Source organism: Triticum urartu, chromosome 5, assembly GCF_003073215.2.
Source record: "Triticum urartu cultivar G1812 chromosome 5, Tu2.1, whole genome shotgun sequence".
NCBI classification, from domain to species: domain Eukaryota; kingdom Viridiplantae; phylum Streptophyta; class Magnoliopsida; order Poales; family Poaceae; genus Triticum; species Triticum urartu.
Window position 1 is genome coordinate 362,894,581 of NC_053026.1, and position 72,089 is coordinate 362,966,669.

General features: G+C 46.3%; 2 protein-coding genes across 4 annotated transcripts; both read left to right on the forward strand.

Annotated features, from left to right (window-relative positions):
* The first annotated feature begins 9,184 nt into the window (after positions 1-9,184).
* LOC125556006 lies at positions 9,185-11,950 on the forward strand. The gene is made up of 2 exons (XM_048718810.1): positions 9,185-10,533; positions 11,567-11,950. The coding sequence occupies exon 1, from the start codon at positions 9,239-9,241 to the stop codon at positions 10,526-10,528; it is 1,290 nt and encodes a 429-aa protein (XP_048574767.1). The 5' UTR covers positions 9,185-9,238; the 3' UTR covers positions 10,529-10,533; positions 11,567-11,950.
* A 2,284-nt stretch (positions 11,951-14,234) lies between these two features.
* Positions 14,235-31,128, forward strand: LOC125509047. Of its 3 annotated transcripts, none has more exons than XM_048673911.1 (18): positions 14,235-14,916; positions 15,301-15,528; positions 16,044-16,234; positions 16,339-16,498; positions 17,164-17,301; positions 17,386-17,572; positions 18,288-18,433; positions 18,571-18,753; positions 19,269-19,379; positions 23,715-23,834; positions 23,922-24,066; positions 24,382-24,545; positions 25,323-25,409; positions 26,726-27,051; positions 28,460-28,541; positions 28,633-28,772; positions 29,378-29,633; positions 30,515-31,128. In XM_048673911.1, the coding sequence occupies exons 1-18, from the start codon at positions 14,626-14,628 to the stop codon at positions 30,842-30,844; spliced, it is 3,285 nt and encodes a 1,094-aa protein (XP_048529868.1). In that variant the 5' UTR covers positions 14,235-14,625; the 3' UTR covers positions 30,845-31,128. The 3 variants fall into 3 exon arrangements, with proteins under 3 accessions (XP_048529868.1, XP_048529869.1, XP_048529870.1); XM_048673912.1 differs by having other exon boundaries at positions 28,642-28,772; XM_048673913.1 differs by lacking the exon at positions 14,235-14,916 and having other exon boundaries at positions 15,407-15,545.
* Positions 31,129-72,089: the final 40,961 nt, after the last annotated feature.

The window sequence follows — 72,089 nt, forward strand, 5'->3', positions numbered from 1 at the left end:
CGGTAAAAATTCATTATATAATCTCCCGGAGGTTTTGACTCCCGTATCATGCAAAAATCTCCTGTTCTTGTTTCGAGCTATTTTCTGCCAGGGTTGTCAAAGCCAAGCATCATGTCATCTCCCTCCTCCTCCAACAATGAGGGCAACGATGCTTGGCTAATGAAGATAGAGCTGAAGAGAGAAGAACCCATGGAGATCAACAAGGATAAAGGGATCAAGAAGACCACGGAGGACCAAGTTCCGGCAACAGAAGACATCCTTCAACTTGATCACAATCTTCTTACCCCAATTGAGATCGAAGCTTTCAAGATGATTGAGTTAGCTCGTATACAAAATAAGTATCTCACACGTGAAAATATTTTGTTGAAGGAGCATATCATGGCACTCAAAGGCATTATCCGCAAGTTAGAAGACCTCCTACGCTCGATGTGCGACTATCCATCATCACCACCATCTTCTTCACCAACAAAAGAGATATAATCACTTGGGTATGGGCACTCCCCTTGGCAAATGCCAAGCTTGGGGGAGTGCCCCGATATCGTATCACCATCACTTCTATCTTTACCGTTTTCTTACTTTGATCCTTTTGGTAATATCTTGATCTAGTAGCATAAAGTTTTAGTATGATCTAGTTGTGAGTTTTGCTTTATGATCCTTCTATGTAATCGAGTCTGTGAGCTATATATAATAAAGATTAGTGTTGAGTCAAGGGCTTGATTATTTTGCCATAATCTTGAGTGAATAAAAGAAAAGAGAAAGAAATAAAAAGAAACAAAGAGATCATATGGATCTTATGGAGAGTAATGAGCTCACATAGAAAGAGTATGATGAATAAAAGTTGTTGAGAGTTGACAAACATAGTTTTGTTCATCGTTGCAATTAATAGGAAGTAATAAAGAAAGAGAGGTATTCACATATAAATACACTATCTTGGACATCTTTTATGATTGTGAGCACTCATTAAAATATGACATGCTAAAGAGTTGGCGTTGGACAAGGAAGACAACATAATGGGTTATGTTTTCTTACATCTGAGATAAATTATATTGTCATGGATCATCCAACATGATTGAGCTTGCCTTTCCCCCTCTTGCTAGCCAAATTCCTTGCACCAAGTAGAGATACTACTTGTGCTTCCAAACACCCTTAAACCAGTTTTGCCTTGAGAGTCCACCATACCTACCTATGGATTGAGTAAGATCCCTCAAGTAAGTTTTCATCGGTGCAAGCAATAAAAATTGCCCTCTAAATATGTATGACTTATTAGTGTGAGAGAAAATAAGCTTTATACGATCGTGTGATACGGAAGAAATAAAAGCGACGGACTGCATAATAAAGGTCCATATCACAAGTGGCAATATAAAGTGACGTTCTTTCGCATTAAGATTTTGTGCATACAACCATAAAAGCGCATGACAACCTCTGCTTCCCTTTGCGAAGGGGCTATCTTTTACTTTTATCTCCTACCTTACATAAGAGTCATGGTGATCCTCACCTTTCCTTTTTACATTTTATCTTTTGGCAAGCACAATATGTTGGAAAGATCCTGGTATATATGGCTAATTGGATGTGAGTTTTCATGAACTATTATTGTTGCCATTACCCTTGAGGTAAAACGTTGGGAGGCAAAACTATAAGCCCCTATCTTTCTCTGTGTCCGATTAAAACTCCATACCCATAAGTATTGCGTGAGTGTTAGCAATTGTGAAAGACTAAAATATGGTTGAGTATGTGGAATTGTTGAAAAGCTCTTATATTGACTCTTTCCTATGTTATGATAAATTGCAATTACTTCAATGACTGAGATTATAGTTTGTTAGTTTTCAATGAAGTTTATGATTCATACTTTAAATTGTGATTGAATTGTTACTCTTCCATAAGAGATCATATGACAAGAGTTATATAAGTTGATGTTCTAAGAATGATCATGATGCCCTCATGTCTGTATTTTATTTTTATCGACACCTCTATCTCTAAACATGTGGACATATTTTTCGATTTCGGCTTTCGCTTGAGGACAAGCGAGGTCTAAGCTCAGGGGAGTTGATACGTCCATTTTGCATCATGCTTTTATATCGATATGTATTGCATTATGGGCTGTTATTACACATTATGTCGCAATACTTATGCCTATTCTCTCTTATTTTACAAAGTTTACATAAAGAGGGAGAATGCCGGCAGCTGGGATTCTGGGCTGGAAAAGGAGCAAATATTAGAGACCTATTCTGCAGAGCTCCAAAAGTCCTGAAACTTCACGGTAGTCATTTTCAAAATATATAAAAAATACTGAGCGCAAGAAGTTCCAGAGGGGGCCACACCCCGGCCACGAGGGTGGGGGCGCGCCCCCTGCCCCATGGGCCCCCTGGTGGCCCTCCGATGCCCATCTTCTGCTATATGGAGTCTTTCATTGAGGAAAAAATCATAAGCAAGCTTTCGGGACGAGACTCCGCTGCCACGAGGCGGAACCTTGGCGGAACCAATCTAGGGCTCCGACGGAGCTGTTCTGCCGGGGACACTTCCCTCCGGGAGGGGGAAATCATCGCCATCATCATCACCAACGCTCCTCTCATCGGGAGGGGGCCAATCTCCATCAACATCTTCACCAGCACCATCTCCTCTCAAACCCTAGTTCATCTCTTGTTTCCAATTCTTGTCTCTAAGTATGGGATTGGTACCTGTGGGTTGCTAGTAGTGTTGGTTACTCCTTGTAGTTGATGCTAGTTGGTTTACTTGGTGGAAGATCATATGTTCAGATCCTATATGCACATTAATACCCCTATGATTATGAACATGAATATGCTTTGTGAGTGGTTACGTTTGTTCCTGAGGACATGGGAGAAGTCTTGCTATTAGTAGTCATGTGAATTTGGTATTCGTTCGATATTTTGATGAGATGTATGTTGTCTCTCCTCTAGTGGTGTTATGTGAACGTCGACTACACGACACTTAACCATTATTTGGGCCTAGAGGAAGGCATTGGGAAGTAATAAGTAGATGATGGGTTGCTAGAGTGACAGAAGCTTAAACCCTAGTTTATGCGTTGCTTCGTAAGGGGATGATTTGGATCCATATGTTTCATGCTATGGTTAGGTTTACCTTAATACTTTTGTTGTAGTTGCAGATACTTGCAATAGAGGTTAATCATAAGTGGGATGCTTGTCCAAGTAAGGACAGCACCCAAGCACCGGTCCACCCACATATCAGATTATCAAAGTACCGAACGCGAATCATATGAACATGATGAAACCTAGCTTGACGATAATTCCCATGTGTCCTCGGGAGCACTTTTCTCTATATAAGAATTTGTCCAGGCTTGTCCTTTGCTACAAAAAGGATTGGGCCACCTTGCTGCACTTTATTTACTTTTGTTACTTGTTGCTCGTTACAAATTATCTTATCACAAAACTATCTGTTACCTATAATTTCAGTGCTTGCAGAGAATACCTTGCTGAAAACCACTTATCATTTCCTTCTGCTCCTCGTTGGGTTCGACAGTCTTACTTATCGAAAAGGGCTATGATAGATCCTCTATACTTGTGGGTCATCAAGAGCCAAACGAAGACCACGCTCTTCCTCGAGAGCATTGGAAAGATCCGAAATCTCATCGGCATAGTCACGACTATGCCCCTCCATCTTGGAGATAGTATCTTCGTGAGCCTCGATCATGTCATTGGCTTCACTAAGTTATCCCAAGAGAGCAACGAAATGCTTCTTGGATTTACCCTTGAGTTTACCCATAAAAGACTCAAACTCATTTTCCTCCACACTAGATCCCTCATATTCATCAATGCAATCCGTCAAGGAAGGATTATTAATGATGGTAGTTTTGATGTTGGGGGTTACCTTGTTGGTGGCTTTAGCCATGAGGCACTTGGCGGTGATGTTCTCATTGGGTGAGTTGAAGAGAGACACTCGTGGAGTTGTTGCAATGGCAACGGAGGCTATGGCACCCGACTCACCATCTTCATCATCATCATCATCCTCATGGTACTCTTATTGAACCACGAACGCCTTGTGAGGGGTCTTCTTGGTGAAGTTGCTCTTGTTTGGAAAAGACTTGGCTTTGTCCTTTCGGATGAGCTTGCCACCATTGTCTTCCCTCTTCTCATACGGGCACTCCGCAACAAAATGGCTCACATTGCCACAATTATAGCAAGTCCTCACACGTTGCTTGCTCTTCGTGCCACTTGATTTGTTCTTGTTGAAGTTTGGCCTTGAGTTTTTCTTGCTCCAAAATTGCCTTGAAGCAAGTGCCATGTGTTCATGATAGGCATACTTTGTATCTTCGGAGTTGCTTTCCTCTTCTTCCTCTTCTTCTTCTTCTTCTTCATCTTCTTCTTCAACACAAACCTTGGCCTTCAATGCAAGGTTGGGCTTCTTTGCCCTTTGAGAGTGAAGCACCGCATTATTGGCGGTCTTGTCCAAGATGCTCATAGCCACAAACTCATCCAACACTTCACTTGAGGACAAGGTGTGGAAGTCCGGCCTTTGACGAATGACGGAGGACATAGCCTTGTGGTAAGGCATCATTGCCTTGAGGAATTTGTGCTTGATCCAATTATCGTCCGTGTCCTTGCTTCCATGATCTCAGAGTGAAACCGCGAGTTTGGTTACTCTTCGATAAAGCTCACGAGGTTCTTCATCTTCCTTCATAGCAAACTCATCGGCTTCATCTTGCACCACTTCATAGTTGGAGCGTTGAATGCTTGCGCTTCCCCGGTAGAGAGAAACAACTTGGTGCCATGCATCTTTGGCTATGGCGTAGGGCTGGAGGTGAGGAAGATCTTCGGGTGGAATTGCATCTTGGACGATGAAGAGAGCATTCTCATTGAATTGATTATCCGCGGCTTCTCTTGGAGTGAAGTTGCTTCGGTCATGTGGATAGAAACCTTCTTCAATGATTCTCCAAAGATTAGTATTCACATGATTTAAGTAACGCTTAAAGCGATAAACCCAAGAATCAAAGTCCTCATTTTTCACAATCTTAGGGGGAGGACCGACATGATTCAAATGAGTAGAGGGAATCGGTCCACCATACACAAGTGGAGGTTCCACATGGGCAAAGACGCCGGTGCCATTCTTACCACTAGACGAAGGAGCTTTTTCACTAATAGCATCCCTCTTGTCGGAGTTAACATCTGTCACCTTGTTAATGGGATCACCCACTTTCAAAGGTGCGGTGGATAGTTTAAGCCCTTCTATGAATTTATTAAACATGCTTTCTACCTCGGTCGTCATGGAAGTTTTCAATGTTTCCAAGGCCACATTGAATTCCTCACGAGAGACCGCGGTTTCCCCATCGCCCGTAGACGAGATCGGATTCACACCGGAGTGCTCCTCCACACCGTCTATGGTGTCAACCATACTCTTCAGACGGCAAAGTCCTTAGTAAAGAGACGAGGCTCTGATACCAATTGAAAGGATCGATATAGTTGACTAGAGGGGGGTGAATAGGCAACTAACAATTTTTAGCTTTTCTTTACCAAATTAAACTTTGCATCAAAGTAGGTTGTCTAGATATGCAACTAGTTGGGCAACCTATATGATGCAACAACAACAAGCACACAAGCAAGCAAGGTATATAACACAAATAAGCTTGCACAAGTAAAAGGACGAGATAACCAAGAGTGGAGCCGGTGAAGATAAGGATGTGTTACCGAAGTTCCTTCCTTTTGAGGGGAAGTACATCTCCGTTGGAGCGGTGTGGAGGCACAATGCTCCCCAAGAAGCCACTAGGGCCACCGTATTCTCCTCACGCCCTCACGCAATGCGAGATGACGTGATTCCACTGTTGGTGCCCTTAGAGGCGGCAACCAGACCTTTACAAATAAGGTTGGGGCTCTCTCCACAACTTAATTGGAGGCTCCCAACGAAACCGCGGAGCTTCACCACAATGGAATGTGGCTCCGAGGTGACCTCAACCATCTAGGATGCTCAAACACCCAAGAGTAACAAAATCCACACAAGAAAGTATGGGGGAAGCAAATATCCTTTGGTGGAAGTGTAGATCTAGGTCTCCTCCTTCAATCCCTAACAATTCAACAAGTTTGAGTGGCTAGAGAGAGAGATCAGGCAAGAGAGCTTGAGTAGCATTAATGGGGAGTGAGAGAGGTCAAAGGTAGGTGGAAGAAGCACCCTTATATAGCAACCCTAAAAATCCAACCGTTACTGCGTTTTCTGTACTACAGCAGTACAACCGCTCCTTGTCCCGGTACAACCGGGACTCACAGTTTACGTGCAGAACCCTACCAGGCTGGACAACCCGACGACCAGGCGGTAGTACCGATTTAAGAGAACAACCGGACCAACCGCCCAGCCACCGCTCAACTACCGCATAGAAACAATAGGGAGTCACCCCTGAGTGCGGTAGTCGAGCGGTACAGGACCGGTGCAACCGCTTGGCCTTGAGCGCTCGGGATGGCTAAGTCCTGAGCGGTAGAACCGCTCCGGGCATCGGTGGTACTGGTACGACCGGACCAACCGGGCCACCACCGTCTGAGTACCGCATCAAAAACAGAAGTCTGACCGGTACTTGGGCGGTACTTGGCCGGAACAACCGCCCTAGTCATTGCCGAGCATGTTGGCGGTACCACCGCCCGGAAGCAGCGGTACAACCGCTCGAACAAAACTGGTAAGCGTCAAGAACCAGCGGTACAACCGCTCGAACAAAACTGGTAAGCGTCAAGAACCAGCGGTACAACCGCGGTACAACCGCTGGGAAGCCACAGTAAGCAGTAGGATAAGAAGGGAAGAGCTCTCTCTCACAACTAAGGAAGGCATTAGAGGGGAGAGGAAAGTGTACGTGAAAAGATTTCCCCAACTCTTTCCAATGTGGATTCCCTCTTGATAGTACGGGTTCCCTACGACCAAAGAGATAAAAAGCGAAGAAAAACTCCGTCTTCGATCTTTTTCTTCCAGAGAGAATAGCTATCCAATAAAAGCCTAACCACCGAGAACCTGAAGCACTTAGCACAAGATTAGACCAACAAAGGGTTGTCATCATCACCCAAAACACAAAGTAGGGAAATGCCCTTACAAAAGTTAACAATGATAGTGCAACTTATTTGTGGCACTGCCGTTTAGGTCATATTGGTGTAAAGCGCATGAAGAAACTCTATGCTGATGGACTTTTGGAATCACTTGATACTTACGAATCATGCCTCATGGGCAAGATGACTAAGACTCTGTTCTCCGGAATAATGGAGCGAGCCACAGACTTATTGAAAATAATACATACTGATGTATGCGGTCCGATGAGTGTTGAGACTCGCGGCGGGTATCGTTATTTTCTAATATTCACAGATGATTTGAGCAGATATGTGTATATCTACTTAATGAAACATAAGTCTGAAACATTTGAAAAGTTTAAAGAATTTCAGAGTGAAGTGGAGAATCATCGTAACAAGAAAATCAAGTTTCTGTGATCTGATCGTGGAGGTGAATATTTGAGTTATGAGTTTGGACTTCATTTGAAACAATGCGGAATAGTTTCGTAACTCATGCCACCTGGAACACCATAATGTAATGGTGTGTCCGAACGTCGTAATCGTACTTTACTAGATATGGTGCGATCTATGATGTCTCTCGCTGATTTACCGCTATCTTTTTGGGGTTATGCTTGAGAGACAGTTGCATTCACATTAAATAGGGCACCATCTAAATCCGTTGAGACGACACCTTATGAACTGTGGTTTGGCAAGAAACCCAAGTTGTCGTTTCTTAAAGTTTGGGGCTGCGATGTTTATGTGAAGAAACTTCAACCTGATAAGTTCGAACCCAAATAGGAGAAATGTGTCTTCATAGGATACCCAAAGGAGACTGTTGGGTACACCTTCTATCACAGATCTGAAGGCAAGATATTCGTTGCTAAGAATGGATCCTTTCTAGAGAAGGAGTTTCTCTCGAAAGAAGTGAGTGGACGAATGTAGAACTTGATGAGGTAATTGTACCTTCTCCCGAATTGGAAAGTAGTTCATCACAGAAATCAGTTCTAGTGATCCCTACACCAATTAGTGAGGAAGCTAATGATGGTGGTCATGAAACTTCAGATCAAGTGACTACCGAACCTCGTAGGTCAACTAGAGTACGGTCCGCACCAGAGTGGTACGATAATCCTATTCTGGAGGTCATGTTACTTGACCATGATGAACCTACGAACTATGAGTAAGCGATGATGAGCCCATATTCCGCGAAATGGCTTGAGGCCATGAAATCTGAGATGGGATCCATGTATGAGAACAAAGTGTGGACTTTGGTTGACTTGCCTGATGATCGGCAAGCCATAGAGAATAAATGGATTTTCAAGAAAAAGACTTACGTTGACGGTAATGTTTCTGTTTACAAAGCTTGACTTGTTGCGAAAGGTTTTCGTCAAGTTCAAGGAGTTGACTACGATGAGACCTTCTCACCAGTAGCGATGCTTAAATCTGTCCGTATCATGTTAGCAATTGCCGCATTTTATGACTATGAAATTTGGCAAATGGATGTAAAAATTACATTTCTTAATGGATATCTTAAAGAAGAGTTGTATATGATGCAACCAGAAGGTTTTGTCGAATCTAAATGTGCTAACAAAGTGTGCAAGCTCCAGCAATCCATTTATGGACTGATGCAAGCTTCTTGGAGTTGAAATATATGCTTTGATAGTGTGACCAAAGCATATGATTTTATACATTGGAGAAGTCTGTATTTACAAGAAAGTGAGTGGGAGCTCTATATCATTTCTAATATTATATGTGGATGACATATTATCGATTGGAAATAATACAGAATTTCTAGATAGCATAAAATGATAGCTTGATGTATTTACAGACTTTTGAAATTGCATGCTACATTCCCCAACAACGGGTGCATCAACAACTGCAACAGGATGTGGTGGAGCTATGGAGGCTCAAGGACAACGGCTAGCTCGACGTGTGATGAAATATGAGTTTTTATTTGTTAAACTATATAATTTGTATTGAACTATTTGTTGAATTGTTTGATTTGTTTGATTTTTTGTGATGAACTATGTGATTAAAATAAGTTTATGTTAAATTTGTGTCCAAGCACGTCGAATAGGACCGAAATTCGGTAGTGGGCCATTTTACGTTGAAAATGGACTGTAAAGTGTGCCAATTTGCGTTGAAAGTGGAGCGAAATCGGCGCCTACGTGTGACCCGTCTTGCCAAACACTGCCCCGCGTGCTAGCTCGTCCGCCGTCCGGTCCCCTCTCCCGAAACCTCCTGCAGCTCCAGCAATGGCACGGAAGAGCGAAGGGAAGAAGACCAGAACCAAAAGAGACCCACCTTCCTCCACCACGGTTCCTCCCCTGCCGCCGGTGGAGCCACAGGCTACGGCGCCGGACGTCTCGATCGAAGTGCTCGCCGAGTTCGACATCTTCAGCATTCTCCGCCGTCTCTGCCTCGCCGACCTCCTCCGTGCCGCCCTCGCCTGCCACCGCTGGCGCCGCCTGGCCGCCAGCTGCCTCCCTCGCGCCCCTCCTCTCATCGGCCACTTCTTCCACCCAACCGAAGTCAATCCCCCGTTCCCGCTGGAGGAAACCAAGGATCCCGACACCCCCGCCGTGTTCGCTCCCCTCGACGCCTCCTCCCCGCGCCTCTCCCTCGACTTCGCTCCGGAAGCCTTCCGCTTCTACCTCTACGACTCGCACCAAGGCCTCCTGCTTTGCGAGCCGTCCGACCCCCTTCCCAAGAAGGTCATCCCCCGCTTCCTCGTCCTCGACCCGGCCACCCGCCGCCGCACGCTCCTCCCGCCCCCGCGCCGCGACACGGTGCCCGATGACCGCCGCTGGCGCAGCTCGAGGTACTACATCGGCTCCGCGCTGCTCTCCCGCGCTCACCAGAGCAAGCTCTGCTTCGAGTTTGTCTGCTTCGCCATCGACGGCGACCACCCTCGCGCCTGGGTCGCGTCCGTCGACAACGGCGACTGCAGCTGGCGCGCGCTCCCGCGGGACGAGGATGTCGTGGTCGATTTCGACCCCTGGCTGTTCGAAGGACGCTGCGTGCACGCCGCCGGGAAGATATACTGGCCCATCTGCAACTCCGAGCGCGTGCTGGTGCTGGACCCTGTCACGCTCAGGTTCTCCTACCTGCCGGCGCCGCGCGCGCTGCGAATCGACGCGCTGGCTGTGTGCAAGTACCGCGTCGGGGAGACGCCGGATGGGCGGCTTTGCTTGGTCACGGACGGCCAGCAGCAGCTGCATCTCTGGGTGCGCGGGGAGGGCATGTCGAGCGACAACGGTTGGCTTCTGGAGAGGAGGATCGTGGACTTGAGCGCGCTGTGCGACATGATTCCTGGCATGCCCAGCAACCGGATGCTCAGGACCCATTGCATCTGGCCCACCGACATGGACGCCGGTCGCACAGGGAAGGTGTTCATCAAGACCTGGGGATTTGGGCGCTACACCTACGATCTCCACACCGGCAAGATGGAGCGCCTGCCGACGAGAAGCGGCAAGGACTATGCGCACCCCGTCTTCGCCTACTCCCTGGCATGGCCGCCCACGTTCCTCGCTCCAGAGGACTGACTTCGGTAAACCCTGTCGCCATTTTTGTCCAGCGATGTTGCTCGCTCTTTTGCACACTCGGATCAGTGTTTTTGTCATGTGTTTGCTTGCAGTAGTTTGTTCCATGTGCATAATACCATGAGTAAGTCAAGTGCAGTGGCTTTGGAGGCACAAGTGTATCCATGTAAGGTTATAGGCAGTTCTTCTTGCAAGATAGGTAGGATACAGAGGAAGTAATGTTTATTTTTACATTGCATTTTGTACATTAGGTTTACATTTTAAACCGCCCTGTATCTCTGATTTCCTTGCTCGTTTTGATTCGTTATAAAATATCTTTTAGGTTACCTTTATAGTACCCAAATGCAGGCTGTTTTTATGCTGGAAGTTTTATTGAGCATGTTCCGTAGGCTTGTCGCAGGTTTAAGAACGGATCTTTTAGCTTATGTCTATGAATTATATACCTCTGAAATCATCATTAGTTTGTACCTTAATGCTTGTTTTCTCTTAGAAACTTGTCTTGTGCTACTGGGTTGGGAGCTGGTCCTTATTGTTAACATTAAGTGCATCACTTTAACTTCTGATGTCACCTTTATATTCTTTTATCTTTATAACTGGTAATGGTACAATACTGCTTGTGTATTTTCTAGTAATTGGTCATTTAGAAGATCAAAAACTATAATGGATATTGTAACATTCTTATGATTAGATATGCGCCATTCGCTATGTGATTATTGGTTAAGTACTTTGTACTCCTCTCTGTATGAAACCAATTCATAGTTTTGGTTTTGTTTAGGGACTTTTAGCCTAGAAGATAGCCCACTTATTTAGCTTTCTTTTCATACTACCATAACTGTCAAATGGTCTGAATTGGAGCAATCTTTCTGACAGCTCTTTGATAGAATTCTAAACGGTAAACAGCATAGACATGAGCCTAATGTTCTGGTTAGGAGTCAGTTTGATTTTTTTACTACTTGCTTATCTTGTATGCTGGTACAATTATATCGGCTTATTTCAGTGCAAATTTGGTAGCTGATACTTCTGTCATTTCTATGATTCAAGCCGTGTGGTGACTTGTAAAGGAACTGGCGCATCCTATTTTGAAGTCAGCTCTTGATACGCAGGTCATCACTTCCTCATTGTGTGCCATCTCTCTCGGGGAAGCTCTGATTATCTTGGCCTGTATGAGGCCATTTAAGCAATCTTTTGATGCTATGCTATCCAAGCATCATTTGGATCCGATGATATTCAGCAAGGCGTACTGTTAAATTAAATTATGCTTGTTTTGGACAATCCCTTGCTTTAGTCTATTCAGTAATATTGATTGAGTTTTGACTTTCCTATTGTTCTGTCTTGCCTTGGTAATTTGTGGGTTTGGCCATTGTGAGTTTGTGATTGTCAAATTAGTACTCGCTCTGTTCCAAATTTGAACTAAAACCACGACGAATAATTTGGAACGGAGGGAGTAGCTTTGTTTTGTGTATCTAGCGATAGTTGAACATCTTGAATTTGGATGGTAGTGCTAGTTTACACACACCTTGCTTGATTCTTTATCGCATTCAGCCATCGCTTGCAGACAATTGGGATCCACACAATGTTCAGACTGTAAACCACTTGGGTAGGAAAATAGAAAGGTAGCGCCTATACAGCGCCGGTTGCGCCAGCTGGCTCGCCCGCTTTGCCCGTTCGCTCCCTTCGCGCCTGGCGTGCTTCCCTTCGCCAGATGGTTTGTTTTTTCATTCTCTAAAAAAAAGCTACTAGTTATTTTTTTGTTTTTTTATGCAGTTGGTCCCCTATGAAAAAGCCTAGCCGGTTTTTCATAGTACTTTTAAAAACAATTGTGAGATGAAAAACGTTTACATATTTGAAAACAAAACCACGAATTAAGGAAAAAAAGGAATTTGAAAAAGTTCACAGAATTGAATAAATGTTCCCAAATTTGTGGATTTGAAAAATGTTCATAAATTTTAGAGAAGTTCGGGATTTGAATAAAAGTTCGTGAATGTTTGGTCCTGAAAAAGATCATAGTTTTGAAAAAAGTTGGAATTTTTAAAAAAGTTCATGAATTTAAATTTTAAAAAGTTCATGAGTTTTAAAAAAATCATGAATTATAATTTTCAAAAAGTTATTTGAAAAAACACAAAATTTAAAATTATTCACAAATTTGAAATTTTAAAAAGTCATGAATTTGAAAGAAGTTCATGAATTTGAAGAAAGATCATGGATTTGAAAACAACTTCATGAACTTAGAAAAATCATGAGCTCAAAAAACTTTACAGGATTAAAAAAATCATGGATCTAAAAAAAAGTTGACAAACTCGAAAAAGTTCAAGGGTTCAGAAAACGTTAACGGGATTCAAAAAATCCATGGACTCGAAAAAAATTCGCAGATTTGGAAAAAGTTCTTCAATTTTTTAAAGTTCACGGATTTGAAAAAGTTCATCAATTTTGAAAAAAGAAGTTCATGGATTTGAAAAGGTTCGTCGTTTTTTGAAAAGAAATCACGGATTTGTGAAAATTCATGGATTTTAAGAAATAGTTAAGTAAAACAATTTGCAAAAAGTAGAAAAATCACATATTTGCCAACATTGAGCAACTTGATGCGTGCACCACAAATCCGTTCCCGGTTGGACCAATAGTGGGGAATTCACTGTCTATATATAGTTTCGTACATCTCAATACGACAAAAAAGTTGGAGCGCTGCACAAAATTCGGATGCCGCCATCCACCCAACCATAGGTAAGCCTCCATGTTTTTGTTTCGAGAGCGAACCACTAATTGTTTGTGAGAGCACGCATGTTCAATCCCGAGTGAGGGCGCGACCTAGTCGATCAGGGTGGGGGCGACGAAGGTGAGCAAGCCAGGGACACGGTGAACATCTCAATACCTCACAAGAAGCCAGGAAGCTAACAACATTAAGATCAATATTATCACAAATTACCTTTCTTTGGTTCAAACCAGCAAAACTCAAGGCCATCACATCCCTCCTTGTCCCCGAACGCCGCCACTTTCTTACATGCGTGACCCTCTGTCCCCACAACGCGCCGACCACCACGGGATGTCTTTCGGACACACCCTCTTTTCCCATCGTGTGAGCCATCACTTCCAATCCCACCTGTTTGTGGCTGTTTAGAAAAGGAGGAGGCTCATGAGATGTCAAGGAGGAGCAGTTGCGGATGCAGGAACAATTCCCTGGTGTGACGGAGGTTACTATCATATGTGTGTTAGCTCAAATCTTAAATGAAGTACCATATGCACATAGCATGTGTTACGTATGACAACAACCAAACCTTGCCAGATTGCTGGCTACACCACTGAGGAGGAGGGGCAACATCTGCAGCTTAAATCCGGGCAGAAGAGAGGAGGGGGGGGGGGTGGGTGGGTTGAGGATCGAGCTTGGTAGGAGTAGGGGAAGCTGCGGCTCAGGGAAGATTCGTCGGGTGTGGGAAAAAGATTTTTTAGGTCTAACAAGCGCTCCAGACACTGACAGGTGCGGCCCAGCACGAAGATCCCAGTCCCGACGCACCAGAGCGCAGTTTTTTTTGGATCTTAGAGTTTTGGGTGTACCAGCCCTAATATTTTTTTACACCTAAAAAAGGCCCTATTTTTTTTTTTTACAGAGAAGCACCGAAATAAACAAACAGCACAGCGCGTGGAGTGTCAATCTTGTATCCTCCGAAAACAGAAAGTGGCTCCAGATCCGACAAGCCACTGCCGATAGGCCCTACAGTAGGTTCCAACTCCATTCAACCAAAGCGGCCGCACCTCCCATCGTTTCCCCCCAAATTGCCCATCGCCGCCTCATCTCCTCCAAATCTCCGCCCGCCACTCTCCCACCACCTCCCCCTGATCCCGCCTCCTCCTCCTCCCCCCCGGAGACCCCTCGCGCCGACCGGAGACCCGACCGCGGAGCAGAACGAGCCGCGCGTCGTAACATTTGGCGGGCGAACCACCGGCCTCCGCAGGCCTCCACAGGATCCCGAGCCCGAGATCCCCTCTTCCGATCCAGAACCGCCCCTCCTTCGTCCCCGTCTCCGCTCGAATCTCGCCCTCCTCCGCGGCTCCATGCCAAGCTCGTGAGCGGGACCAGCGGCCTCGGATTTGATCGATCCACGCACGGCATGGCTGGATTCGGCGCCAACTGCAGGCTGGGGGCCGTGCTCTTCTTCTCCGCCTGGATCACGCTCGCGGCCCTCAACAGGCTGGTGCGCCCGGCGCCCAACGGGTGCCAGATGACCTACATGTACCCGACCTACATCCCCATCCACGCCCCCAACAACGTCTCCTCCGACAGGTACGGCCTGTTCCTGTACCACGAGGGGTGGAAGGAGATCGACTTCGCCGAGCGCGTCCGCAAGCTCGACGGCGTGCCCGTGCTTTTCATCCCCGGCAACGGCGGGAGCTACAAGCAGGTGAAGGCCCGCTTTCACGTTTGTTTTATAATATGGCCATGTAAATCAAGCACTGCTAGTACTTGTTAGTCCAATCACTGCTACTTGTTAGTAGTCGTAAAGAGCTAAGACTAAACGTGTACTGGAATAAAAAAGCCACATATGGCACCGATAGATTGGAAATGGAATAGGATTACATATTCTTCACTGTTTTGCACCTTGCGATCATTTATTTATTCGTAGCCTACGTGGCCTGCATTTCAGTGGAGAAGAACATGGATTGGCCGCTAAAGTTCATATTCGCCCACAATGCCATTCTGGAAAGATAGTCCAATTTTGCTTATTTTGTCGTCGCTGTATTGCTGTTACTGAATTCTTTCTTTTGTTATCATGCTATACATCCAGGTTCGCTCATTTGCTGCAGAATCTTCTCGAGCATATCAAAACGGTCCACTTGAGCCCTCCTTTTATCGGGAACCATCTAGTGCATTTGAACTGGAAGATTCTTCCCTTCCATCACAATATGGCCGTATTCTGGATTGGTTTACTATTGATCTTGAAGGAGAACACTCTGCAATGGATGGTCGCATACTTGAGGAGCATACTGAATATGTTGTCTATGCCATCCATAGGGTAACCAACTCTAACTCGTAAGATATGATCTTAGGCTCTTAGCATAGAGTGCAATGGGCCCTTCAGTCATAAGTTATTCTCCCTGTGTTGCACAATGTAGTGTATTTTGATTGGTTAAGACAACTCTTTGACCAACAGTTACTCCATTTGTGTGCAATTTATATAACATAAGATCAATGTCATTTGATTTATATTTAAAAGTACTTATGAATGTGATTTTTATCACATAAACAACATTTTGTGAAAGTAATTGCTGGTCAAAACCTTGTCTTAACCAATCAAAATACACCCTGGAAAATGAAACGAGTAACTGCAAAATGTAGAACTTCTATCATCAGGAGAATTTCACTGCATTGAATTTTAGCATGTCTGATATGATTATGCTCTTGTAAACAAATCCACACAGTTTCCTATTTCCACATTTTGTTCCTGTGAAGTAGAACACACTAGTTGTTATTATTCTCTGATATGTTTCATTGAAAATGCTCATAGCATATTTGTTCTGTGCTTTGTAGATCCTTGATCAATACAAAGAATCTCATTTAGCACGATCGAAGGATGATGTTCGTTCTACTGGTAACTTGCCATCTAGTGTTATGCTAGTTGGACATTCAATGGGTGGTTTTGTGGCTCGAGCAGCTCTTGTCCACCCGGGCTTAAGGAAATCAGCTGTTGAAACTATACTGACGCTCTCCAGCCCACACCAGTACTCTCTCTCCCTCTTTGTGGAATTTTTCTGTGTCTTGTTTTGCTTCTGACTCGGTGGGCAAGTGAAGTGTTACTCATGACATAAAATGATTTCGCATCCAGGTATCCTCCTGTTGCTCTGCAGCCGTCCTTGGGTCATTTTTTCTCCCATGTCAATGAAGAATGGAGAAACGGATACAAGAAAGGAGTATCACATACAAGCAGTCCAAAACTCTCAAATGTAGTAGTTGTCTCTATATCAGGCGGCATCCATGATTATCAGGTATTATTTTTGCTGCTGGTATATTATAGTTAATCACTTAATCCTATGCACATTTGATTATGTCTATGTTATTTTCTTTGATAACAATATTTCCTTGTTTGTAAGTATCTAAGATCTATGACTGCTTATTTGCTGTATGTGATTCACTTGGATACTGCAAACTTCTCACAGTTTTAGAAGACCATTTCTATAATAGACTGGGTTGAGATTATGAAATCTGTGTTAATTTTTCCCATGATTAGTAATTTCTGTTGTATATACAGTGGCACTAAGGAACATGTGTCAGTAACTCAGTATCAGGGCATGACTCGTAAAGTTGTAATGTTTTCTTTGCTGACACTCAGTATTCTGATAATGTCAAGTCACAGATGTATAATTATCTGTTCACAAAATATAAAATAAAGTTAGTTTTTTCTTGTACTAAATCATAATTTACACATTTAAAACGTGATTTTGCTTATACTGGTAATTTCATTACATTCAATTTTAGAAGCTGCTTGTAAGACTAATCTGAAATTTCATAGAATTTCAGATAGATTATATGCTACATGTATGCATGATTAGTTTGTTATGGTGTAGCATTAATTGATCACTCTGTGACATTAATTGTGTCTTTCTAAAGTAGATACCAATCAAATGTTGAGTTCCCATTTATTTTGGTTCAGATTAGGTCAAGGTTGGCCGCATTGGATGGCATTGTACCTTCTACTCATGGGTTTATGGTAGGGAGCTCCAGTGTGAAGAATGTTTGGCTATCCATGGAACATCAATCCATCCTCTGGTGCAATCAATTAGCTGTACAGGTTGAAACCATTTACTCATCTCAAATGCATTAAGTGCTCTACAGTGAAATGTACTGTACTTATGGGGATTTTAACCTTATCCAGGTCGCGCACACTCTTCTTAGCATGATAGATCCTGTGGATCGGCAGCCATTTTTGAGTTCACAAAAAAGAGTCTTTGTGTTTGCGAAAATGCTCCAGAGTGTAGTTCCCCAGTCTTTGAGTTGGATGAATCATGTTTCAGGTTCTCAATCTTCAAATTTTCTTGCGAGTGATACCAAGGAAGCCGGTGGTACGATTTCATTCTTTTCCTTGTTGCATCCTTTTCATAATTGACTATTAATGCCTAAAAGATGTGGGATGTGTACCCTTATTTATGAGCACATAAAGCTTGGCCGGGGATCTGAAATCTAGGTCAAAAGTGACCATTCATTTCCATATGGCATCCTAATGTTTTAAAATAGCCTTTGCCATTTTCTGAATGTGAAATATTAGAGTGCATTTTGCATTTTACAAATAAAAATATTTTTTGGTGCTTGTGGAAGTTCTGAAGCGGTTTGTGGAATTAGCTCTAGTTCACCTCTTTCAAAACAACTTTGATGTATACTATTATGTGTCATGATTGTTTCTTTCATCATGTGTCCAATTCAGTACTAACACTAATCTATTTAAGATGTTGTTTAGGCTAGCTAACTTTACTGCTATAATATTACACTCACGGCAGTTCTAGTTTATGAAGTTTTATAGGGTATGGAAAATTGCTAATTTGGTATTACACGGTTGTTTTACATCACAAATAGACGTGGTTCAGTTTTTGTAGTGAGTTTGTCAGTAATAATTTCTACCTCGTTTTACTGCTTCAGTTGACATATCGTATCTATAAATACATCTCTAAACACTGTAATACAAATGTGGCATCAGCCATAAATAAAGCTTTATAAAAGAGAAGTGCTGTCAAAATCTCATGCAATTCTTGTCGTCTTTACATAACAATATATTTTCTATAGAATTGCAGCGAAATGATACACTTTTTTGCCCACCATCTGTTCTATGGACAAGTGATGGCCTTGAAAAGGACCTGCATATCCAGTCAAATTTGGTTACTGTTTTAGCGATGGATGGCAGGAGAAGATGGTTAGATATTAAAAAGCTGGTAGGTGAAATTGTCTTACTAGTGTTTGATCAGTGTAGCTTCTTCAAAGTTCTGCGTACTGTTTGGACACCATATTACAAATTTAGCAGGCGTCTAATTGAATAAACTTTGTCTGCTTAACTGTTCTCTTGTTGAAGGGTTCAAATGGAAGAGGACACTTTGTTTTTGTCACAAATCTTGCTCCATGTTCTGGAGTCAGGATTCACTTGTGGCCAGAAAAGCATCGTTCGTCCATCGAAAATGAAGTACCTGCTAGCAAAAGGATAGTTGAAGTTACCTCAAAGATGGTCCAAATCCCAGCAGGACCTGCACCAAAACAGGTAATATCTTTAACTGTTCACCTTTCATGTTCCTACATCCTGGCATTCTCCATGTTTCTGGTTCATGTATGCAGGTTTCTTGTTTGTACTGTTTACAATTACAATACAAATGGTCTCAATGACTTTTCTGTTCCCAACGTTGCTTTGTCTTTATACTATCAACTGCAGCATCTGAATCTTATTTTCTTATATTATGTTAGGCTACTACCTAACAAGCTAACCCTCACATTTTCAGTTCTATCAAGTTACTTCTATTGATTTAAGTATTTTTTTTACTGTGCTGTCTACATTGTGCAGCTCCTCCTTCCCTTTTGTTTTTTTATTATGCTTGGTGCAGTGAAAATCATTGTTTTTGAGGGTATTTTTTTTCTTTTCTTTCTGAATGTTGCTTTTGTACAGTACACATTGTACAATGGACCAATTCTATTTCTTGTGCTCATTTGCCTTTATCTATTGCAAGTAACATACCATTTGTTCCCTTATTCACGTTGTCATCATTGTTGCTTGTCGAGCAGGTAGAACCCGGGAGCCAAACTGAGCAACCGCCTCCTTCTGCCTTCCTTTTGCTGAGTCCAGAAGATATGAATGGTTACAATTTCATGACTATATCGGTGGCATCGCGGCAGGTATTCCCTTGAACCATTCCTGTTTTCATCTAGAATGCTTTTGTGCAACTAATTCCACATATGTTCTTTCTGAGTTAACTTTCTGAATATAGTGTGCTTTCAATTTCTTCCATCCTAACCTCTTCACAAGATAATTTGTTACTTGTGCTAATAAAAAAGTGTGTGGTTTAGGGTACATAAATGCAATGAATAAGCATAACTGATAACTACCATCATGTGATACTGAAAGTGTTCTATTCAAATATACAACTTCTGTAACTTGATGTAAGATGTTTTTGCAGTTTAAATTAAACTGCAAAAACGTCTTACGTTAAGTTACAGAGGGAGTACATTTGTTCTCACAAACGTGTCTTGTGAGATCAGGCTCAATCAAGTCTTACCTAACTAAATCGGTACTGGAAATAGATGCTCCTTAGAGCTCTGAGATTTTTGTCCGTCAGATTCGTCCCTCCATCTTGGCCGTTCATTTTCGTTGGTTGCTGGAGCTCTGTGGCCTTTCTTTTTACCACAGTCTTCCCTGTCTGGCTCACTCGTATGGCCGGTGTTGTATGAGTCCATCTGCAGCCAGCATTTGTCTGCCTACTGCTAGGGAGTTGGATGGATTGGAGGAGAGAACCGTGGTCTTGTGATTTGGTCATATTCTTGAAGGCATTAGTGGAGTTTCATGTATCTACTCTTGGTTCCTGGTGTGACTGTACTGCCCTAGCATCCGTGACTCGCCGCCTGCATGACGCTAGAGCTCTTCTTGCAGTGGAGGGCAAGGCGAACCTGCCTTTCACCTCTGCTCTCCTTTGTCACAGCCTCTTCCCTGTCCCTTGGTTATTGGCAGCTTAGCGTGGCGGTGAAAACCCTTGACATAACTCCAGGTGAATAAGATCGCTTGCCTGACTTAACTTTCTGGCCCACTTGTCTGCTTGCTTTGTGTTCTCATTGCACCCTCTCCCACTGTATCATCCCCCTTCCCTGTGCTTCTCTTGTCCCACTTGCTTTGGCCGCCCAGAGCAGAGGAAAAGGACATGCATGCGGTGGCTGTACGTGGCCTAGATGGGTCGGCGATGCTAGTTTAGATAGAAGTCTTTGTAAAAATAATGTTTTCACAAACAATACATCAAGGTTTTTGAGTCGCCTAGCCAAGTCGAGTCGCCTAGCCAAGTCGAGTCGCCATGCCTCCGAGTAGTGGCTCGCTGCGATTAGTCTGCGACTCGTCGTGATTAATCGCCCCAAGTCGCCCCAGGTGTTAAGAGGAGGAGGAGGAGGGGGAAGAGGAGGAGGAGGAGGGGAAGAGGTGCTGTTGCAGGCGGAGGAGGGGGAAGGCAGCTGCTTGGAGGATACTTCAGCTCGGAGAAGGCAGCAGCAGCTCGTAGGAGCGATGGAGGCGGCGATTCTGATGTGGGATGGGAGCACGCGTCTTGCTCCTCCTCTGTTTTGTGCTAGAGAGCTGGCCCAATAGGCCCATTATGTACACCTAGCTTCTAAATAAAATCCAAACCGTCCATATGCTCTAATCTGGACCGTGCATCTGCTCTCCCATGTGCCTTTCTCTTTCGCCTCTTCCGTGCTTCTCCTCGTACAGGCGGCGCACTCTCCAGCTTCGCCTCCTCCTCCCCCGCCTTGGACTCAGGCCTCCTCACCTTCCCAGTCTTCCCTCCCAGTAGCGGAGCTACATCAAAATGACTGGGCGGGCCAGCTTGAAGAAAGCCCAACGTTTTTTACCTGCATGGCCCATTTCTGCCTAAAGGCCCATTGGTTTGCAGCAAAACTGGGCGGGCCACAGCCCAGTTTTGCTTGCACTAAGCTCCGCCAGTGTTCCCTCCCTTGGCCTTGCTGAAGCAAGCCGCCTTGCTTTGAGGTCCTAGTCGCCCGACTAGTCGTCGACTAATCGTCGACTAGCCTTCCAGCCGTGCGACTCACTCCAACGACTTGGCGATTAGTCGGCGACTCAAAAACCTTGCAATACATGGGGATGCTGCTGCATTAACAATGAACAACTCATAGGCAAGCCCTATTGGTATTTTTTTGTCATAAACAGATAAGCTTGCAACTTTAATTTGAATGTTGGATATTTTCAACCCAGCCAAAGAGAAGAGAGAAGTGGATATTACACCCCTCAAGTTGAATAAAATTCAACATGCAGTTTCGATTTTTTACCAGGTGAATAGTAAATTCAAAAAAATACTATTTTTTTTCAAAAAAAATCCGAATGATTTTTGCATGGACAATTTTTCAGCGCGTGATGTCCATGCCAATTTTCAGCTTGTTTGGACATTTCAGTGGTTTCTCAACAAAAAAAAACTGCCCGAACAGTACACGAACTGTTAACTATTTCATAGATGTCACATTTGTCTTTTTTGCTGAGAGCCACTCAGATGTCCGAACAAGCTGAGAATTGGAACGGACATCACGCAATCAAACATCGTCCATGCAAAAAAAATCAGAATTTTTTCTTAAGAATTTACTGTTCACCTGGGAAAAAATCAAAATAAGAAAACATTTTTTTTGAATTTTTTATTTAGAATTTTCTTGAATTTACTGTTCACCCGGTGAAAAAACGGAATTATTTTTTCAATTTATATTTCTTTCGAATTTACTGTTCACCCAGTCAACAGGTCAAAACCGGTCAACGGGGAGGGGAGGGTTGAATTCGGCCTGGTTGTGAGAGTTGGGGGATGTAAACTAGACGGTATTGGAGTTGGGGGTTGCATATTAGACTACGGCTAGAGTTGAGGGGTGTAATATGCACTTCTCTCAAGAGAAAACCCAACCGGTTAGTCGGGTTCTTTTAATATAATATCTTACACTAACTTTTGTACAGCACACATGCGAGTAGAGAGGCGATTACTGTGTTTCCAAATTCATGTTGAATAAGGAAAAAATGTAAAAAAAAATTCTTCCAAGTTAACCAGAGAACCACAAACAACCTGAGCTTCAGTTATAATTAACAAAACAATCTGAGCTCAGTTGTCTACTGCACGTGAAAATAATGAGACCCATCTCTAGTTTATTATTTATGACCTGGAAGTCTAGAAAGAGTAAGGCACGTTGAATCCACCAGAAAGTATGTTTTGTAAAAATAAAATCATTGCCATGGTTTTGGTCCCTCTACTTTCCATGTGCCAGAGCCATGAGTTGGTTGCGAGACCTTATGGGTTTCACCTCTAGCCTACCCCAACTTGTTTGGGACTAAAGGCTTTGTTGTTGTGTCTACTTTCGATACCTAAGGCAACCAAATATTGTTTGTTTTCATGGAGATGAAACGTAAATGACACTTTGTGTGGCTGAATTTATTATGAATTTGGTACAGTTGGCTTCAATATAAATATGCAGTTTGATGCATTAATTAGTAATAAATATGGAGTTGTAGAATGCCTATTGCCTATTATGGACAATTCCTCCTAAGTAGGCAATATGTAGGTAGGTCAAGTCTTTTTTGTCCATCCTGTATAACAGAACCATCAACCTGATGTTCTTATGGATTGAAAATTAGAGGGTGTTATGGACTTGGTCGGGGCAATGTGTCCGGCTGGCACCCACAAGGCTAGCAATGTGAGGGATTAGACTTGGTCCATTAAATAACGATTAAAGATTATCTTGACTTGGTCCATTAAATAACGATTAAAGATTATCTTGTTACAAAGAGACTAGATCAGTTGGCCTGAGTAGTGATAATGCAGGGGTTGCTCAAAGTCAAAATTGGGTGGCAACAGGCATGGACAGTGGTGAAGCGAAGTAGCGGCAGGTGCTAAACACAGGTCTGGGGATGCTACTGCCTGGATTCAGAGCACCTTGACATAATTAGCGAGCTTGACGTACCTCACGAACACCGGCAAGTCTGGCACCTTGACATAATTAGCGAGCTTGATGTACCTCGTGAACACCGGCAAGTCTGGGAATTCTAGCTCATATAAATATGGTAAAATGTGTCAATAAAAACTAAGGGGCTGTTTGGTTTGTGAATAACTTTGCCAAAGGTTGCCACACCTAAGGTTAGGCAAGTTTGACTAACTTAGGTGAGTGTTTGGTTCAAGCCACACCTTAGGCAAGCCACAGTTGAGCCCCGCATGGCATACACACAAAAAGTGTGGCAAGATTCCCTTAGGCTTGCCAACTTGTGGCTCTCATTTTGATGAATTAAGCTTAGGCAAGGTTGGCAAAAATGTATGGCAAAGTGTGGCAATGTTTGAACTGGCCCTAAATCCATCAGTTTAGTTTGAACTGCCATCTCATACGCCTTTGGTACATTTTGTGGTTATAAAATATCAATAGATGCACATAATGAGCCTTTTATTTGCGCATTGAATTGATACACTGGTTGTTCTAATATATTTTGGTATCCAGACGATTTCAGGCAGACCTCCGCCAGCGGCTTCGATGGCAGTGGGGCAGTTCTTTAATCCAGTGGAAGGAACAAGTGCACTTTCTGTTGGCAGGATTGTCCACTCTAGCTATTCACCTGAAGTTAGTAATTAGTACTTAGCATAATATATATGATGTTGTCTAATTTATGATACAAAATGGGCTGAAACCTAGATGTCTTGATGCCAGGAAATATTTTTGAAGGAGGATCACCCAATGGCTTTAACCTTGTCGTTTTCGGTCAGCCTTGGTCTTCTACCAGTTTTGTTTTCACTGAAAACTACTGGATGTGGAATAAAAAATATTGGTGACCAAATTGAAGCTGATAAAAACAGTAAGCAACTGCATCTGTTTGACTTTCTCCTCCTAGTCTTTACATGTAAATGGGTGATAGTAATAACAACTAACAACAGCCATTATGCATTTTATTCCGATCATTATTATGATTTATACAAGACTTAAGAACTAATGATTGCCCGTGTGCTTTCTGTTCTGGCCATTATAATCTATGCAAGACATAACCTCTACACCTATCTGTAGATGATCAACTTACTGGCTGTTGCACCAGATTAAGTAATACTTATCTGATTGAGGAACTTTGGTTAAGCATTGTTACTACCTTGTAACTTCTCATATGTATGCATTGCAGACCTTTGTAAATTACGGTGCTTCCCACCTGTTGCACTGGCTTGGGATTCTGTATCAGGCATACACATTATTCCGAATATCTATTCTGAAACTGTAGTGGTTGATTCGTCACCTGCTACTTGGGATTCACACCAAGGGGCAGAGAAAACTACTGTGCTAGTCCTGGTAAGGTTACTTATCTACTATTTTTTTCGTCTGGAAGTAACCTCAGTAATGACACTGGAAAGTTACATGTTATGGAAATTGACACTCCAATATTTTTAGGTTTTGTAATGCACTAAACCCTTTTTACACTTGCTTATATATTTTATTGTATCTTCTAAAATATCATTGTACAAATCACTTAATACCTGTGTTATATCTTTCTTGTAGCCGCCGTGCACGGCCAGCAATCACCATCTTTCATAGGTTCTACGACCCTAGATTGACTGACCAGTCCTAATGATTCTGCATCAGTCTTAGAATTTTGATCCTCGATTGTACATTGATCCCACAATTTGTGATCCTACCATAGAGCCTCTGATTTGATTCAGGCTCACAGTTCTGACGAACTTGATGTGCACCCATAGCACCTTAGTGTTGTCGCCAACTGACTGCCATCTTTAGTCCCCATGCAGCCATTCTCTATTCTTGTGATGCTGCTCACCACACCCAGGGAGTTTTGCCAGTTACCAAGCCTGTATGTTGACGATGCTGCTAGCCCTAGTTCCTTCCCACTAGCCATGTACCACCTTTGACACATAATGAAGTCTCTCCAAAATTCAAGGTTTTATAATTTTTATTACCGTGATGTTCATTTCTAACATGAAAACGTTGGGGTGTCCATGCAGCCCTAAGTTGTCACTGAGCTATTTTAGTTGTTCTTATCCAATGTTAGACATAAACTGAATATGTTATATCTCAACTTTGAACTCATTATTTAGGTGGCTCCAAATTTTGTAGGCTGACCCGCATTGCTCATACAAAGTCAGTCTTCGCGCTTCGCTTGGTGCTGCAACTAGCAGATTCTTTTTGTTGTACTCATCCGAGGTAATCTTCATTTGCAGGACAACTTTTATGCATGATTGCAGCATAGTCCTTATTTCTGAGCTCGAGTCATGTTTTGAGGGTGGCATCATAATGTCTCTCTTCGCTAAACCGCATTGATTGTTAGAAGTTTAGGTTTAGTAACACACAAGACATGGTGCTGTGGAGTCTATAATCTGTTCACACCCCTTTTCTTAAGCACTCTTATCATGGTTAGCGGCCATCACCCTGGCATCTATGCGCACTGGGGACTACATGATGGCTGATTGAGGGAGGTAGGTAGTGGGGCTAACCTTAGCCCCCCTTGTTGCCGTTATTGTGTTGCCATCTCATGGCTGATTGAGGTAGGTTGACAGTGGGACTAACCTTAGCCCCACTTGTCGCTGTTATTGTGTCACCACTCACCATTGCTAGGCCTGCTGCTGGGCTGTTGATCGTTAGGGCTAGTGGGAGTTTGAGGCAGCACTGCCAGCACGAAGTAACATTGTGGAGAGACCACTGGTGGGCAGCTGGGTTCAGATGAATTGAGAGTCTTTTTTCCTGGTGTGCTATCCTCGCCTCACCTGGGTTCCTTCATAACTGTGACCCTCATCATGCTTGAGTCTTTGAACACACTGCAAATAACTGTCTATTACTTGTAATCTTCTTGAAGTAAAGACCTTCTGGTACTTTTCTTACTAAGGACATTAATCCTGACTGTTTTCTGAAGGTCAAGGAACCACATAATTATTCTACTGGCTAGATACTGTATGTTAAATTGTTAATGCAGGACACAACAGTGATGTATTTGTAATCAACACCACAAAGTAGCTGTTTGAACCACTTAAATCTATAGGCCTTGCTCAACCTTTTCCATGCATCCATTTGTACAAAATATCTCATGATACCATAACATTTAAAACAAACAAGCTAATCTTAATGGCTAATGGGTCACAATTTCGCCAACCTGTAGAAAGGGGATGCTTTAGCTTTACATACTTTAATGGTACAGAATAGGGAATGTATAATACTTATTAATAGGCCATTTGTATATGTATTTATCTTTGTGCGGCGAGGGCATGCATATTACACAAGGATTTTTAGAGGAGAACTTCGGGTTTTGTGTTTTTCTTGCTATACGATCATCCGATTCTTTTCACTGGTTTGCCTATGATGTGTTTCTCGTGGTACAACATTGATGATTATGTAGTCATTAGTCATCAAATTTACACCATTGATGGATTGCAGCATATTTGCATAGAACTGCTAGTTACTGTAGCCAAATAGCTACATAAGACTGTCCATGGTTACCTGTTAAACTATTATTATGTCTTTTGCAGATTCTTGGTTTCATGATTGCCATAATACTGTTTGGCCTGATGCGACAATCGTCAGCATGGGAACGTGACTCTTCTGTGCCATCTATTTTGTCAGCTATTGAGACTAATCTGAAGCCAAAGCCGTTGATGTTCCTTTGCTTCACGCCAATACTTCTTTTCCTTGCCTTCTTATTTTTCACTACACAGCAAAACCCTCGATTTGGAACCTTCTTGTTTGTTACTGTGGTCTGCTACATAGTTGCTAATGGTTTCACCATTTTGGTAACACTAAGTTCGAAATTGATTCTGTATGTGGCTGCCATTCTACATGTCTTCGCCAAAAGACGGTTAGTACATGCTAAATACATCTAAAGTTTTTTTTTCTGTTCTTGTCATGATGCAGGGAATGTTCAGGAGCTAGTAGGCTAAATCTTACTGTTAAGTTATTATTTGTATTTGAAAAACGTCCACTTTACTCTACTGCAGTATCATGATTGTTCAATTAACAGCCTGAACTTCAAATTGTCTAATTTAACCCCCTAATATTTAACATCAGATCATTTTACTCCCTGAGGACAGTTTTGCCACGTAGATCTGTACTTCGTCCTTTCTCTCTCCCTGACTTGTCTCCCTCCCGTCGTTCTTTATTCTTTCCCCACTTTCTCCGAGGTATCTTCTCCCTTGTCCGATCGAGTTGGACCTGAGTTCTAATCTCCCCCATAACAACCAAATGATCCGGGGCTGGGTCGTCGCTGCCACGTGGAGCCCACAACCGCCATACGTGAGATTGGACTCGGCTTTCGTTGTTGTAGCACGTATCAAGCTCGCTCTCAGGTTTACATGCCACCACCACATGGGTGCGCATCGTTGAAGATATCTGTCGTGTTGTGTAGATAGGGCAGTGAGAGAGGAGATAGAGATGCATGTACTTTTCCTTGTCCCTCTACAGACTGACATTGTTCTGCTCCATGTCGTTGGAAAAGAATCGCTCATCTTAGCATTTCGTCCAGCATGTTGGGAGTGAAGCAGTTTTATCATTTGCATGTGCGTGGAGCTGATCGTGTTTGGGCAGTGAGTTGACAAAGCTAGGGGATCCCCGTCAGAGAGCTAGGCTGATCAGGGGTTCTCCATGGTAGTAAAATTGTTTAATTGTATGAGGGGATTGTAAGTTTAGGGGGCTCAGTAAGCCAATCTAAAGTTCAGGGGCTTAATGTACAAACATTATACTCTACGGAATAAACTTGACTTTTTTACTTATGTTTGGAGGATAATTGTTGCATAATGAGATAATAGAACCGACATTTGATACTCTTATTGTATGATGCAGTGGACTCCTGAATTAGTATATTACTTATGATATTGGTTTACTACCCCATGTAAGTATCAGTACTTGTGCTAAGAAAGTGAGATTTGATTTCAGAAATGAGAACTAGTGCACAGCAGTATCTAGAGTTTGTCAGAGCTGTGGTGTTGAATTGGGTGAGGGACTTCGGAGTAGCTGGACATTCTTTCTTTATGGTTATTACCTATATATTGTTTGTTTATTAGGAATAAACAATTAGCTTCTGTGATGCGATCGGTATATGCACTTCATATTCTGCATGCTGCGAAATTGGTCTCCACAAAGGAAAATCTGATTGTAAAATTAGTGAGCCTTGCAGTGTACTATTATGGAGTTTCTGAAACAAGTATGTGTGCAACAAACATTACAACATTTTTTGATTACTTATCTTGTAATAAAATAATGATCTACAGCTGGCAATCTTGGGAGGACGGTACTCATTCTCCATTTGTTCGCCAGTTCCTCGCTTTCTCGTTCTCATTTCAATCTCTCAAGGTAAGTGCCTCCTGGAAGTATGAGAGTATACGCAGATATGCATGTTTTGCTGATTTTTCTTGTTGACACTAACTGATGTACTTTGAAAAAGATTGTGCAGATGATCAAGAACAATACAAATATAGCTGTAGCATTCGCTACAATTACTCTTGTCTGCTTCGTTCATCCAGCAATTGGTCTTGGTCTGTTACTTCTTTCACATTCCTTCCATGCCCATTCAGCCCTCTGCAGGTACGTTTTAACTTGATATACACTAAGTTCTAGCTATAAGATTTTCCATAAGGGCCTGTTTGGAATGGAAGAGTTAGGCAGGAGTTTATTTCCTATAGGAACGGGAAAAACTTTTGCATTCCAAACAAGGCTTTGCTTTTACTTATGCCTGTCAACAAAGTGTTCAGTGGCTTGTTTATTCCTACTAGCTCCATGCCTCTGTATTGCTACCAAAATAACAAAGGTACATCCAATCAGGCACCGCATCGATCTCCACACGACATCTAATGGTCACGAAAATTGAGTTAGACTTGTAAAATAAAGTCAATTTACATCGGATATACCATGAAAGTATCATATGTTATTATTCTGAAAACCACAAAATAAGATGGTGGAGATCGTGGACAGATGGCCCACTAGTTAGTGAGTGAGTTACTTTCGGTGGACATGAAGTGGCAGGTGGAGCAAATTTCTTGCCTCCAGTTCAGTATGCATGGATTAGAATCATAAAACGCACTTAAAATTTATTTTGAATGCAGTGATATAGGGCCATATATATATATATACATTTTATATGTAATCCCAGTTGTTCAACTACTGAAGTGGATGCTTTGGTACTGTAACAGTTTCTTAGGAGCTTCGTTTCGTAACATTGCTCAGAAAAAGGACCTGTATAAATCCAAGATGGATAATAATCCTATTCTACAATCCAAAAGTAAACCAGATGGGCTCGAGCAACTTCTGCCAATGGATGACAGCCCAACATCTGCTAAAAGCTTTACTGACAGCCAGCTAGAAGTGTTTGACTGTCGGCATGGGATTATGATCCTGCATCTTCTAGCTACACTCATGTTTGTGCCTTCACTTATTGCTTGGATACAGGTTTGTTGTTCTTACTTATCTGAATGATTTTGGACAAACTCCTCAATGACAGTAATTGCCTCATCAGTGATGACATATAGCATGAAAATATTCTTCCCTGTACTGATTTTGCAAGCAGCACCAGTGACTAGTCAACAGCCATCTCAATAGACCAAAACTCCTCTAGCCAGTGCCTCAACTGAATTATTATATTCATATCGTTCTAATTGTGAAGGGGAGCCTTGGCGCAGCGGCAAAGCTGTAGCCTTGTGACCATGAGGTCACGGGTTCGAGTCCTGTAAACAGCCTCTTGCAGAAATGTAGGGAAAGGCTGCGTACTATAGAGTTTAGGGTTTAGGGTTTACCGCTGGAATGATCATCTTATTGTGCACTTAATATTTAGGCAACATATGCTAGACAGGCTATTGCTTTTATTGTATTGTCTAGCATACCTTCATATAATTGATCACTGTTGCGAAGAAACTGCAGCTCAGCCTGGCACCTCAGTTTTGGACTTGCATTGCTATGTCACACTAGACTCATGCCATCCATGGAAAGGCCTGAACATTCAATGATGTAATGTGTATCTTGAAAATATAATGTTACTGTCAGCATACAGGTTAGTGTATATGGTTGAAAATCACGCTACCATTCACGGTATAGATTTTTTGCTAAGATATGGTTGACTCCAGTGGGTCATTCCCAGTGAACCTGATTCATGTTCCTACCGTCACTGTACCTTGCCAACTTTGATTCTGGAACACTATTATTTTGTGTTCTATAACTTGGGCACTTTGCGGACATCCCATAGAAACATTTATAGGATGTTACTTCAGCGAGCAACTTATGTTACGCTGCTTAATCAGTAATGATTTAAATCGGTTCCTGTTGTTTCTGTGCAGAGAATTGGAGTGGGTCAGAGATTTCCGTGGTTTGTTGATTCTGCCCTTTGTGTTGGTGTTATTCTGCATGGACTTTTGGGATCACAGCCAACTGCCAGCTTTATATCTTTTAAGTTACCCGGAAGGAGAGGGCGCGAAGTTGGAATGAGCTTTCTCTACCTCATAGGTGGCTTTTATTCCTTTATTAGCTCCATGGCATTGGCACCTTACAGAGCGCTGTATGCGATGGCCATCATTGGTTTCATCTGTTTTGCTTCCAGAATTCTTGAGACTAGAGGCAAGGTGAGAGGTGATATTAGCTCTAGAAAAAGGCACTGGCATAGACATTGACACTAGCTTGGAAAGGATTAATTTTGCGAGAACGGGCGACACAGTAGTGTAGGATACCAGCTCTTAGTCTTTGTGGATGATGACTGCAAACTGCAAAGAACTTCGCTTTGCTTATAATTGCAAACTGCAAAGTGTTACCGAATTTTGGTGTAGCCAGATCTTGATGGTCGACCCATAGGTGAGGTATATGAATGTGAAATGACTGGATGGATCAGTAACTGTACAATCTGGAATTCAAGCATGGTGTACTGATTTGGTGATAGAAGTGAACAAATGTGATCTTATTAGGCCCTGTTTAGTATTGCAGTAGCCTTTTCTTAGTATACCAGCTTGTTTTGTTTAAATAATCTTGTATCTGGGTGCAACAGAAAAGTCTTGCTGAAATTAGTAGATATTCAGTTAACACACTGGATTTTGCAGTCAATAGCAACGTCCCCAACCAAACTGGCTCTTGGCAAGAATGGAGGCAGATTAGTCCTGTTTTTTTTCGAAAAGATGCTTTCCGTAGTTTGGATTGTTTTCATTCTCCCCGGTGTTCTAGACTTTTTGAGTAAAATGTTGCCATTTCAATTTCTTCATGGCGATTCTTATTAGATGCTTTACCCCTGGTTCCACAATTGTCAAGCTTTGCTTGCAAATTTTGTGCTTTGCGCATTTAAATCTGCAGGAGGTTTTGTGCTGAAAAATTGCTTATTTTCTGCAGCTACAGGTCAGGGTTTCACCTTGATAAAAATGCAATGAAAACCCTGCCATTAAGCAAATAGCTCCACTTAATTGATTGCAAATCTACTATTCCTGTATCCCTATAGAAACATGCGGGGCAGATCCAAATCTCTACTTTCTACTATTATTAAAGGGGAGTCCGTACTTCGTCTTTCGGTTATCTTGGTTCCACCCCTCGAGAGATTCCCAATTCCACCGAGTTTTTTTTTGCGTCGCCTCTGCTTTGTACGTGCTCCCCTCCATGCTAAGAAAAACCAGCGTCCTCCCCTCCATGCTAAGAAAAACCAGCGTCCTCCCCTCCAGCCTAAAGGAAACCATTGGCAAAAGACCTGAAAGAAAAACATAAGGTATGTCTGCCCCGACATCTCATGTGACCCAAGCACAGCTTACCCATGCAACCTCTTGCTCCTCATGTTTCCACCTCGCTTCCCGCTCCTCATGCAGACAAGGACGACGAGGATCCGCCAAAGAGAATTGTGAACATGAGGATGAGAGCGGGCCGTTCCAAGTAGCCCATGAGAGCGGGCTGTTCCAAGTAGCCCCTCGCTGCCGCATAACCTCGTGTCCCGCTCGACGAAGACGATGAGAGGGGCGACCAAGAGCACTACGAAGAGGAAGAGAGCGGGGACAAGTGGTAAGAGGATGCCACCACGAAGTATCCAAGAAGAGAGAGCCGGAGATGCTTGCAAAGGCGGCGGAGATCGGGTACAAGATGCTAAGCCCGCTCTATGTACCGTCGTCTAGGTAGCCAGGCAACTCCTCCATGCCAGCGTCTCCATCATCATCACTCTCTTCACTGGAAGATAACGACTCCCAGACACGCATGACCGAGCCAATCGTCCCCCGCCACTCTCCACAACGGTGCCACTCATCCAGCCACCAGGGGCTTCCTTCGGCCGGCCACCTCGACGATCAACGCGACCTGTTCTTCAACTACATCAACCGTCCCATTTTCACAACGCGACCTGTTCCTAGAGATACTCCCTCCGTTCGGAATTACTTGTCTCAGATATGGATGTATCTAGAACTAAAATACATCTAGATACATCCATTTCCGCGACAAGTAATTCCGAACGGAGGGAGTAGCAGGCAACATGAATGTTTCTTCCTCCTTTTCACCACGCGCCACTTCATATTCACGCCAAATTCTTGATAAGCTGCATGTTAGTATGTTACACATATAGATAATGCAACTCTATCTTACTAAGATGTTCTATATCTTATAAGACATCATAAGTGCAAAAAGGAGTTGAAGAAAACCATGTAAAGAGCTAGCCAACACAGAATCTCAAGATCTTGATGATAAGGTTAACAAAATTTGGTTATTTTCAGGACATGCGGCGGCGTACATCAGCACAGAATTAACATGAAACTGTCAGGCTTATACGGTATGGTTTTTGAAGTCACCACAGTCCTACTTGTTCTAATTCAAATTATGGAATTGTGTTCTATATACATTTATACATACATGGTGTAAGTACAGAACAGTTTCAAGTACGGTTAAGTTGTAATCTGTTGCAATATAACAGAGAATTTATGTAGTAGGATGCATATTACGACTTACATTTCACCCTATTAGTGAGCTTAGAATTGTTAACATAAAAATTATTTACATGCCAGACATCGTCTTGGTGATGAATTGTCAATACATGCTCTGACCAGGATGAAATGCCAAACTGTTGTGGTTCTCTATATCTTAGCCACAATATTTTACTGTCACATGCTAGATTTCTCAAATTTGTATGAATTCCTATGCTCAAAGTCTCTGTTTCACAGAAAAATACCATTAGCTAACATGCATCTTTTTCTATGTATAGGAATGATGATTTATTCATAATTAAAGAGAAGGAAACAAAAAAGGGCAAACAAATCCCATCATACAATATTCGCTTTGATTCACACTCATATAATGTGCTATTGTTGCCCCCTCAGATCTAGAAATGAAAAAGTTATGTTGCAGCTTAAAGTAAGTGGTTCTTTACCCTAGCATCATGATAACTAGTTTATGTTTGTTCAGGGTAATGACTACCTAGATCTAAATTAACTATTCATTCAAAAAAAATATATTTTGCATATATCGGTCTTTCTCATGAAATCTTGTACATCGAACAGTTTTACAAGAAAAAGTCAGTGGCATTAAAATGCTGAAGCTCCTTAGTCAGGTTAGTTCAGGTGAGTGCCTTACTTGATACAGGAATTAGCACTGAGAGTTATGTATAAGAAGTTATTGTTGAATCTATATTCCAATAAATCATCTAGGTGCTTGTTCATGGTGCTTTGATTTCTATTAAGCTTCATGCACTGGCCAACGCAACCAAAAGTCTGAACTAATGAAAAGGGCTAGGCAATCCACATATAAACTTTCACACCCCCTCTCACATGTGACAGAGGAAGTCAACACGTGGATAGACTTAGAGGTATGGACCAAGAGGCCTATACGTGGATACAAAGGGGGGCAACATCAATTTTTAGATAAATCGCGAAAGTCAGGACTTGAACTCAAGACCTTGGCTCTGATACCATGTTAAGCTTTATGCACTAGCCAACACAACCAAAAGTCTAAACTAATGAAAAGGACTAGACCGTCCACATATACACTTCAACAATTTCAAATTATTTTATGTGACCATTATGTTGAATAAAGGACGAGAAAGCTAACTTGGTCAACCTTGGTCTCAAGCTCAGAGCAATGTCCCTTTTTAGGAGTGTTATTCTTTTTTGACTTTGAACATCTTCAAGGTGCTATTTCTTGTGGGGTAGGGGGGTCTTCATGCTTTAGATCAGGTTATTTTGGCTCATGATAACAGTTAGATTGTAGCATGGTTTCATGTGTGAGCGGTTAAGAGTTGAGAGTAATGCCTACATAACGCAACTTTTTTGTGCAACTATTATACTTATAGATCACTACCCAGGGAGCCTCATGTTTCTTAATAAGATTATTGTTATATAAAAGGTCTGTTGTTATATAAAAGGTCTAATAAATTTAGAGATTGCATATCCAATGGTCATTAGCTACAAACATGATCATCCAAATAATACTTAAGTGATATATGGCCTGATTCATTTTTCAAGGCTAACTTTGACCATATATTAGAGCAAAAATATATGACATGCATGTTACACAAGCATATCGTCAAATTCGTACGTGAAAGAAGCTTTCAATGATATATTTTTCACATTATACATCTCATATGCTATTACTTTTATCAATAGTCAAAGGCAGTCTCGCAAAGCACACTAGGCCCTATATATGGATGGAGGGAGTATATCTTATTATTATTATTATTTCGCATGCAATCAGGGAGAGTCAAATATCTTCATGTTCTTCTTGATGAAATATAAGGGGAAACGACGAGTGGAATAAGGAGCTTGGCCTGATTTCTCCCATTCCGTTCGGCATCGATTGTGGCACCAACAAGGATCCAAGGGCTTTTTGCATCACATATCTGGGTGACCGGAGTCTATGGTGCTGGATCTTAGTGTCAGTAACAACCATAGATTGAATCCATAGTTCAATGCGGCTCAACACAACAACTACAAACTGAACCCAAATGTTGTCTTATCTTGACAAATACCTTGGAGGCGCCTATGTAGAGTCACTTGTAGAAAATTTGTTGAGGTAGCTAGCTGGAAATCAGGAGTTTGATGGTTAATGTTTATGATATCACAAACCATTCAAATCCTCTTGTCCCCCTGATCCCCTTGGGTTTCCCATAACTCTCACACACCTGCATGCTAGATTTTGGTGATTCATTCACAAAGCATGCGAGTATATGTGGATTGGTCATTGATTTTGTCATAATGTTTTTTGCACCCTTTATCCCCCATCTGTTATTGTGTGTAGCTACAAAAGCAAGTCTCATGTTCCATGGTCTGGTATCAGTACTCCATCTAGTGTCTTCCTTATGTGTATGCTTATTTAGTGCCGGACTTAGGCCATGGCAAAAGGTGCGGTGGCCTAGGACCCATCTCAAATAAGGGCCCAATGCACCTACATACCTAAATAAACTACAAAACATGTTTTACATAACATAACATCAACAAGTGTGTAGGGGGCCCTTGCCCCCCACCCCGCGCACTTCATCGTGTTGTATTTACTCAATAGTTGTTTATGGTTGCATACATATATCTTGCAATCATCATTTGTATCATATAATCACATATAAATAGGGAAACCAAGTCACTTAAGAAGTCGTCGCAAAATTTGTGGAGCTATTTCAGGGCCAGCTTCCCCTACCATTATCGCATGCTCCACGGCCCTGGTGACGATCGTTGAAGAGGCGCCGATCGATCACGGTGGTGCAGATGGCTTGGTGAAGGAAATATGCCCTAGAGGCAATAATAAAGTTGTTATTTATATTTCCTTATATCATGATAAATATTTATTATTCATGCTAGAATTGTATTAACTGGAAACTTAGTACATGTGTGAATACATAAAACAAATAGAGTGTCACTAGTATGCCTCTACTTGAATAGCTCGTTAATCAAAGATGGTTAAGTTTCCTAGCCATGGACAAAGAGTTGTCATTTGATAAGCGGGATCACATCATTAGAGAATGATGTGATTGACTTGACCCATCCGTTAGCTTAGCACGATGATCATTACAGTTTCATTGCTACTGCTTTCTTCATGACTTGTACATGTTCCTCAGACTATGAGATTATGCAACTCCCGAATACCGGAGGAACACCTTGTGTGCTATCAAACGTCACAACGTAACTGGGTGATTATAAATATGCTCTACATGTGTCTCTGATGGTGTTTGTTGAGTTGGCATAGATCAAGATTAGGATTTGTCACTCCGAGTATCGGAGAGGTATCTCTGGGCCCTCTTGGTAATGCACATCACTATAAGCCTTGCAAGCAATGTGACTAATGAGTTAGTTACGGGATGATGCATTACGGAACGAGTAAAGAGACTTGCCAGTAACGAGGTTGAACTAGGTATTGATATACCGACGATCGAATCTCGGGCAAGTAACATACCGATGACAAAGGGAACAACGTATATCGTTATGCGGTTTGACCGATAAAGATCTTCGTAGAATATGTAGGAACCAATATGAGCATCCATGTTCTGCTATTGGTTATTGACTGGAGACATGTCTCGGTCATGTCTACATAGTTCTCGAACCCATAGGGTCCGCACGCTTAACGTTCGGTGACGATCGATATTATGAGTTTATGTGTTTTGATGTACCGAAGGTAGTTCGGAGTCCCAAATTTGATCACGGACATGACGAGGAGTCTCGAAATGGTCGAGACATAAAGATTGATATATTGGACGACTATGTTTGGACATCGGAAGGGTTCCGAGTGAAGTTCGGGCATATACCGGAGTACCGGGGGGTTACCGGAACCCCCCGGGGAGTTTAATGGGCCTTATGGGCCTTAGTGGAAAGAGAGGAGGGGCTTCCAGGGCAGGCCGCGCCCCTCCCCCTCTGGTCCGAATTGGACTAGGAAGGGGGGGGGCGCCCCCCTTTCCTTCTCCCTCTTTCCTCCTTCCTTCTCCTACTCCTACTACATGGAAAGGGGGGAATCCTACTCCCGGTGGGAGTAGGACTCCCCATGGGGCGCGCCATAGGAGGGCCGGCCCTCCCCCTCCTCCACTCCTTTATATACGGGGGAGGGGGCACCCCATAGACACACAAAGTTGATCATTGATCTTTAGCCGTGTGCGGTGCCCCCCTCCATCACAATCCACCTCGGCAATATTGTAGCGGTGCTTAGGCGAAGCCCTGTTCCGGTAGCAACATCATCACCATCATCACGCCGTCGTGCTGACGAAGCTCTCCCTCGAAGCTCTACTGGATCGTGAGTTCGCGGGACGTCACCGAGCCGAACGTGTGCAGATCGCGGAGGTGCCGTATCTTCGGTACTAGATCGGTCGATTGTGAAGACGCACGACTACATCAACTGCGTTGTCATAACACTTCCGCTTATGGTCTACGAGGGTACGTAGATGATACTCTCCCCTCTCGTTGCTATTCATCACCATGATCTTGCGTGTGCGTAGGATTTTTTTGAAATTACCGCGTTCCCAACACTTGGACCATGAGGTGTCCGAGTAGGTGGACTTCACGACCGCGGTCTGAAGCATCAAATTGCTGCGTGATTTTTGAGCTCGTTTAGCTTGCTATGTTAGTCCAGATTTTTTGTTTGCCAGTGTGTGCCGGTGCTCCATGTTGGATGCCCATGTCTAGCTGTGTCTGTGTGTGGGTGGGTGTTGGTTCCCCTCTATCCACCATCATGTATTGCACCCTGATGATCTACTATTGCTATGATATGTGTCTGTTTCCTTTGCTACCCTTGCGTTTGTTCTACATGCTATCCACGACGTCCCACCGCTTTCCCAGGATCAACTGCTATGAGGTTAGGCTGCAACATATGGGCGACTGCTTCTTGATGACAACAGTTAGTTGATGATGGATCGCAGCCTGAACATTATTAGTTGGAATGTAAGAGGGTTGAACTGCCACAAATCGTAGAGCAATAGTGCACGAGGCCATCGTCGCCTCCCCTTGTAACCTCATGTGCATCCAAGAATCCAAGATGGGTGTGCTTGACGCTGCCTCTGTAGCCTACCTTGGGGTTTTAGGTTGCTGAAGATTTTTTCCACTCTACCTGCTGTGGGAACTAGGGATGGCATCATCCTGCTCTGGAAGGGTGACAATGTCGACGTCTCAGATATCACCTTGGGATAGTTCCACCTCTCGGCCCGATCAGGCTCTTAGATTTCGAGGTCGCTTTGTAGCTTACCATTGTATAGGGGCTAACAAATAGCAACCGTAAGGACAATTTCTTCACAAAATTAGTGGGCAGAAGCCGGCGGCAGGGCACTAATGGATGGTGAATGGTTGATACATCTCCGTCATATCTATAATTTTGATTGTTTCATGCCAGTATTCTACAACTTTCATATAATTTTGGCAACTTTTTATATTATTTTTGGGACTAACATATTGATCTAGTGCCTAGTGACAGTTCCCGTTTGTTGCATGTTTTCTGTTTCGTAGAATAACCATATCAAACAAAGTCCAAATGCGATAAAATTTTACGAAGAATTATTTTGGAATATATGTGATTTTTGAGAATTGGAATCAATGCGAAACGATGCCCGAAGGGCCCACAAGCTCGGGGGGCGCGGCCCTACCTTGGGCGCGACCAGGAGGCTTGTGGGGACCCTGTAAGGCGGTTGGTGCCCTTCTTTTGCCGCAAGAAAGATAATATCCGGATAAAAAATGTGTTAAAATTTCAGTCCAATCGGAGTTACAGATCTTCAAGAATTTAAGAAACGGTGAAAGGCCAGAAAACAGAGCGCATAAACAGAAGGAAACAGAGAGAGAGAGAGAGAGAGAGAGAGAGAGAGAGATCCAATCTCGAAGGGGCTCTCGCCCCCTCTGCCGCCATGGAGGCCAAGGACCAGAGGGGAAACCCTCCTCCCATCTAGGGGGAGGCCAAGGAAGAAGAAGGAGGAGGGGGCTCTCTCCCCTCTCTCCCGGTGGCGCCGGAACACCGCCGGGGCCATCATCGTGACGACGATCTACACCAACAACTTCGCCGCCGTCATCACCAACTCTATCCCCCTCTATGAAGCGGTGTAACACCTGTTCTACCCGCTATAATCTCTACTTAAACATGGTTCTTGATGTCTACTACGCAACTTTATTCTTGTAGACACGTGTTGGGCCTCCAAGCGCAGAGTTTTGTAGGACAGTAGCAATTTTCCCTCAAGTGGATGACCCTGAAACTAAATACAAGAAATCTCTTGTGTCCCCAACACACCCAATACAATGGCAAATTGTATAGGTGCACTAGTTCGGCGAAGAGATGGTGATAAAAGTGTAATATGGATGGTAGGAATATATTTTTATAATCTGAATAAATAAAAACAGCAAGGAAGCAAATAGTAAACGGGCACAAAAACGGTATTGCAATGCTTAAAAACAAGGCCTAGGGTCCGTACTATCACTATAGTGCAATCTCTCAACAGTGCTAATATAATTGGATCATATAACCGTCCCTCAGCGTGCAACAAAGAATCACTCCAAAGTTCCTATCTAGCGGAGAACATAAGACAGAATTGTTTGTAGGGTATGAAACCACCTCAAAGCTATTCTTTCCGATCAATCTATCCTAGAGTTCGTACTAAAATAACACGAGCTATTCTTTCCGATCAATCTAACCAAGAGTTCATACTAAAATAACACCAAAGAAATTCAGATTGATAATATTCAATCCAACACAAATAACTTCAAAGAGTGCCCCAAGATTTCTACCGGAGAAACAAAGACAAGAACGTCCATCAACCCCTATGCATAGATTACCCCAATGTCACCTCGGGAATCCGTGAGTTGAGTGCCAAAACATATATCAAGTGAATCAATACGATACCCCATTGTCACCACGAGTATTCAATTGCAAGACATATATCAAGTGTTCTCAAATCCATAAAAGTATTCAATCCGATAACAATGAAATCTCAAACGGAAAAACTCAATTTATCACAACAAGATAGAGAGGGGAAAACACCATATGATCCGACTATATTAACAAAGCCCACGATACATCAAGATCATGACATCTCAAGAACACGAGAGAGAGAGAGAGAGATTAAACACATAGCTACTGGTACAAACCCTCAGCCCCGAGTGTGAACTACTCCCTCCTCATCGTGGTGGCCGCTGGGATGATGAAGATGGCCACCGGTGATGATTTCCCCCGCCGGCAGGGTGCCGAAACGGGGTCTAGATTGGTTTTCGGTGGCTACAGAGGCCTGCGGTGGCGGAACTTCTGATCCAGGTTAACCCCGAGGGTTTCTGGAATTTTTGGGAATTTATAGGGTAAAGAGGGGATGCGGGAGGCCACCGAGGTGGGCACAACCCACCTGGGCGCGCTTGGCCCCCCAGGCACGCCCTGGTGGGTTGTGCCCCCCTCGGGGCACCCCTAGGTGCGTCTCTGGCCCATCCTGGGTGTTCTGGTCCATAAAAAAATCTTAAAAAAGTTTCGCGGTGTTTGGACTCCATTTGATATTGATTTCCTACGATGTAAAAAACAAGCAAAAAACAGCAACTGGCACTGGGCACTGGGTCAATAGGTTAGTCCCAAAAAATGATATAAAGTTGCTATAAAATGATTGTAAAACATCCAAGAATGATAATATAATGGCATGAATACTTCATAAATTATAGATACGCTGGAGACGTATCAGTGCTCAACGCTATATATTATTATCCAATGATATGTGGCTATCCTATGATGTTTGAGTAGATTTGTTTTTTTCCTATGGGTTGATTGATGATCGTGATTGGTTTGAGTTGTATGTTTTATTATTGGTGCTGTCCTATGGTGCTCTCTGTGTCACGCAAGCGTGAGGGATCCCCACTATAGGGTGTTGCAATATGTTCATGATTCCCTTGTGGTGGGTTGCGTGAGTGACTGAAACACAAACCCGAGTAAGTGGGTTGTTGCGTATGGGAGTAAAGAGGACTTGATACTTTAATGCCATGGTTGGGTTTTACCTTAATGATCTTTAGTAGTTGTGGATGCTTGCTAGAGTTCCAATCATAAGTGCATATGATCTAAGTAGATAAAGTATGTTAGCTTATACCTCTCCCTCATATAAAATTGCAATAATGATTACCGGTCTAGTTATCGATTGCCTAGGGACAAATAACTTTCTCGTGCGACAAAAAGCTCTCTACTGAAACTAACTTAATTTTTTCTTTATCTAAATAGCCCCTAGCTTTTATTTACGTGTTCTTTATTATCTTGCAAACCTATCCTATCACACCTACAAAGTACTTCTAGTTTCATACTTGTTCTAGATAAGGCGAATGTTAAGCGTGCACAGAGTTGTATCGGTGGTTGATAGAACTTGAAGGGAATATAAATTCTACCTTTAGCTCCTCATTGGGTTCAACACTCTTACTTATCGAGAAAGGCTACAATTTATCCCCTATACTTGTGGGTTATCAAGACCTTTTTCTGGCGCCGTTGCCGGGGAGCAATGGCATAAGGTGAATATTCTCGTGTGTGCTTGTTTGCTTTATCACTAAGTAGTTTTTATTTTCTATTCTAAGTTGTTCTCTATCTTTAGTTATGGATATGGAACATGAAATATGTACAGTCCTATAGACCGACACTGTGCCTATGTATAAAGGTGAGATGGACCGATTCGGAGGTTATGCTGCCACCCATGTTGGGTAAAAACCTCCGTAGCCACCTACTCCAACCGCGTACACACCGCCTTGAACATCGGTTGGACCTGCGCTCGTTGTAGCATAGACCACGTACGAAGCAAGTGCGTACAATGGAAAATAGCCCGCAAAGGAGAAGCATTTTTGTCATTAAAAAGTCATTTGTACATAGCCAAAGCGACCATAGTAAGACATACACTCCCACCCTCAATAGCATTTTGAACCTATTTGAAATACTGTCCAACCAATGACCAAAAATATTGGCAACACTTGTGGACGGACATAAACTTGATGCTATTTGGATGACTGACCACGTAGAACGTGCAAAGTTGCATTGGAAAAAGAGGTGTCCGATTGTCTCATCATGAGTACAAAAACATCACTTCTTACTCCCTTGCCAATTGTGCCTGCGAGGTTGTCTTTAGTTAGCACAACTCCCCTACGAAGATACCACATGAAGACTTTAACTTTTAGTGGTATCTTCGACCTCCAATTTTTTATTATTATTACTCACCAGTACCTCAGAATGCGTGAGCGCAAAATACATAGAGTCTACGGTGAAAGACCCTGATGTAGTAAGGTTTCAGCAAAACACATCCCGACCTTCTATAAGGTAATCGCATCTAGACGGGACAAAACATTATGCCATGACATAGGTCGGGGGCTAGTCAAATCCCGCTTAAACGAAATATTCGGGAGGGGGGATGAACTTAGTACCGGCGTAATAGTATTATTCTTATCGCGAGCAATGTTGTACAAGGCCGTATATTGTTCTCAGAGACTGGCACCGCCTAGCCAGATGTCTTCCCAAAAATGAATCTCCGACCCGTCCTTTATCGCGAAAGACCCAAAGCGAAAGAGATGTTTCTTTGCCGCCATTAGGCCAGCCCAAAAATGCGAGTCGCCAGGTTTCCAATATGCCCGAGACACCGTCTTGTGGCCTAGATACTTGTTGCATAGTATGGTTTGCCAAACACCATCCTCAGTAAGAAGTTTGAATAACCATTTACTAAGGAGAGCCTCATTCTTAACCTGCAGGTCATGAATTCCAAGGCCACCATGGTCTTTCGGCCTACAAACCACACTCCACTTGGCTAGCCTGTATTTTTTATTTTCCCCATCTCCTTGCCAACAGAATCTGGATCTGAAATAGTCCAATCTTTGCAGGACCCCTTTTGGGAGTTGGAAGAAAGAAAGTATATAGAGAATCATATTTGTGAGGAGAGAGTTAATCAAAACCAGCCGTCCTCCAACAGAGAGCAGTTTGCCTTTCCAGCTAGTCAATCATTTCTCTAACCGCTCCTCTACATGCTTCCACTCTGCAATGGTGAGACGTCGATAATGAATCGGTATTCCCAGATATTTAATCGAGAAATGGCCATGTGCGCAACCAAACATGCCAGTGTCGGAGTAAACGACCACGTGATCCTCATCTGCTCCCCATGGCGATTCAAGACATCGGGGCTGGCTGCGCCCCTCAAACCCCAAGGACCGCCTTCTCTGGACCGACTGGTAGAGTCGGCCGGCCGCCAGAGGGCGGCGCTCTTCAGAAGAAGGCCATGAGATGGGCCGACTCCTGGCAGGCGGCCTCCAGAAAGGCCGGCTCCTAGCAGGCGGCCCCTCATGCCGTCGAAGTTTGCACCGCATTAAGGTGACGAGACGGGTGTGGCTACATTACCGTCTGCCACCCCCGAATCCAGGGCGGAGCGTGGCCATAGTGTCGCGTATCGGATGGACATCCCCGTCCGGCGCGGCACTGTTGCCACGCGGCCCATGACATCACCCATAGCAGAGAGGGCCATGCCCCCACTACGGGCTGTCGGTACAGCGCGCTGGCGGCGGCCCCTACCCGACCATACGAAACCGGAAGGCGTTCAGCTTTGACCAGCCGGTGCAAGGGGAGGCCGACTCCCAGCAGGCGGCCCTCCCCTTCCTCAGAATCTGTGTGTCATTAACCATTAGAGATGGGGAATGGCTATAGTGAATGCCCGCCAGGTGGCGACACTGTAGCCACGCCTTCCCCGACAAAGCACACATCATTAGTGGCATCGCCACAGTGTTAAGCTGTCGGCAGGACCCGCAAGCGGCGGGCGCGGCCTATCGGCGAAGTACAAGACAGCCGACGGGATCCACCAGGCGGCGGGCCCAAGCGGCTGGCGGAGAAGCCGGCGACCATAGACACTGACAGCCGGGTCCTACATCCAGCCATATTACCGTTGTACCCCTAGGGGGTAGGCCTATATAAACGCCCCAGGGCACCCATGCAAAGGGTTCAGACTTTAGTCATCACACACACACACCCATAGAGAGAGGAAGCTAGGGCTAGCCTTGTTCCTTTCCCCCCTCTAGAGAAACAGCTCAAGGAGCAAGCTTGTAGCCACCATTGTTGCTTGAGTGATCATGCGAGACCCCGCAGAGCGGGACTAGGGGTGTTATCTCCTAGGAGAGCCCCGAACCTGGGTAAAGTTCGCCGACGTACGTGTCTACGCCTCACCCGTTTCCTGGCACTGACGACGTTTTACTATCCCCCACCATGATAAGACATCCTTTGGCATATGTCGCATGACACCCCCGACATTTGGCACCCACCGTGGGGCCTGGTGCACCGTCGTCCGTAGATCTGTTCTAGACGGGAACCTTGTTCCTCCCTAGCGAGGGCAGCCAGCCTGGCACACCCGATGGTGCTTGCGCCGACTCGCTGCATGGCGCGAAAGTCGCCTGCGCGACAACCTGCCTCGCCGATCTTGTTGGCGAGATCTGCCTCTCCGACGAGCCCGTGCCCGTCGTGGGCGCACTCAGCTCCGAGAGCTGCTTCGTCGACCTCCTTGACAAATTCCACATCGCCAACGAGCCCGCTACTAACCTGGAGTCGGTTGGCTCTACCGACCCAATGCTTGTCGACACTGATACGACCTCCTTCGACTCCTTCCCTGCCAACGTGGTGGTCATCGATGACCCGCTCCCTCGCGCGGAGCGCGGCAGCAGCACCATCACAGAGGTGCTTGTCATCAGCCACGATGGGGCCTCTTGAGGAGCTGGCCAGGACCCATTGTAGGCGGCAATGCGGGACCTGTCCACGCCCATTGCGGCAGACGCTGATGCCGAGACGCTGGAAGCCTGCCATGTCTCGCTCGTTGAAAACTCCAAGAAGCTGGCTACCATGAGACGCCTCTCCGAGGCCTTCCAGCGCGAGGTTGACTGCGCCATTGGCGGCACGCCAACTTCTGGTGGGCCCAGCCACGTGGGCACGATCTGACAGTGAGGCGGCGCCGTCGCCAGCATGTTTGGAGTAGACCGCCCTGTCTAGCCATGTCCATGGAGAACATACGCGCTGCCCTGGCGGCAGCAGACGAGCTGGACCACCTGAAGGGCGACGAGCGTCGCTACATGACAGAGCGTGTTCAGCAGCTTATCGACGCGGCGGCCGCCCTGCAAGAAGCCGGCTGTCGTGCGGAAGAGCCCGGTCAACAGGGTGGAGAACCCACCCCTTCGCCAAGAGCATGGCGCAACTTCCCGGACGCCGACAGGTGGCGTCCACGACAGACGAGACAAGGAGTCGGCTGCCAGCCGCAGCCGAACTCGCATCACCATCGAGCGTGACCAAGACGGCCACCCACGAGCAGTAGAACAACGGGGCGACTATCCACCACCTCCGCCTCCTCGAAGGGAGAGGCACGTTTCCTCGCTACCTGTTGACCACCCAACACTCGGTGACCGGCTAGGCCACCGAGAGGGAGTCGGAGAGAACGACGCCCACCACCAGATTGACCGCCTGGCACGGTCCTTGGCGCTGGAAGAAGAAGATGCGATGGTCCCGCCTTGCTTCGGCCCCCGCATTCACGACAAGCCCTTCCCCAAAGGGTTCTCGCTTCCAAGAGACACGCCCAAGTACAACGGCTCCATGAAGCCGGAGGATTGGCCGGCGGACAACTCCATAGCTGTAAGCATAGGAAACGGCAACAAGCGCGTTGCTGTGAAATACGTCCCGCTCATGCTCCAGGGCAAGGCCCGGACATGGCTTAACAGGCTCAAGACCTACCACGTCAACAGCTGGGTGGATTTCACCGAAGTATTCATCCGCAACTACACCAGCACCTACAAACGGCCGCCCAAGCCCCGCCAGCTCTCGCTATGCGTTCAGGGCCCGGATTAGTCCACTTGCGACTAACTGACGCGGTTGGCTGAACTGCACAACTCTTGCGAAGGGGTGCACGAGGTCCAGGCGGTCGAATACTTCACCGCTGGATGCCGAGAGGGCACCCTGCTCAAGCACCGACTCCTCTACGACGAGCCTGCTACACTCGACGAATTGCTGATCATAGCAGACAAGTACGCTACTACCGACTCTTCCATGAAGTCGGAGCTCCGAGTGGACACTTCCGGAAAGGTGCTCCCTCCACCCCCCAAAACCCCGGCTGCCGAAAACAGTCGGCGGCAGCAGCCGAACGACAACAAGCGCAAGGCCCCATTGCTGGCTCCCACTAGCCGACAGGTGGCGACAATCGAAGATCAGCAGCCTGAGAGACAACCCGGCCCCAAGCGCCAGAAGGGCGGCAAGCCTGCTTGGCTGCCCGCCTTCTCCTACGAGCAGACCCTTGATGCTCCCTGCAAATTCCACAGCGGCGCGAAGCCGTCCAATCACACCACCCGGAAGTGCCACTGGCTTACCCAAATCTCCAAGGGCGAAGGACTATTGCCCCCTTTGCTTGCCGGCCCGCCGCCGCCTCCTCCCCAGCAGCCGGTGGCCCGACCAGCAGTCGGCGCCATTCAAGATGATTACCCCGAAGAACATCGAGCCTATGTCGTCTTCATCAGTGTGGCTGACGATCGGCGTACTCAGCGTCGGCAGCACCGAGAGGTGAACGCCGTTGTTTCATGTGCTCCAGAATTCATGCATTGGTCTGAGAAGCCCATCAGTTGGAGCCGTCTGACCACCCGGAGGTGATGCCCTCTCCGGGTTCTTATGCTCTGGTGCTGGATGCCACCCTTGCAACGGAGAGGCAAGCTACTCGTTTATCCCGAATTCTGATAGATGGAGGCAGCAACATCAACATCCTATACCGCGATAGCATGGTAAAGTTATGCATTAAAGAGAGGTAGCTCCAGCCCAGCCGAACTGTTTTCCATGGTATTGTGCCCGGCCTGTCCTGCTCACCAATAGGCAAGGTCAAGATAGATGTCATTTTTGGAGAAAAATATCACTTCCGCCGCGAGGCGATTTGGTTTGAGGTGGTGGACCTCGAGAGCCCTTATCATGTACTCCTAGGCCGGCCAGCTCTAGCCAAGTTCATGGCGGTGCCACACTATGCCTACCTCAAGATGAAGATGCCGGGGACCAAGGGCATTATCACGATATCCGAAGATTATGAGAAGTCGGCCGATTGTGCCGCGGCTAGCAGCCGGCTGGCCGAGTCCCTTGTGATTGCTGCTGAAAATAATCTCTTAGACCGGGTGGTGGCCATGACCAGCAAGTAGTCGGACATGTCACCAGATCCCAAAGAGTTAGAGACCCAGGGCTCCTTCTAGCCGACCAAAGAGACGAAGAAGATTCCCTTGGACCCAGAGCACCCGGAAAGGCACGCTATCATCGGGGCCAACCTTGACAGCAAATAGGAAAGCGAGCTCGTCGATTTTCTCCGTGAGAATCGGGACATCTTCGCATGGTCTCCCAAGGACATGCCGGGTGTTCCGACGGATTTCGCCAAGCACAAGCTAGAAGCTACATGTCAGATTAGATGCCAAGCCGGTCAAACAACCCCTCCGCCGACTGTCGGAGGAGAAAAGAAGAATTGTTGGTGTAGAGATAGCCCGGCTTCTGGTAGCCGACTTCATCATGAAAGTGTTTTTTTTCCAGAGTGGCTCGCCAACCCAGTCCTTGTACTGAAGAAGAACAACAATTGGTGCATGCGCATTGATTACACCAGCCTCAATAAAGCTTGTCCCAAGGATCCGTTTGCTTTGCCTTGGATTGACCAAGTGATAGACTCCATAGCCGAATGCGAGCTGTTGAGTTTTTTGGATGCTTATTCAGGATACCACCAGATCAAGTTGAACCCGGCAGACCGCCTGAAGACCGCTTTCATCACACCATTCGGAGCCTTCTGCTACCCGACCATGACATTTGGCTTGAGAAATGCCGGTGCCACCTTTCAGCATTGCATGCAGAAGTGCCTCCTCAAGCAACTCGGCAGAAATGCCCACGTCTATGTAAATGATATTGTGGTGAAGACGGAGAAGCGCAGCACCTTCTTGGAAGATCTCAAGGAAATTTTTGAAAATCTGCGCCGGTTTCAGATCAAGCTCAACCCGGAGAAATGCGTCTTTGGGGTACCGGCCGACCAACTCCTTGGCTTCCTGGTCTCAGAACGCGGCATTGAGTGCAACCCTGTGAAGATCAAAGCCATTGAGAGGATGGAGAAGCCCACCCGATTGTGAGACGTCCAGAAGTTCACCGGCTGCCTGGCATCTATCAGCCGCTTCATCAGTCGGCTAGGTGAGAAGGCTCTTCCCCTGTATCAGCTCATGAAGAAAACCACTCACTTCGAGTAGAACGATAAGGCAGACGAGGCCTTTCTCCAGTTGAAGAAGATGCTAACTACCCCGCCTATCCCGTCGGCCCCGTCTGCCAAAGAGCCCATGTACCTCTACATCGCCGCCACCAACCGAGTGGTCAGCACTGTCATAGTAGTGGAGCACCCAGAGGCCGGCAGGGCATAGCCGGTCCAGAGGCCTGTGTATTACTTGAGTGAGGTGCTGTCCACCTTAAAGCAGAACTACCCCCACTACTAGAAGATGTGCTACGGTGTGCACTTTGCCGCCGGGAAGCTGAAGCCTTATTTTCAAGAGCACCCCATCACGGTTGTCTGCACTGCTCCACTTGCCGAGATCATAGGCAACAGAGATGCGTCTAGCTGAGTGGCCAAATGGGCCATCAAGTTGGCCCCCTACATCATCTTCTACCAGCCGTGCACCGCCATCAAGTCCCAAGCACTGGCCGACTTCCTCGTCGACTGGGCCGAGACCCAATACCTGCCGCCTGCTCCGGACTCCACCCATTGGCGGATGCACTTTGATGGCTCGAAAATGTGCACCGGCTTGGGAGTCGGCATTGTCCTCACCTCTCCCAAAGGCGATAAGCTCAGATACACATTGCAAATTCACTTTGCCGCTTCCAACAACGTGGCCGAGTATGAGGTGCTAGTACACGGCCTCCGGCTGGCCAAAGAGATCGGCATCCACCGGATCCTGTGCTACGATGACTCCGACCTGGTGGTGTAACAGTCGTTTGGGGACTGGGACGCCAAGGATGCAAATATGGCAAGTTACCGTTTCCTCGTTCAGCAGCTCAGTGGATATTTTGAGGGGTACAAGTTCCTTCACGTGCCACGGAACGAAAACGAGCCAGCTGATACCCTGGCACGGATCGGCTCCACCCATCAAGCAATACCAGGCAGCGTCTCCCTTCAGTGCCTCCGCTAGCCGTCGATCAAGCCTTCTCCAGAATCCGAGTCTATCTTCGTACCGGCTGTTCCCGAAGCAGTCGGATCTGACTCAAGAGCTTCAGCAGCTGGCCCGGGGACTTCAGCAGGCGGCGCGAGGATTATGGCAGTCGCACCCGGCCCGGGCACTTCACAGCCTAGCCTGGGGGCTGCCGCAATTGGCTCGGGGACTTCACAAACAGCTCAAAAAACATAGCAGCCGCACCCGGCCCGAGGACTTCACAGCTCGGCCCGGGGGCTGCGACAGTCGGCCCAGAGACTTCATCAACACTGCAAGCGGTGGCCGGCCCCAACCCGCCACCTCCCAACCCAACCACCCCAGTACAAGTGACCGTAGTGGCAGTAGAAGAAATTCAAGCACCATCATGAGCACAACCCACCCTCAAGTTCCTGGTAATTAGAGAACTGCCGGCTGATGAGATCTCGGCCCGGCAAGTGCAGCGCCGAGCAGGAGCCTACACAATAGTCAACCGAGAGCTCGTCAGGCGCAGTGTGACCGGAGTCTTCCAACACTGTGTAGAAGCAGAGAAGGGTCAAGCAATCCTGAAAGACATCCATCAAGGCGAGTGCGGTCATCACACGGCCTCTAGATCCCTTGTCGCCAAAGCTTTCCGCCATGGTTTCTTCTGGCCGACTGCTATGGAAGACGCCAAGGAGTTAGTCAAGTATTGCAAAGGGTGCCAAAAATTCAGCTCCAAGCAACATCTACCGGTTTCTGCACTCAAGACCACCCCCTTACCTGGCCTTTCGCCATGTGGGGGCTGGACATGGTGGGACCATTCAAGACAGCATGCGGCGGCATGACCCACCTACTTGTCACCGTGGACAAATTCACCAAGTGGATGGAAGCAAAACCAATCAAGAAACTGAATGGTCCGACTGCTGTGACCTTCATTGCCGACATCACCGTACAGTACGGCGTACCGCACAACATCATCACCGACAATGGCACAAACTTTGCCAAGGGAGCCATGGTCCATTTTTGCGCGATGCAGGGCATCCGACTGGACTTAGCGTCCGTTTCCCACCCACAGTCAAACGGCCAAGTCGAGCAAGCAAATGTCCTCATCCTCTCCGGCATCAAGCCCCGACTGGTCGAGCCTCTGGAGCGATCGGCCGGCTGCTGGATCGATGAGCTGTGGGCCGTCCTCTGGAGCCTCCGCACCACTCCGAACAAATCAACCGGCTTCAATCCATTTTCCTTGTTTACGGGGCCGAGGTCGTCATCCCAACCGACATCGAGTTCGACTCACCTTGCGTCACCATGTACACGGAGGCGGAGGCGAAAGAAGCAAGAGAAGATGGCGTTGATCTGCTGGAAGAGGGCCGACTGTTAGCACTCAGCCGGCCCTCCATCTACCAGCACAGTCTGCGCCGCTACCACAGTCGAAAGGTCAAGCCAAGATCGTTCCAAGAAGGATACCTTGTGCTCTAGCTGATCCAACGAACAGCTGGCCAGCACAAGCTCTCGGCCCCTTGGGAAGGCCCGTTCATCATCAGCAAAGCTTTGGGCAACGACTCCTACTACCTCATCGATGCACAGAAGCCCAGAGCACGCAAGAGAGACGACTCCGGCAACGAATCGGAGCGCCCGTGGAATGCAATCTCCTCCGAAGATTTTACAGTTGAAAGCAATATGTACCACGCCATCTTTTGTATTAAACGATAAGACACCAGGACCCTCGAGGAGCACTCGGGGGCTATCCTCTTTATCTATATGACAAGTTCTATGTCTATAAATGTGTTATTTGTTATTTTGCCTGGCACCGGGTTCGACCAGTCGGCCCGAGGGCTTGCCGCCTTGTGTTATGCCCATGCTACCTGTAGTCGGACAAGTAATGTGCCGACACCTAAGCCCTCTCTTGCCATCAGCCGCAGCTCGCAGAGCGACTGTCCGGCTGGCAAGAGTTAAAGGCATGAATGGGTGCCCACATGAAAAATGGCTAAGGTCCAAAGCATTCGCATAGGCCAAGCCGGATCCCCGCCTTGCCGACCGACTGTTGAGCAGCCGGCCGGCCGGTTTCTACAACTTAACTTGCTACGCTCTACAAAGGCTAAGTACTTGCCTTCCCAAAAAAACGGCCAAGTACTTGGCCCAACCGCAGAGCGGCTGGCCGGTTGGCAAGACGGCAGTTAAGGGAAGGCGGCAAAGGAAAAAGTCAAAAAGAGCAGAAGAGCAAGGCAAATTGGAAATTGGCAAAGATAATTTGCATAAGAAAAGGCCCTTGGCCAACATTCAACAGAGTTTGAATACACCCCCAGCGGGTGGAACTGCGCAAATCTAACAAGTCTGTTCCAAAGAAATTAAAAAACAGGAAGAAAAAAGATAACTTGGCCGCCTAGGCCAGAGGAGCAGAAGCCGGATCGGAGGGGTCGGCGGAGGTCGAGGCTTCGGGCGGTGGAGCGGCCGCCTGGTCGATCTTGTTGGAAATATGCCCTAGAGGCAATAATAAAAGCATTATTATTATATTTCCTTGTTCATGATAATTGTCTTTACTCATGCTATAATTGTGTTATCCGGAAATCGTAATACATGTGTGAATAATAGACACCAACATGTCCCTAGTAAGCCTCTAGTTGACTAGCTCGTTGATCAACAGATAGTCATGGTTTCCTGACTATGGACATTGGATGTCATTGATAACGAGATCACATCATTAGGAGAATGATGTGATGGACAAGACCCAATCCTAAACATAGCACAAGATCGTATAGTTCGTTTGCTAGAGTTTTCCAATGTCAAGTATCTTTTCCTTAGACCATGAGATCATGTAACTCCCGGATACCGTAGGAGTGCTTTGGGTGTACAAAACGTCACAACATAACTGGGTGACTATGAAGGTATGCTACGGGTATCTCCGAAAGTGTCTGTTGGGTTGACATTGATCAAGACTGGGATTTGTCACTCCGTATGACGGAGAGGTATCACTGGGCCCACTCGGTAATGCATCATCATAATGAGCTCAAAGTGACCAAGTGTCTGGTCACGGGATCATGCATTACGGTACGAGTAAAGTGACTTGCCGGTAATGAGATTGAACGAGGTATTGGGATACCAACGATCGAATCTCGGGCAAGTAACATACCGATTGACAAAGGGAATTGTATACAGAGTTGCTTGAATCCTTGACATCGTGGTTCATCTGATGAGATCATCGAGGAGCATGTGGGAGCCAACATGGGTATCCAGATAAGCAGGACTGCAAGGGAGTTGCCGCGCCCGGTAAGCAAGCTGCCGGGAAGAAGCCAAAGAATGGACCCAAGCCCGAGACTGAGTGCTTTTGTTGCAAGGGAAGTGGTCACTGGAAGCGGAACTGCCCCAAGTACTTAGCGGACAAGAAGGCCGGCAAAACGAAAGGTATATGTGATATACATGTAGTTGATGTGTACCTTACTAGTATTCGTAGTAGCTCCTGGGTATTTGATACCGGTGCGGTTGCTCACATTTGTAACTCAAAACAGGAGCTGCGGAATAAGCGGAGACTGGCGAAGGACGAGGTGACGATGCGAGTCGGGAATGGTTCCAAGGTCAGTGTGATCGCCGTCAGCACGCTACCTCTACATTTACCTTCGGGATTACTTTTAAACCTTAATAATTGTTATTTAGTGCCAGCTTTGAGCATGAACATTGTATCAGGATCTCGTTTAATTCGAGATGGCTACTCATTTAAATCCGAGAATAATGGTTGTTCTATTTATATGAGAGATATGTTTTATGGTCATGCTCCGATGGTGAATGGTTTATTCTTAATGAATCTCGAGCGTAATACTACACATGTTCATAGTGTGAGTACCAAAAGATGTAAGATTGATAATGATAGTCCCACATACTTGTGGCACTGCCGCCTTGGTCACATAGGTGTCAAACGCATGAAGAAGCTCCATGCTGATGGACTTTTAGAGTCTCTTGATTACGAATCATTTGACACGTGCGAACCATGCCTCATGGGTAAAATGACCAAGACTCCGTTCTCAGGAACAATGGAGCGAGCAACCAACTTATTGGAAATCATACATACTGATGTGTGCGGTCCAATGACTGTTGAGGCTCGCGGTGGCTATCGTTATGTTCTCACCCTCACTGATGACTTGAGTAGATATGGGTATGTCTACTTAATGAAACACAAGTCTGAAACCTTTGAAAAGTTCAAGGAATTTCAGAGTGAGGTTGAGAATCAACGTGACAGGAAAATCAAGTTCCTGCGATCAGATCGCGGAGGAGAATACTTGAGTCATGAGTTTGGCACGCACTTAAGAAAATGTGGAATAGTTTCACAACTCACGCCGCTTGGAACACCTCAGCGTAATGGTGTGTCCGAACGTCGTAATCGCACTCTATTAGATATGGTGCGATCTATGATGTCTCTTGCCGATTTACCGCTTTCTTTTTGGGGCTATGCTTTAGAGACTGCCGCATTCACTTTAAATAGGGCTCCGTCGAAATCCGTTGAGACGACACCGTATGAATTATGGTTTGGGAAGAAACCTAAGCTGTCGTTTCTAAAAGTTTGGGGATGCGATGCTTATGTCAAGAAACTTCAACCTGAAAAGCTCGAACCCAAGTCGGAAAAATGCGTCTTCATAGGATACCCTAAAGAAACTATTGGGTATACCTTCTACCTCAGATCCGAAGGCAAGATCTTTGTTGCCAAGAATGGATCCTTTCTAGAGAAGGAGTTTCTCTCGAAAGAAGTAAGTGGGAGGAAAGTAGACCTTGATGAAGTATTACCTCTTGAACCGGAAAATGGCGCAACTCAAGAAAATGTTCCTGAGGTGCCTGCACCGACTAGAGAGGAAGTTAATGATAATGATCAAGATACTTCTGATCAAGCTCCTACTGAAATTCAAAAGTCCACAAGGACACGTTCCGCACCAGAGTGGTATGGCAACCCTGTCTTGGAAATCATGTTGTTGGACAACAGTGAACCTTCGAACTATGAAGAAGCGATGGCGGGCCCGGATTCCGACAAATGGCTGGAAGCCATGAAATCCGAGATAGGATCCATGTATGAAAACGAAGTATGGACTTTGACTGACTTGCCTGTTGAGCGGCGAGCCATAGAAAATAAATGGATCTTTAAGAAGAAGACAGACGCGGATGGTAATGTGACCATCTATAAAGCTCGGCTTGTCGCTAAGGGTTATCGACAAGTTCAAGGTGTTGCCTACGATGAGACTTTCTCACCGGTAGCGAAGCTAAAGTCCGTCCGAATCATGTTAGCTATTGCCGCATTCTACGATTATGAGATATGGCAAATGGACGTCAAAACAGCATTCCTTGATGGTTTCCTTAAGGAAGAATTGTATATGATGCAGCCGGAAGGTTTTGTCGATCCTAAGAATGCTGACAAGGTGTGCAAGCTCCAACGCTCGATTTATGGGCTGGTGCAAGCATCTCGGAGTTGGAACATTCACTTTGATGAGATGATCAAAGCGTTTGGGTTTACACAGACTTATGGAGTAGCCTGTGTTTACAAGAAAGTGAGTGGGAGCTTTGTAGCATTTCTCATATTATATGTAGATGACATACTTTTGATGGGAAATGATATAGATCTCTTGGACAGCATTAAGGCCTACTTGAATAAGAGTTTTTCAATGAAGGACCTTGGAGAAGCTGCATATATATTAGGCATCAAGATCTATAGAGATAGATCAAGACGCCTCATAGGTCTTTCACAAAGCACCTACCTTGATAAGATATTGAAGAAGTTCAATATGGATCAGTCTAAGAAGGGGTTCTTGCCTGTGTTGCAAGGTGTGAAATTGAGCTCGGCTCAATGTCCGACCACGGCAGAAGATATAGAAGAGATGAGTGTCATCCCCTATGCCTCAGCCATAGGTTCTATTATGTATGCCATGCTGTGTACCAGACCTGATGTAAACCTTGCCGTAAGTTTGGTAGGAAGGTACCAAAGTACTCCCGGCAAGGAACACTGGACAACGGTGAAGAATATCCTGAAGTACGTGAAAAGGACTAAGGAAATGTTTCTCGTTTATGGAGGTGACGAAGAGCTCGTCGTAAAAGGTTACGTCGACGCTAGCTTTGACACAGATCTGGATGACTCTAAGTCACAAACCGGATACGTGTATATATTGAATGGTGGGGCAGTAAGCTGGTGCAGTTGCAAGCAGAGCGTCATGGCGGGATCTACATGTGAAGCGGAGTACATGGCAGCCTCGGAGGCAGCGCATGAAGCAATTTGGGTGAAGGAGTTCATCACCGACCTAGGAGTCATACCCAATGCGTCGGGGCCGATCAAGCTTTTCTGTGACAACACTGGAGCTATTGCTCTTGCCAAGGAGCCCAGGTTTCACAAGAAGACAAGGCACATCAAGTGTCGCTTCAACTCCATTTGTGAAAATGTTTAAAATGGAGACATAGAAATTTGTAAAGTCCATATAGATCTGAATGTAGCAGATCCGTTGACTAAACCTCTCACTAGAGCAAAACATGATCAACACCAGAATTCCATGGGTGTTCGATTCATCACAATGTAACTAGATTATTGACTCTAGTGCAAGTGGGAGACTGTTGGAAATATGCCCTAGAGGCAATAATAAAAGCATTATTATTATATTTCCTTGTTCATGATAATTGTGTTTATTCATGCTATAATTGTGTTATCCGGAAATCGTAATACATGTGTGAATAATAGACACCAACATGTCCCTAGTAAGCCTCTAGTTGACTAGCTCGTTGATCAACAGATAGTCATGGTTTCCTGACTATGGACATTGGATGTCATTGATAACGAGATCACATCATTAGGAGAATGATGTGATGGACAAGACCCAGTCCTAAACATAGCACAAGATCGTATAGTTCGTTTGCTAGAGTTTTCCAATGTCAAGTATCTTTTCCTTAGACCATGAGATCGTGTAACTCCCGGATACCGTAGGAGTGCTTTGGGTGTACCAAACGTCACAACGTAATTGGGTGACTATGAAGGTATGCTACGGGTATCTCCGAAAGTGTCTGTTGGGTTGACACGGATCAAGACTGGGATTTGTCACTCCGTATGACGGAGAGGTATCACTGGGCCCACTCGGTAATGCATCATAATAATGAGCTCAAAGTGACCAAGTGTCTGGTCATGGGATCATGCATTACGGTACGAGTAAATTGACTTGCCGGTAACGAGATTGAACGAGGTATTGGGATACCGACGATCGAATCTCGGGCAAGTAACATACCGATTGACAAAGGGAATTGTATACGGGGTTGCTTGAATCCTCGACATCGTGGTTCATCCGATGAGATCATCGAGGAGCATGTGGGAGTCAACATGGGTATCCAGATCCCGCTGTTGGTTATTGACCGAAGAGCGATCTCGGTCATGTCTACATGTCTCCCGAACCCGTAGGGTCTACACACTTAAGGTTCGGTGACGCTAGGGTTGTAGGGATATGTATATGCAGTAACCCGAATGTTGTTCGGAGTCCGGGATGAGATCCCGGACGTCACGAGTTCCGGAATGGTCCGGAGGTAAAGAATTATATATAGGAAGTGCTATTTCGGGCATCGGGACAAGTTTCGGGGTCATCGGTATTGTAGCGGGACCACGGGAAGGGTCCCGGGGGTCCACCGGGTGGGGCCACCTGCCCCGGGGGGCCACATGGGCTGTAGGGGTGTGCGCCTTGGCCTACATGGGCCAAGGGCACCAGCCCCAAGAGGCCCATGCGCCTAGGGCTCAAGAAGGGAAGAGTCCCAAAGGGGGAAGGCACCTCCTAGGTGCCTTGGGGAGGAGGGATTCCTCCCTTGGCCGCCGCCCCCCTAGGAGATTGGATCTCCTAGGGCCGGCGCCCCCCCTTGGCCCTCCTATATATAGTGGGGAGATGGAGGAATTCTAACCCCACGCCTTTGGTGCCTCCCTCTCCCTCTCCAACACATCCTCCTCCTCCATAGTGCTTGGCGAAGCCCTGCCGGAGTACTGCAGCTCCACCACCACCACGCCGTCGTGCTGCTGCTGGAGCCATCTTCCTCAACCTCTCCTTCCTCCTTGCTGGATCAAGAAGAAGGAGACGTCACGCTGACCATACGTGTGTTGAACGCAGAGGTGCCGTCCATTCGGCGCTAGGATCTCCGGTGATTTGGATCACGTCGAGTACGCCTTCCTCATCCCCGTTCTTTGAACGCTTCCGCGCGTGATCTACAAACGTATGTAGATGCAATCCGATCACTCATTGCTAGATGAACTCCTAGATGGATCTTGGTGAAACCGTAGGAAATTTTTTGTTTTCTGCAACGTTCCCCAACAGATCTTGGCCTGGTCAGCACCAGCGACAGTCGGCTCGTCGGCATGCCGCCCGTTGGTCGAGACTTGGTCAGGATGAGGCTGACTGTCGCCTCCATCATCCAGCGCATCGTCTCCACCATCCTCGTCCTCGTCCTCCTCTTCTTTGCCTTCATCACTCGAGGCGATCTCCTCCACCGAGTCCTCGCCGCCTTCAAGGTTCAACCCGAACCAGTTGGGCGGCGCCTCGGCGCCCTCCTCATTCAGATCGGGGAGGAAGACGCCGGTATTCGTGTAATCGGCTATCACCGCAGCACGACGATAGAGGTCGGGTGCCACCACCGCCAGCTCTTCGGGGAGTTGGGTGCACTTTCTGCACCAGCCAGCCTTCGCTTGTCACGGCGGGCCTTGATGGCTTGGCTGGCGGTGACGGCGTAGTTGGGAAACGTAGTAATTTCAAAAATGTTCCTACGCACACGCAAGATCATGGTGATGCATAGCAATGAGAGGGGAGAGTGTTGTCTACGTACCCTCATAGACCAGAAGCGGAAGCGTTAGCACAACGCGGTTGATGTAGTCGTACGTCTTCACGGCCCGACCGATCAAGCACCGAAACTACGGCAGCTCCGAGTTCTAGCACACGTTCAGCTCGATGACGATCCCCGGACTCCGATCCAGCAAAGTGTCGGGGAAGAGTTCCGTCAGCATGACGGCGTGGTGACGATCTTGATGTTCTACCGTCGCAGGGCTTCGCCTAAGCACCGCTACAATATTATCGAGGATTATGGTGGAGGGGGGCACCACACACGGCTAAGAGAACGATCACGAAGATCAACTTGTGTGTCTAGAGGTGCCCCCTTCCCCTATATATAAAGGAGCAAGGGGGAGGCCGACCGGCCCTTGGGGCGCGCCAAGGAGGGGGGAGTCCTCCTCCTAGTAGGAGTAGGACTCCCCTTTCCTAGTCCAACTAGGAAGAGAGAAGGGGGAAGGAAAGAGAGGGAGAGGGAGAGGGAAAGAGGGGCCGCGCCCCCCTCCCCTAGTCCAATTCGGACTCCCCATGGGAGGGGGCGCGCCACCTCCTGGGCTGCTGCCCTCTCTCTCCCCTCAGGCCCACTAAGGCCCAATACTTCCCCGGGGGGTTCCGGTAACCCTTCCGGCACTCCGGTTTTCTCCGAAATCACCCGAAACACTTCCGGTGTCCGAATATAGCCGTCCAATATATCAATCTTTATGTCTCGACCATTTCGAGACTCCTCGTCATGTCCGTGATCATATCCGGGACTCCGAACAACCTTCGGTACATCAAAATATATAAACTCATAATGAAACTGTCATCGTAAGGTTAAGCGCGCGGACCCTACGGGTTCGAGAACAATGTAGACATGACCGAGACACGTCTCCGGTCAATAACCAATAGCGGAACCTGGATGCTCATATTGTCTCCTACATATTCTACGAAGATCTTTTATCGGCCAGACCGCATAACAACATACGTTGTTCCCTTTGTCATCGGTATGTTACTTGCCCGAGATTTGATCGTCGGTATCTCAACACCTAGTTCAATCCCGTTACCGGCAAGTCTCTTTACTCGTTCCGTAATACATCATCCCGCAGCTAACTTATTAGTTGCAATGCTTGCAAGGCTTATGTGATGTGCATTACTGAGAGGGCCCAGAGATACCTCTCCGACAATCGGAGTGACAAATCCTAATCTCGAAATACGCCAACCCAACAAGTACCTTCGGAGACACCTGTAGAGCACCTTTATAATCACCCAGTTACGTTGTGACGTTTGGTGGTACACAAAGTGTTCCTCCGGTAAACGGGAGTTGCATAATCTCATAGTCATAGGAACATGTATAAGTCATGAAGAAAGCAATAGCAACAAACTAAACGGTCAAGTGCTATGCTAACGGAATGGGTCAGGTCAATCACATCATTCTCCTAATGATGTGATCCCGTTAATCAAATGACAACTCATGTCTATGGTTAGGAAACATAACCATCTTTGATCAACGAGCTAGTCAAGTAGAGGCATACTAGTGACACTCTGTTTGTCTATGTATTCACACATGTATTATGTTTCCGGTTAATACAATTCTAGCATGAATAATAAACATTTATCATGATATAAGGAAATAAATAATAACTTTATTATTGCCTCTAGGGCATATTTCCTTCAGTCTCCCACTTGCACTAGAGTCAATAATCTAGTTCACATCGCCATGTGATTTAACATCAATAGTTCACATCACCATGTGATTAACACCCATAGTTCACATCGACATGTGACCAACACCCAAAGGGTTTACTAGAGTCAATAATCTAGTTCACATCGCTATGTGATTAACACCCAAAGAGTACTGAGGTGTGATCATGTTTTGCTTGTGAGAGAAGTTTAGTCAACGGGTCTGCCACATTCCGATCCGTAAGTATTTTGCAAATTTCTATGTCAACAATGCTCTGCATGGAGCTACTCTAGCTAATTGCTCCCACTTTCAATATGTATCCAGATTGAGACTTAGAGTCATCTGGATCAGTGTCAAAACTTGCATCGACGTAACCCTTTACGACGAACCTTTTGTCACCTCCATAATCGAGAAACATATCCTTATTCCACTAAGGATAATTTTGACCAATGTCCAGTGATCTACTCCTAGATCACTATTGTACTCCTTTGCCAAACTCAGGGCAGGGTATACAATAGGTCTGGTACACAGCATGGCATACTTTATAGAACCTATGGCTGAGGCATAGGGAATGACTTTCATTCTCTCTCTATCTTCTGCCGTGGTCGGGTTTTGAGTCTTACTCAACTTCACACCTTGTAACACAGGCAAGAACTCCTTTTGACTGTTCCATTTTGAACTACTTCAAAATCTTGTCAAGGTATGTACTCATTCAAAAAACTTATCAAGCGTATTGATCTATCTCTATAGATCTTGATGATCAATATGTAAGCAGCTTCACCGAGGTCTTTCTTTGAAAAACTCCTTTCAAACATTCCTTTATGCTTTGCAGAATAATTCTACATTATCTCCGATCAACAATATGTCTTTCACATATACTTATCAGAAATGTTGTAGTGCTCCCACTCACTTTCTTGTAAATACAGGCTCACCGCATCTGAAAAAAAAACAATATGCTGATAACTATCAAAAGCGATATTCAACCCGAGAGCTGCACCATCCATAGAGGACCTGGACTTGCATATTTGAACCTTTAGCAGACAAACCTCTAGGGCACATAACAACACGCTTAATAAATCCATAAGAATGCAGTGTTAGCCATCGAGATTCATAAAAGCGGCAATGCAACATATTCTGGACAAGACTTAATCATAATACGATGAAAAACTCACAGTCAACACTTGAACTTGTCAAACTGCGACAATTCTAGCTGTAGATATAACACTACACAGCGTCTGTCTCTCCTCTTGAAGATCCATTAATCTCAATGGCTCGCGATCATTGGGCAAGTCAATCAAATCCATACGTTCTCATACAGGACTCACTCAGATCATGGCCCAAGCCATTTTGTCGCAAATCGCACATCACCGCTCCCATATTTTCGAGTTCGCAGCAATAACATCCTCCAAACAGATACCGACACCGTGCGACAGTCACCTGTTAACCACGAGGTTCGAGTAACTGATCTAGTTACATGATCACATCATTACTCCTCACTAAGGGTAGTAGCACAGAAACAAACCGGACAATACTACTCATCAATTCTACTCCTCCACTCACCCTCTTCGAGAGAAACCCTCCCAAAAGGATCAATCTCAGCAAGGACTAACTGCCTTCGGATCTCATAGAAGTACCCAACATCTTTATTTTGGGTACCTATGAAAGCACTCCGATTTGGGTTTGAGCTATCAGGTTGAAACTTTTTCACATAAGCATTGCAACCTCAAACTTAAGAAACGACAACTTAGGTTTCTTGCCAAACCATAGTTCATACGGTGTCGTCTCAACGGATTTAGATGGTGCCCTATTTAACGTGAATGTAGCTGTCTCTAATGCATAACCCCAAAACGATAGCGGTAAATCAGTAAGAGACGTCATAGATCGCACCATATCTAATAAAGTACGGTTATGACGTTCGGACACACCATTACACTGTGGTGTTCCAGGTGGCGTGAGTAGTGAAACTATTTCACATTGTTTTAACTGAAGGCCAAACTCGTAACTCAAATATTTTACTTCTGCGATCATATCGTAGAAACTTTTATTTTTGTTACGATGATTCTCCACTTCACTCTGAAATTCTTTGAACTTTTCAAATTCAGACTTGTGTTTCATCAAGTAGATATACCCATATCTGCTCAAATCATCTGTGAAGGTCAGAAAATAACGATACTTGCCATGAGCCTTAACACTCATCGGACCGCATACATCAGTATGTATTATTTCCAATAAGTCAGTTGCTCGCTCCATTGTTCCGGAGAACGGAGTCTTAGTCATCTTGCCCATGAGGCATGGTTCGCAAGCATCAAGTGATTCATAATCAAGTGATTCCAAAAGTCCCATCACATGGAGTTTCTTCATGCGCTTTACACCAATATGACCTAAACGCAGTGCCACAAATAAGGTTGCACTATCATTATTAACTTTGCATCTTTTGGCTTCAATATTATGAATATGTGTATCACTATGATCGAGATCCAAAACCATTTCATTGGGTGTATGACCATAAGGTTTTATTCATGTAAACAGAACAACAATTATTCTCTTACTTAAATGAATAACCGTATTGCAATAAACATGATCAAATCATATTCATGCTCAACGCAAACACCAAATAACACTTATTTAGGTTCAACACTAATCCCAAAAGTATAGGGAGTGTGCGATGATGATCATATCAATCTTGGAACCACTTCCAACACACATCGTCACTTCACCCTTAACTAGTCTCTGTTCATTCTGCAACTCCCGTTTCGAGTTACTACTCTTAGCAACTGAACCAGTATCAAATACCGAGGGGTTGCTACGAACACTAGTAAAATACACATCAATAATCTGTATATCAAATATACCTTTGTTCACTTTGCCATCCTTCTTATCCGCCAAATACTTGGGGCAGTTCCGCTTCCAGTGACCAGTCCCTTTGCAGTAGAAGCACTTAGTCTCAGGCTTAGGACCAGACTTGGGCTTCTTCACTTGAGCAGCAACTTGCTGTTCTTCTTGAAGTTCCCCTTCTTCCCTTTGCCCTTTTCTTGAAACTAGTGGTCTTGTCTACCATCAACACTTGATATTCTTGATTTCTACCTTCGTCGATTTCAGCATACGAAGAGCTTGGGAATCGTTTCCGTTATCCCTTGCATATTATAGTTCATCACGAAGTTCTACTAACTTGGTGATGGTGACTAGAGAATTCTGTCAATCACTATCTTATCTGGAAGATTAACTCCCACTTGATTCAAGCGATTGTAGTACTCAGACAATCTGAGCACATGCTCACTAGTTGAGCGATTCTCCTCCATCTTTTAGCTATAAACTTGTTGGAGACTTCATATTCTCTCAACTCGGGTATTTGCTTGAAATATTAACTTCAACTCCTGGAACATCTCATATGCTCCATGACGTTCAAAACGTCTTTGAAGTCCCGATTCTAAGCCATTAAGCATGGTGCACTAAACTATCAAGTAGTCATCATATTGAGCTAGCCAAACGTTCATAACGTCTGCATCTGCTCCTGCAATAGGTCTGTCACCTAGCGGTGCATCAAGGACATAATTCTTCTGTGCAGCAATGAGGATAATCCTCAGATCACGGATCCAATCCGCATCATTGCTACTAACATCTTTCAACTTAGTTTTCTCTAGGAACATATCAAAAATAAAACAGGGAGCTAAACGCGAGCTATTGATCTACAACATAGATATACTAATACTCAGGACTAAGTTCATGATAAATTAAAGTTCAATTAATCATATTACTTAAGAACTCCCACTTAGATAGACATCCCTCTAATCATCTAAGTGATCACGTGATCCAATCAACTAAACCATGTCCGATCATCACGTGAGATGGAGTTTCAATGGTGAACATCACTATGTTGATCATATCTACTATATGATTCACGCTCGACCTTTCGGTCTCCGTGTTCCGAGGCCATATCTGTTATATGCTAGGCTCGTCAAGTTTAACCTGAGTATTCCGCGTGTGCAACTGTTTTGCACCCGTTGTATTTGAACGTAGAGCCTATCACACCCGATCATCACGTGGTGTCTCAGCACGAAGAACTTTCGCAACGGTGCATACTCAGGGAGAACACTTACCTTGATAATTTAGTGAGAGATCATCTTATAAAGCTACCGTCCGAACTAAGCAAAATAAGATGCATAAAAGATAAACATCACATGCAATCAAATAGTGACATGATATGGCCATCATCATCTTGTGCCTTTGATCTCCATCTCCAAAGTACCGTCATGATCCCATCGTCACCGGCATGACACCATGATCTCCATCATCTTGATCTATCAATGTGTCGTCACATGGTCGTCTCGCCAACTATTGCTTTTGCAACTATTGCTATCATAGCGATAAAGTAAAGCAATTATGGCGCTTGCATCTTATGCAATAAAGAGACAACCATAAGGCTCCTGCCAGTTGCCGATAACTTCAACAAAACATGATCATCTCATACAACAATTTATATCTCATCACGTCTTGACCATATCACATCACAACATGCCCTGCAAAAACAAGTTAGACGTCCTCTACTTTGTTGTTGCAAGTTTTACGTGGCTGCTACGGGCTTGAGCAAGAACCGTTCTTACCTACGCATCAAAACCACAACGATAGTTTGTCAAGGTGTTGTTTTTAACCTTCGCAAGGACCGGGCGTAGCCACACTCGGTTCAACTAAAGTTGGAGAAACTGACACCCGCCAGCCACCTGTGTGCAAAGCACGTCGGTAGAACCAGTCTCGCGTAAGCGTACGCGTAATGTCGGTCCGGGCCGCTTCATCCAACAATACCACCGAACCAAAGTATGACATGCTGGTAAGCAGTATGACTTATATCGCCCACAACTCACTTGTGTTCTACTCGTGCATAACATCAACGCATAAAACCTAGGCTCGGATGCCACTGTTGGGAAACGTAGTAATTTCAAAAATGTTCCTACGCACACGCAAGATCATGGTGATGCATAGCAATGAGAGGGGAGAGTGTTGTCTACGTACCCTCGTAGACCGAAAGCGGAAGCGTTAGCACAACGCAGTTGATGTAGTTGTACGTCTTCACGGCCTGACCGATCAAGCACGGAAACTACGGCACCACCGAGTTCTAGCACACGTTCAGCTCGATGACGATCCCCGGACTCCGATCCAGCAAAGTGTCGGGGAAGAGTTCCGTCAGCACGACGGCGTGGTGACGATCTTGATGTTCTACCGTCGCAGGGCTTCGCCTAAGCACCGCTACAATATTATCAAGGATTATGGTGGAGGGGGGCACCGCACACGGCTAAGAGAACGATAACGAAGATCAACTTGTGTGTCTAGAGGTGCCCCCCTGCCTTGTATATAAAGGAGCAAGGGGGAGAGGCCGGCCGGCCCTTGGGGCGCGCCAAGGAGGGGGGAGTCCTCCTCCTAGTAGGAGTAGGACTCCCCTTTCCTAGTCCAACTAGGAAGAGAGAAGGGGGAAGGAAAGAGAGGGAGAGGGAGAGGCAAAGAGGGGCCGTGCCCCCTCCCCTAGTCCAATTCGGACTCCCCATGGGAGGGGGCGCGCCACCTCCTGGGCTGCTACCCTCTCTCCCCTCAGGCCCACTAAGGCCCAATACTTCCCCGGGGGTTCCGGTAACCCTTCCGGCACTCCGGTTTTCTCCGAAATCACCCGAAACACTTCCGGTGTCCGAATATAGCCGTCCAATATATCGATCTTTATGTCTCGACCATTTCGAGACTCCTCGTCATGTCCGTGATCATATCCGGGACTCCGAACAACCTTCGGTACATCAAAATATATAAACTCATAATGAAACTGTCATCGTAACGTTAAGCGTGCGGACCCTACGGGTTCGAGAACAATGTAGACATGACCGAGACACGTCTCCGGTCAATAACCAATAGCGGAACCTGGATGCTCATATTGGCTCCTACATATTCTATGAAGATCTTTTATTGGTCAGACCGCATAACAACATACGTTGTTCCCTTTGTCATCGGTATGTTACTTGCCCGAGATTTGATCGTCGGTATCTCAATACCTAGTTCAATCTCGTTACCGGCAAGTCTCTTTACTCGTTCCGTAATACATCATCCCACAGCTAACTTATTAGTTGCAATGCTTGCAAGGCTTATGTGATGTGCATTACCGAGAGGGCCCAGAGATACCTCTCCGACAATCGGAGTGACAAATCCTAATCTCGAAATACGCCAACCCAACAAGTACCTTCAGAGACACCTGTAGAGCACCTTTATAATCACCCAATTACGTTGTGACGTTTGGTGGCACACAAAGTGTTCCTTCGGTAAACGGGAGTTGCATAATCTCATAGTCATAGGAACATGTATAAGTCATGAAGAAAGCAATAGCAACAAACTAAACGATCAAGTGCTATGCTAACGGAATGGGTCAAGTCAATCACATCATTCTCCTAATGATGTGATCCCGTTAATCAAATGACAACCCATGTCTATGGTTAGGAAACATAACCATCTTTGATCAACGAACTAGTCAAGTAGAGGCATACTAGTGACACTCTGTTTGTCTATATATTCACACATGTATTATGTTTCCGGTTAATACAATTCTAGCATGAATAATAAACATTTATCATGATATAAGGAAATAAATAATAACTTTATTATTGCCTCTAGGGCATATTTCCTTCGGGCGTGACCAGTAAAATACTCTGCGCAAGAAGAAAAAAGAAGAATGAAGTCGGAGTTCCGGCTTGAACGAGAAGTCGACAGACGAAAAAGGGAAGAACGGCTTACCATCAAGCATGTCCTCAATCTCTCCATAGCCGTCGGTCAGAGCCTTCTCCTTATTGACCCAACTCGAGCACTGGGTCTCGAACTCAGCCTCGAGTGCCTTCTCCGCGTCCTGGAGCTTCTGCAGCTCCACCTGGTGCTGGTCGGCCTGGTCAGCCAATTTCTTGGCCAGGCGGTTGCGCTCCTGCTCCATACGGCCGCGCTCCTCCTCCTTGGTGCGCAGCGCGGTTTGTGCTTCGCCCAGCCGCTGCTACAAGTCGGCATTGGCTCCTGCGGAAGAAACAAAAGAAAAGACAGTCAGCAAGATAGCAAAAGAAAAAAAAGTAGTCGCTGAAAGATCCAGCCCGACTGCTCAACAGTCGGCCCGAATCTTGGGGGCTACACCCCGCAGGTGCGCTGGCGCGCCCCCGCATGAATAAGGAAGACGTACTCATGCCGTCTCTCGGTCAGTTCAGCAGTCCGCTTGGCCAGCTCCTGGGCGTGAGAGTTGAAGGCAGCCGCACGGATGTTGTGATAATCCTGCAACCAAGACAAGAGAAGAAAGAAGAAGACGTTAGCACTTGGAACTTACCTTAAGTTCTGAGCCGCCTGCTCAGCAGTTGGCCCAGAACTCGGGGGCTACACCCAGTGGGTGCGTTGGCGCGCCCCGCCGGAAGATTTCAGGAAAATACAAGGCTCAGGAGACATACCCGGATGGCGGCCCATGTCGCTAGGAACTCCTTGGTGTATTGTTGGAGGGCGAAGCTTTAGGCCTGAAGATGGGCCTGGACGTCGATGGCGGCACGGTTCAACACATTTGTTCCACCTCCGAGAGTCCATTCCAGCAGAGCGGCATTGCTAGCTTCGGCGTCGGGGGCCGAAGAGCTCGCGGCCCCAACTTCCAGCGGCCTTGGCGCCGACACCACTTTCTTCGGGCGATGACGCCCCTGACTGCGGACCACCGGGGCAGAGCCCACCACCAACTCGTTGCCAGCTGGTGGCACCGGCGGCTCCTCTGGCCGACTGCTGGGGGCATCAGCAGTCGGCGCTTGCAGTGGCTCCTCCGCCCCCAAGATGACAGCGTCGCCTCCTCCGCCTCCCGCGACCGGCTGGTCATCGCCGGCTCCTCTAGTCAGCACCTCAGCCCCTAGCGTTGGCGAGGCGGCGCGCAGGGGGATGATTAGTTGCGGTGCCTGGACGGACGTGTCCTTCTTTGACCATGCTTTGGTGACCGCGTCCGCTCGTTCCTTGGCCGCGGCATCGGCTTGGGCCTTGGCAGCTGCATCAGCCTCTTCCTGCGCCGCCTTGGCCGCTGCCGCCTTCTGCCGCTCGACTTCTTCCCGCTCCTCCTGCGCGTTCCTCTCTTTTGCCGCTTGGAGCTCGGCGCACGGGTCTAGGCGGCGGGTGTTGACAAAGCTCTCCATCCCCCCGATGACGGAAGCAGAGGCCGACTGCTCAAGAGAGAGCGGGGCGCTGATAAAAAAAGACAAGAAGAAATTCAGAAAGAATCATTGCAAGAAAGGCAAAGGAAAAAATGCGAGGGGAGTCAAAGTACTTACGCAGATACTATTGGGGGCTGCTTTGGGGCCCTTTGGAATTGGGTCCCTTCGCGGCGGCCTCATGACGCCTAGTCGCGGTGGCCGGGTTCCTCGGTTTCTTTGGCCGGCTGTCAAACAGCGGCTTGGCGGCTCGGCGCTTCTGTGCGCCGCCTGGCGCAGCAGCCGTGGCTGATGAGCTCCCGCCCGCCTTGTCGGCTCCGTGGGGGCGGCGTGGCTCATCTTCACCCTCATCGTCGTCCGGCCACGCCTCAACGCCGCCTCCTCCGGAGCCGCCTGCTCCGCTGCCACCGCCTGTGGCGTCGTCTTCCTCCAAGGCAGCCGCCCCCAAATCAGGGTCGTCCGCATCGCTCACCGTCCGGTCCGGCTGGTATTCTTGGCCCTCCTCGAAGGTGTCGACTGCCGACTGGGACGTGATGATCTGCACAAGTGATTGATTGATCAGGCGACAAAAAGCAAAACTCAGCACATGAGAAGAAAAAGAATTGAGGGCTTACCGCAGGAGGAGGGTCTACGCGGGAGTACGACCGCTTGCCGAACTGCCACTCTTCCTCCGAGAGCTTGCAGTTCGAAATAAAGTTTACCAGGCGGGCCGCCTCCACTTCAGGCATCTCCCTGGTGCACATCTGGCTCGGGTCTCGGTGCCCGCTCATCCGGCTGATCAAGTGAGGCCGGGTTTGGAGGGGGAGCACCCGGCGCACCATGAAGGCGGTTAGCAGGTCCGAGGCCTTCAGGCCTTCCGACTCCGTCATCTCTCGGAGCCAGGCGATGGCGGCAAGGGAGGCGGCCGACAGTACCTTTGGCTTGAAGGTCCAGTTGGTGCGGGGTTCGGTTGGCGGGCCGGCCTTGTACGCCGGCAGGTTGACGAAGTCGTGCTCCGAGTGGACGTTCTTCACATAGAAGTACGACCGCTGCCAAAGCTTGACCGACTGTGTCAGGCTGATGGTCGGGAAGCAGTTCCTGGTACCCGGGTGACGCACTGCGACAAAGGCGCCGCACTGAGCCGCCTCATTCTTGGCGGCGGTGCCGAGCTTGGTGTAGAAGAATCCGCCCCACAACTCGAGGGTGGGGGGAATGCCGAGATAACCCTCGCAGAGGGTGACGAAGGCCGACAGCAACACCACCGTATTGGGCGTCAGGTGGTGCGGCTGAAGGCGCTAGAAGTGGAGGAAGGCTCGGAGGAAGTCACTCACCGGCAGGCCAAGGCCGCGGATGAAGTGCGAGCGAAAGACAACCCGCTTCCCTTCCTGCGGCGCCGGCAAGATCTCCTCGGGCGGCGTGCGTGCCCGGACGTAGTTCTCGCCGGGCAGCCGCCGCGTTTGGCGGAGGAAGGCGATGTGATCTTCATGCATGTTGGAGCCATCCCAAGCCCTGGCCCGCGCCATGAGGCTCAAAATCGATGGAGGCAAAGAACTTGGGCGAGCGAGCGGACCCGCGGTGGTGCGGCAGCTCTACGGGCGAGACGCGCTCGATGACTAGGAGCTGTGGCGGCGCTTAGGCAAGGCGACAGGAGCGTGACAGCAGCAGCGAGAGGAAGAAGGAAGATGGGAGAGTGGGGGCGCGCATGCGTCTGCCACCCCTCACCTTCCTCTACTTATAGCCCCAGGCGGAGAAGCCGAAGGGGCAAGAACGCGGGGGTCGTGGGATTAACTACGCCCACACCCCCACAATCCCGCTTTAACCGTGCAGTAACGACGTGTAGTTACTGCGCGGCGGGATTCCAACCGTTCACCTCGGCCGCACCGGATCCGCACGCACGCCGAGCCACGGTAGTGGCGGGCCCCAGCCTACGGTGATGTCCCGTCACGCGCGTGGGCTGGCAGGCCGGTCCAGCTGGCTGGCGCCACATGGCACGCAGACAGCAGGTGGCCAGGCTGCTGCCTGGCTGGCGCGCCACCCCGCTCCCGCCGCGACGTTTCAAAATCATTAGGCGGTCCGCCAGGTTGCGGCCGGTTTGTACCAATCGGCACTTCAAGGGGCGGACGAAACAAGATCACCAGACCACTCAGAGTAGGAAGCTGCTGAGGCTTCTCGCTTTCGCAGCTGTGATGCCCCACCAGCTTTGGGGACTACTCTCGGAGTAAACGACCACGAGTAGCCTCATCTGCTCCCCATGGCGATTTAAGACATCGGGGCCGGCTGCGCCCCTCAAACCCCAAGGACGAATTACCGCCTTCTCTGGGCCGGCTGGTAGAGTCAGCCGGCCACCAGAGGGCGACGCTCTTCAGAAGAAGGCGATGAGATGGGCCGACTCCTGGCATACGGCCTCCAAAAAGGCCGGCTCCTAGAAGACGGCCCCTCATGCCCTTGAAGTTTGCACCGCATTAAGGTGACGAGACGGACGTGGCTGTAGTACCGTCTGCCACCCCCGAATCCAGGGCGGAGCGTGGCCACAGTGCCACATACCGGACGGACATCCCCGTCCGGCGTGGCACTGTTGCCACGCGGCCCATGACATCACCCATAGCAGAGAGGGCCATGCCCCCACTATGGGCTGTCGGTACGGCCCGCTGGCGGCGGGCCCTACCCGACCGTACGAAACCGGAAGGCGGCCAGCTTCGACCAGCCGGCGCAAGGGGAGGCCGACTCCCAGCAGGCGGCCCTCCCCCTCCCTCAGAATCTGTGCATCATTAACCAGTAGAGATGGGGAATGGCTACAGTGAACGCCCGCCAGGAGGCGACACTGTAGCCACGCCTTCCCCGACAAAGCACACATCATTAGTGGCATCGCCACAGTGTTAAGCTGCCGGCAGGACCCGCAAGCGGCGGGCGCGGCTTGTAGGAGAAGTACAAGACAGTTGGCGGGATCCACCAGGCGGCGGGCCCCAGCGGCCGACGGAGAAGCCGGCGACCATAGACACTGATAGCCGGGTCCTACACCCGGCCAGATTACCGTTGTACCCCTGGGGGGTAGGCCTATATAAACCCCCCCAGGGCACTCATGCAAAGGGTTCATATTTTAGTCATCACACACACACCCATAGATAGAGGAAGCTAGGGCCAGCCTTGTTCCTTTTCCCCCTCTGGAGAAACAGCTCAAGGAGCGAGCTTGTAGCCACCATTGTTGCTTGAGTGATCATGCGGAGACCCTGCAGAGCAAGACTAGGGGTGTTATCTCCTAGGAGAGCCCCGAACCTGGATAAAATTCGCCGGCATACGTGTCTATGCCTCATCCCATTTCCTGGCACCGGCGACGTCTTACTATCCCCCACCATGATAATCCATCCTTTGGCATATGTCGCCCAACACCCCCAACAGTCAGCATAATCGACCGCCGCCTCAGCGGCTTCTCCAAAGCAGAAAAGTTTGCTTTTTATGGAAGTTAATTTTAAGACCCGACATTTGCTCAAACGCTGAAACCAAGAGTTGTAGGTTTCGAGCCTTGTCCAGGTTATGTTCCATAAAAAGAACTGTGTCATGGGCATATTGTAGAATAGAGAGGCCACCATCCACAAGGTGTGGCACTACTCCTGCAATATGTCCGTCCTGCTTGACACACTCAATCAGAATGACCAACATGTCAGCAACAAGGTTAACTAACATTGAGGACATGGAGTCACCCTATCGTAGTCCTTTTTTGGTCTGAAAGTAATGGCCTATCATCATCATTGACTTTGATGGCCACGCTACCTTCAGTTACAAAATTGTGGATCCATTGACGCCATTTATCAGAGAAACCTTTCATCCTTAAGGCCTGTTGGAGGAAAGACCATTTAACCTTATCATAGGATTTTTCAAAGTCAATTTTGGATACTACTCCACTCATGTTTTTTTGGCGCATCTTGTGAACGGTCTCATGCAGGATTACTACGCCATCGAGTATATCCCTTCCTTGCATGAACGCCGTTTGAGATGGCCGAACAACATGGTCAGCTATCGAGTTTAACCTGTTCGTAGCTACTTTGGTGAAAATCTTGAAGCTGACATTAAGTAGGCATATGGGTCTATATTGTTGGATCCGTTCAGCCTCCTTAATCTTCGGCAACAAAACAATCTCGCCAAAATTCAGCCTGAATAGGTCAAGTCGGTCAGCATGAAGACAATTGAACAACTCCAAAAGGTCAGACTTGATGATATACCAGTAATTCTGATAGAATTCTGCG

Excerpts from the sequence above, each read along its gene's own strand:
- LOC125556006 (XM_048718810.1), top strand. The coding sequence starts at position 9,239 with ATGGCACGGAAGAGCGAAGGGAAGAAGACCAGAACCAAAAGAGACCCA.
- LOC125509047 (XM_048673911.1), top strand. The coding sequence starts at position 14,626 with ATGGCTGGATTCGGCGCCAACTGCAGGCTGGGGGCCGTGCTCTTCTTC. Across the intron at positions 18,434-18,570 it reads GGTTAGATATTAAAAAGCTG|GGTTCAAATGGAAGAGGACA; the intron begins GTAGGTGAAATT and ends CTCTTGTTGAAG. Across the intron at positions 18,754-19,268 it reads CAGGACCTGCACCAAAACAG|GTAGAACCCGGGAGCCAAAC; the intron begins GTAATATCTTTA and ends CTTGTCGAGCAG.